This window comes from Monodon monoceros, unplaced genomic scaffold (assembly GCF_005190385.1).
Source record: "Monodon monoceros isolate NGI ecotype Baffin Bay Population unplaced genomic scaffold, NGI_Narwhal_1 Super_Scaffold_9, whole genome shotgun sequence".
NCBI classification, from domain to species: domain Eukaryota; kingdom Metazoa; phylum Chordata; class Mammalia; order Artiodactyla; family Monodontidae; genus Monodon; species Monodon monoceros.
In genome coordinates this window covers 44,068,068-44,139,351 of record NW_021703786.1, presented here as the reverse complement: position 1 = coordinate 44,139,351, position 71,284 = coordinate 44,068,068, and the positions used below count along the sequence as shown (strand labels likewise).

General features: G+C 41.2%; 2 protein-coding genes across 4 annotated transcripts in view; both read right to left on the bottom strand.

The window, feature by feature from the left end:
* The window catches only part of LOC114889212 (myosin-1-like), a 19,222-nt gene extending 8,970 nt beyond the window's left edge, over positions 1 to 10,252 (bottom strand). Inside the window, 22 exon segments of the mRNA XM_029212255.1 lie at positions 2,135 to 2,390; positions 2,486 to 2,622; positions 2,711 to 2,834; positions 3,128 to 3,245; positions 3,326 to 3,406; positions 4,063 to 4,069; positions 4,471 to 4,541; positions 4,636 to 4,942; positions 5,069 to 5,239; positions 5,336 to 5,485; positions 5,576 to 5,694; positions 5,898 to 6,036; positions 6,190 to 6,275; positions 6,278 to 6,292; positions 6,388 to 6,486; positions 7,135 to 7,198; positions 7,339 to 7,433; positions 7,523 to 7,632; positions 8,408 to 8,435; positions 9,539 to 9,692; positions 9,806 to 9,949; positions 10,049 to 10,252. Of these exon segments, the coding sequence (XP_029068088.1) occupies positions 2,135 to 2,390; positions 2,486 to 2,622; positions 2,711 to 2,834; positions 3,128 to 3,245; positions 3,326 to 3,406; positions 4,063 to 4,069; positions 4,471 to 4,541; positions 4,636 to 4,942; positions 5,069 to 5,239; positions 5,336 to 5,485; positions 5,576 to 5,694; positions 5,898 to 6,036; positions 6,190 to 6,275; positions 6,278 to 6,292; positions 6,388 to 6,486; positions 7,135 to 7,198; positions 7,339 to 7,433; positions 7,523 to 7,632; positions 8,408 to 8,435; positions 9,539 to 9,692; positions 9,806 to 9,949; positions 10,049 to 10,252 (2,679 nt within the window).
* A 6,350-nt stretch (positions 10,253 to 16,602) lies between these two features.
* On the bottom strand, positions 16,603 to 40,881 carry LOC114888684 (myosin-2). Of its 3 annotated transcripts, none has more exons than XM_029210965.1 (38): positions 40,678 to 40,881; positions 40,445 to 40,588; positions 38,775 to 38,931; positions 37,782 to 37,809; positions 37,584 to 37,698; positions 37,405 to 37,497; positions 36,713 to 36,776; positions 36,497 to 36,595; positions 35,935 to 36,038; positions 35,128 to 35,266; positions 34,362 to 34,480; positions 34,124 to 34,273; positions 32,848 to 33,018; positions 32,412 to 32,721; positions 31,867 to 31,946; positions 30,921 to 31,008; positions 30,712 to 30,829; positions 29,939 to 30,062; positions 29,714 to 29,850; positions 27,403 to 27,658; positions 25,604 to 25,846; positions 25,314 to 25,490; positions 25,086 to 25,231; positions 24,912 to 25,002; positions 24,437 to 24,826; positions 23,160 to 23,286; positions 22,343 to 22,461; positions 22,005 to 22,201; positions 21,095 to 21,278; positions 20,848 to 21,013; positions 20,621 to 20,745; positions 20,145 to 20,453; positions 19,855 to 20,058; positions 19,401 to 19,526; positions 19,140 to 19,310; positions 18,952 to 19,056; positions 18,737 to 18,832; positions 16,603 to 16,883 (listed from the first exon to the last, which is right to left on the bottom strand). In XM_029210965.1, the coding sequence occupies exons 1-38, from the start codon at positions 40,879 to 40,881 to the stop codon at positions 16,731 to 16,733; spliced, it is 5,829 nt and encodes a 1,942-aa protein (XP_029066798.1). In that variant the 3' UTR covers positions 16,603 to 16,730. The 3 variants fall into 3 exon arrangements, with proteins under 3 accessions (XP_029066798.1, XP_029066799.1, XP_029066800.1); XM_029210966.1 differs by having other exon boundaries at positions 31,867 to 31,944; positions 32,416 to 32,721; XM_029210967.1 differs by having other exon boundaries at positions 37,405 to 37,517; positions 37,598 to 37,698.
* Positions 40,882 to 71,284: the final 30,403 nt, after the last annotated feature.

Here is a 71,284-nt window from a genome sequence, read left to right as displayed (position 1 = left end):
ACAGTAGACACTTTAGATCTTGTTCTGTGGACATTTTCAGATTTTATTAAGATTTTGAAACCAAACAAATAAATGGTGCTTTAAAGCTTTTGGTTAATTTTTATTAGCTTTCCATCATTTAGGAAATATTTATTGGGCACTCCACTTATGGCACTGGAGATTTTTAAAAAAGGAATTTGTCATAATTCCTGATGAATTTATAATAAAATTATACTTATTAATGATGGGGTTCAGGATACACTATCCCATAGTATGGTACCTTGGCATAACGAATATCTTAAGCTAAAGGAGTTTGAGGAAAGAGCAGAAATAGGAAGCCCACCCTGACCCATTCCCCTCACCCTTCTTCCCTGAAACAGGTCATAAAACTTCCATGTGGAAGGTCCCCTCCCTGTACTGGGAGGAAAGAAGACATTCTTATCACAAGAGGTGGGGAATTTAGGACTGAGAAGGCTGTATAAACAAACCTTGTTAAACTAACCCTTATCTTCCTAGTTATTTCTTCAGCACTTACTACCCCAGTCCAGACCCCTTTGTCTTGTCAATTCTTCACATATTTATCATTTCTTTGTCTAAAGGGTATAAAAGCTCCATGCTCTGGCCACTTCTTTAGGTCTTTATTCTCTTGTGAAGGCTCCCATGTACACATAAAAATTAAATAAAATTTGTTTGTTTTTCTCCTGTCAATCTGTCCTTGTCAGTTTAATTTTCAGACCCAGCCAAGGAACCCTAAGAGGGCCAAGGACATTTTTTTACTCCCCTGCATGATAACCTGTGTTTAATGTGTTGGTATATAATTTCAGTTAGTTTTCTTTATTTAATATTATTTTCCAGAAAAGTTTAGTATATGGAAAGCAAAGAAAATGGTTGGGTATTTAGCAGAAAAGTGAATTAAAGGGAAGACACATGCTACAGTGACAGAGTGGGTGGAATTAATGGGAGCATGCGGAAGAACTAAGGGGAACGGAACATTTTAGAAGGTGGTGCTAGAGAAGTAGCAAGCGTGTTTCTCAGGAGAAGAAATAGGAGTTGGAATATAAACCCTCTGAGGGCAGGGACTATGTCTCTCGCTCAAGATTGTATCCCTAATGCTTGGAACTTCATGAAATATTTATTAAATGGGTAGTTGATAGAATAATGTTGAAAAGAAGTCATATTATTCTGAGAAGAGTATACTTAGATCAGTTATACTGATTATACTTGGATCATATTATACTGAGAGAAATTAACTTCCATACAGTTGTCTCTTGATTCTTGATGGTGTGATGAACCCCTCCTCAATTTGGAAAACCATTGTCTCCATAAACCACAAGGAAAGTCACAGTGCCAGCCTAGGTATTTATAATTCATTTTTCTTTAATTTTTCTAGTTATGTGTCTAAAACCTGTGCGCCCACTGGAACCAGTGCAGATTCCCTTCTAAATTCAGAGAACTAGAGAGTAGCTTTTAATGTTTCTGTTGTTGATTTCAGTGGTGGCAGCTGAAATTTTCTTGTCATTTGGGTCACAGAAATGGGTTAGATAGTGGTGTTGATCGAATATTTCTTCTCAAGCCTTTGGATATTTCTTGGGACATCAAAACAAGAACATCAGTACTATTTCTCATGCTTTGCCTAATTGACACTATTTATAGAAAGTATTGCCATTATCTTTGCGATGATCTTATTCTTTCAGGTCCTAGAGACTTCCTAAAGATATAGTTGAGAGGGAAATTGCCAGGGGACCATAGATTTTAAAATTCAGAATATGGGTTTCGAGTTGATACATTCTCATCATAAAGTCTCCTCACTCTTCACTGTCAACATCGTTCTTTCTTCACTGCTCTTATTTGCATTTTTCAGCAGGGAGAATTTTAGGGAACAAAGATCACTTTCTTTACTGCCCATATTTTGCTAGGAGAAACAACAGGGGGAAAGGAAAAACGCTTTTATTTTTCCCTTCTCAACAGACAGGAATCCTACCACAGAGCTTTTCCGTAATATTGTATATGAAATTTTATGGAACATTCTGAGGAGTTGTGAATTAAGAAAGATTGATAATCAGTCCCTTAATAAGGTGGAATTTAGACTCTCCCCTAGCAACTGCTGAATTGAAATTTTAGCGTCAGATTGCAAGCAATGGCTTCTGATACTCACAGATTGAACCTGGAGCTGCAGGTCATTTTTCTCTTGCATCAGAGTTACTATTTTCTCTTCAAGTTCTTTCCATTTTGCCTCTGACTTAGCTACCTCTTCTTTGGTCTTCTCAAATCCTTCATTCATGGTGGCCGTCTCCTTCCCTGTCTCTCCACTCTTGAGGAGGGGCTTGATTTTGAAATATAGCTTCATCCAGGGCCAGTCTTTCACATTCATGAAAACACGAATATTGTACGGGATATAGAAGATGGACTCTCTGTGATAGGAACAGAAATGTTCAAAGTCAGGTATAACAGGAAACAGAATTAAAAGGCCTAGGCTGATGGGGTTTAGTAACATTTCCTGTTTTACCTCCCCTCCACCATCTTCTGGTACTCCACTCTTGCCAAGAACCCTCTGCACCTGGCCTGGGTTCGAGTAATCAGATGGGCCGGCTTGTCATCTCGCATCTCCTCTAGCAGCCCCAGAAGGCCAGCTTTGAAAAAGACCTGTGCATGGGCAGAGTTGCAGATCAGAAACTTTACATAGACTCCAAAGGGACAGGCATAGTGTCTGGTGGGCCTTAGAGACTATTACCTTGGTGTGACCAAATTTATACTGGGTGTGGTCAATGTCGATGGACCCAAGGAGCTTCTCAGAAGCCTTCTTGCTGTCAATGAATTGTCCTTCAGGGATTGCACTTGCATTTAATATCTTGTGTCTGTTTGAGCCAAACAAATAAATCATAGAGCTGTTGTCACCAACAAGAAATCTTCCTGCCTTATTATAGAAACAACTGTTGGGTAGTCTAACACAGATAAACAAGCGATCATATCTATCTCTTTATCTAGTCTTTGTATATTCAAAGGGTGTCAAACTTTTGGTATATCAATACGGAGTCTGTTAAATTCGTTGCTCTTCAATTTTAATAGAAGTTATAAAGGGTAGGATTATTTCATTGAAAAATGAAATAACAGGAACCTTGTAAAATAATTCACAGTGAGAAAGTCTGACCTGTGTTTGAAGTCTGCATACAGGATTCTGCTTGGGAACCCCTTCCCGCAGACGAGGATGCCCTCCAGCACACCGTTACACCTCAGCTGGTGCAGGACAAGCTCATGCTCCATGGCCCCTAAAAAGAGATACATTTTCCATATAACAGTCTGATGAGAAGTTACACTGGAGATTGTCTGGATATCAGAAGTGTCTTACCAGGGGCTTTGGTTTCACTGGGGACGATGCACTGTACAAAGTGGGGGTGAGTGCTCCTCAGGCTGGTCATCAGCTTACATTCTCCTGTGGAACTATGTGAATATTTGGTTAAAAATACACTATTTTTGTACATTCATATTTATAGACATAATTATCATGGTCCACGATACTGTTTTAATTTCAGTGATTAGTATCCAGATTGAATTTGCAGATATCTCTGGAAATATCTCTATTTTCCCTATCTTTGTGCATTATAAACTCGCTGTTGAAGTGGTTATTCATTCCTGTTGAATTTCCTAGCATATGTTAAAGTTACGGCATTTTAACATATGGAAATACTCTACCCATAATCTTTTGCCTAGATAATATGGTCCAGTTTACAAAAAACTCAAAATCTTCTTCCAGCTCTCCCGTTTCTTTCTTTACCCAACTTTCAATTGTATCTGCTTCTCTAGCACATGCTTATTCCTTATAATTACGTAGCTGTGTCTTCCTGCTGGTTTCATAGAAAGGGGCCTTTTAATGCCTTGTTCTGCGAATTGGCAGAAAACGGACAGCCATCTTGCCAATGTGAGAGGTTTTCCACCCTATGGAAATCCTGATCTTTCAGAATAACTAGAACTTCAGTTATTACAGATAGGATTGTCAAAAGATAAGTAAGTTTTCCTTAAAAAGCTATTTCTTATCACACCTGATTTCTTATTTTCTTCTTTAGATCAGCCTCCAAATTCTACCACTATTTTTCTATCCTCACCTTTCACAGTCCACTCATTTCAGTTTTACGCCAATATACACCTAAGCACCTGCCCCATTTGGACGCTCCCAAAGAAAATCTCATGTTTTGCTTAATCTTCTCCCAGAAGAAGCTTTTAAGTGTCAAATGACCTTATTTCCCAGCCCCAATATTGAATTTTACCGTCTCATACTGACTCTGACCTGGCACCTGTGTCTCCTATATACTGAGCTATCTCTTCCAAGCTACCCCACACCTTCCTGTGAGAGTCAATGCTACCACTACCTGCTGACCTGTCTCCTGGAGCCACATTTAGTTCTAGAATCCTTGCAAGATTGTTTACCCTTCCCCACATAGTAAAGTAAAATTTAACTTCCTGAACCTAATTAGAGAGAGAAAGTGAAGTTTGTACCCTGAAGACAACTGACACGGCCTGGCAAGAAGAACCCTTCTTCTTGCCGCCTGTCTTTGTACCGCCACCCTCTAAGGGGAAGAGAAATCACAAGCACTCATAGTACAGGCTTTCTCTGCCTCAGTTTTATACATGAAGTAAAAGATTAATTCTGTTGATAATTACCTGCTTCAGATGTTTCCTCAGAGAAAAGGAAAGCCAGAATCTTCACTGTGGAATTCTGGTACAGCCCAACCACCATCTCGTTCAGGGGGTCCTTGTTCTTCTCCAGCCAGCCGGCAATGTTGTAGTCCACAGTGCTGACGTAGCACACCAGGGAGAAGTGGGCCTCAGCCCTGCCTTTAACCACCTTGGGCTTCTGGAACTAGACAGACTTTCCAAGATGCTGGTCATACAGCTTGTTCTTGAAGGAGGTGTCTGTGGCCTTGGGGAACATGCACTCCTCTTCCAGGATGGAGAAGATGCCCATCGGCTGGAAGCAGACCACAACACAAAGTTACAATTTTATATAAGCATTTTTCTTTGTCTATAGAATTAAACAAGGTGCAGTGAATAATTTAGTACTCACAAAACATAGTTTCCAGAACTTGAAACGGACCTTCTCGATGAGCTCCATGCAGGCGGCCAGGTCCATCCCGAAGTCGATGAACTCCCACTCGATGCCCTCCTTCTTGTACTCCTCCTGCTCCAGCACGAACATGTGGTGGTTGAAGAACTGCTGCAGCTTCTCGTTGGTGACGTTGATGCACAGCTGCTCCAGGCTGTTGAACTGGGTACTTCGAATACCAAAGAGTTTGAGTGAGTTTGGAAAATCCAGTGGAGACTCAGCAAAGCAGACACAAAGTGGAAGGGTGCTTTCACTCACGTCAAAGATGTCAAAGCCAGCAATGTCCAAGACCCCGATGAAGTACTGCCTGGGCTGCTTGGTGTCCAGCTGCTGGTTGATGCAGGTGACCATCCACAGGAACATCTTCTCGTAGACGGCTTTGGCCAGAGCGCCCACTGCATTGTACACCTTCATAGACAGAGTAATGATCGTTGCTGTTATTAAAGACGTGCCCTGAAGGCCTGGGAAGTGTGAGATTCACAGAGGTTGTGCCATTACCTGCTGCACAGTCTGGCCTTTGGTGACATACTCATTGCCGACCTTGACCCTGGGGTAGCAGAGGGCTTGGAGCAGGTCAACAGAGTTCAGACCCTAGAGAGAGGCAGCCTTGTCAGCAACTGCAGAGACACAATTCAGACATCCAACATGACCCACTATGACCCCACCGTTCCTAGAGGCAGAGTAAGGAATGAATCATTCCTATGTGGGGTTATATTTGTGTGTGGCCATCATATGCTCAGGTGCAAAGGAGCCATGAGTTTGGAGTGGGCTTATTTGCCTCTATTCTCTCATTTAACCCAGGTGGAGGTTCATTTGGTACCTTCGGTGCCATCTGGCTCTGCTTGCTCCTCACGCTGCTTTTGCTTAAATTTCAAGTTCCCATAATTCATTACTGCCCCCGTGAGATTGTAGATGGACACTTTTTCATCAGAAGAGAAGCCCAGGATGTCAGTGGCACTCTACCAGGAGAGATGAGAGGGCAGAATTAGGGCACAAGACACTAACTTATTTAGAAGAACTTATACTGTGTCCTTATTCACACCTACAGCATGTTGTCGTTGTCATTTCCATACACAATGACTTATTTTTAAAAAACTGCATGTGTAACTGACGTCTGTGGCCATCAGCTCTTCTCGGTCATCAGTGCTAGGGACTGTGACCTCCCCTTGACTGACGAAGGCATAGTCATATGGGTGGTGGTGATCAGGAGCATTTCTGGGTGCCTAGAATTCAGGGTGTATGGTTTACGTTAGAAGGTGTGCTAATAAAAACATTGGCTTCTAACTTAATAAATTTAAGCTGTTTCGTACCAATTAGTTCTGGCTTCTTGTTAGACATGATCTGATAAAAAATATGGTAGCCTCTTTCTGCCTTTAGCTGGAAAGTGACTCTAGACTTCTCCAGAAGATCTGCAATGGAAAGTAGACATTGGATTAGCGGGAAAAATTATAAAGTTCCTGGAATGATTTTGGAACTTGGGGTCATAAATCTCACTGGCCCCATGAGATTTCAGCTGAATGGTCCCGTGGGATATCACATATTACGTCTCTACCACTGTGGTTGCTCTTGCCACCTCTAGAAGGAAACTGAAGTTGCCTGGCTCAAGACATATTCATTTCTCATACAGAAGATTCTTGACATTTCAAATATAATTGATTCTTGATAACCTGTTCCTCCTCAGGGTCTCTTCTCGCTTTATAACAGGGGTTACTAAGACCAACATTTATCAAGGCTCACACTAGGAAGAAATCACATACACTAAACCCAAGTTATATACCCCCAGTCTTAGTTTTTTCTTAGAAAAATTTGAAATTTCTTCTGAGGCTGGCATCCTTCAGATAAGCCCAGCAACTCCTGGCAGTTTCTAGAGCACCGTTGGCTCCTGACTGAAGTGGATGAAGCACACTGTGGGCTCTGGTTAAGACCGGCATTACCCACAGGCATGTTTGGCAGTGACTGGTGTTTCACAGGCTCCAGGCTCAGCAGGAGCTGTAAGATGTTCCTCCCAACCATCATTTGTCATTCTTGGATTCTATTTAGGAGGTCCTGTTACTCACATGTTTCGATATCAGCAGAAGCCAGTCTCCCCGTGGTACCGAAGTGGATCCTGATGAATTTACCCTTGCAAGTGAAAAAGATGATGTTATATATACAAGACTGTTAGCACACGAGTAAAAAGAGATTGAATTAATAACTCAGACAGCCTTCTCTGGCATTTGAGAGGACACCTGAGAAAACCCTTCGGTGACCCACAGACTCACAAAGTGAGAGGAGTTGTCATTCCTCACGGTCTTGGCGTTGCCAAAGGCCTCCAGCAGGGGGTTGGCACTGATGATTTGATCTTCCAGAGTCCCCTGCAAAGGCAAGAGCAGTCCTCACATGTGGGGCTCGGGAGTTTCTTACTTGACAGCTTGGATTCTGACGTGGCAATCAGACCCCCCTGCATTTTGCCAGTAGTCGCTTCCTCCTTCCTCTTCTCCCCAGTGACTGCAATTGTTGCAAAGTACTGGATGACACACTTCATGTTCACAGTCTTCCCAGCCCCGGATTCTCCACTGTCAAGCAGTGATCAAATATGTGTGAGAAATTAAGCTCTGTGACAAAGGAAACTACTTCCTCCATTAGCATTTACTCTTATGTGCCTGTCTTTATATGTCTTTGTCAGAGTCCCCTAGATCTTTCTCTTCAGGCCACATTTAGCCCATATTATTTCTGTTGCTTTGCACTGATAAGCATCTGAGACAGTCGATCATTAATCATGTAGCACTTACTTCTTGAGTGCTTAAAATGTGTTAGGCTCTCTTCTAGGTGCTGAGGCCGGGCTTCAGGGGTCCAAGAAGCAGCTCCTCAAGCACTATGTAGTAAATGAAACAATTAGTAAAAAACTCTCTGAAGCAATGCATGTGTTCTTCAGCTTCCTTAGACTAAAGATATTCCCAAGTTAGGTCTTTGAAGGAATAGACGTTCCTCAAGTAGGCCTTGAAAATGAACCACTGGTAACGTTCGCAAACTGCCCAAACTTCAGAAGGTGTGTGTGCTCACGGTCCGGTACTGGGTTCTGGCCATGTGTGGACATGGTGTTTTATATCTCCTAATCCCTGGCAAGCTCTGGAACTTTTAAGAATGGGCTAGCAAATGATGTAATTTGCGACATTGTTATTTTATGTTTGGATGCAATCCGAGCCCTGTAATAAGTGATATTAGCAATATTTAGTTCCAGGCTGATTATGCCGTTGCTTTACTATGGGGCATGAACTAATTTCTTCTTTTGGATTGTGATTTTCCCAGTGAAAATAAAATAGGAATAAGTCTCAGAATAATAATACATATGTGATTAAGATAGACTGATTCTCTCAATCTAGAAGAAAGACAGTGGACAGTCAGCATATCTACTAGTTACACAAACAAAACTTTCTATAGGGAAACACTGAGGGCCTTGAGTGTAAGTGTCACACTCAGTGGGGTTTTTCCGTATATTATTGTAAAGTTACATGTGGTGTTGTTATTATGTCTCTTAAGTTGGGGAAGAGAAACATTAAAATGTGTAGTGTTTTAAACTCCTTATGCCCCACAGGAAGTGTGTCCTTCTGGTTTAAAAGAAAGAGCAATCCTTTCCATAGACACATTCCCTAATTGTCATCTATAGGTTCCAGTGGCCTGCTCTTTGCTAATGAATGCATATAACTGAAAAATGCACAATATTCTAAGGATTTGGACTGTATTTCATAGTTCAAAATAGTGTTAATCAGGCCAAGATTGAGATTTAGTTTCTAAATGGATCAATTACACACACACAAACACACACACTCACACACACACACACACACACACACACACATCTCTGTCTCAAGGTCCCAGACTGCAGCCCTAATTCTGATCAGCTTCCCAAAAGCATGCTATTGGGTCAAAGAAAGATCAGGTAAGAGAGAGTGCCTCAATCAGAATAAAGTCCTTTTGAGGGGGACAGTGACAACTTCTTTTTGAATGAAGTAGTCCCCGAATACCATTTTCATTCAGAGAGAGGCTATTATCTCTGAAATGGGTTCTGATGACTTTAAAGACGTAACAATACTTCTTAAAGTACCTAATTCAAAATCAACAAGAAACTTAGGTACTAAAGTGATTGAGCATATATTTTTCATTTCTATTCAGACAATACTATTCAGCTGTTAATTTAACCTTTTTGTTACTTAAATATATAAAATCATATCTGTCTAAGCAAGGAGAATGTAAACAAACTTATTAGGGTTGGGGTAGTAGCATAGTCTGGTAAAATCGTGGAGGTAGAATCAGGAGAACTGAGTTTTAATCCCCACTTGACAATGTGTACCTCTCTGTGCTTTAGTCACCTTTTGTGTGCAACTAAGGGGCTGGATTTGAGTATTTCTAAAGGTCTTTTTAACTTTTCCATGTTGTGATTGTAGGTGGTGAAATAATTTGTATGAAAAGCAGGCCACTCACCAGTCAGCATGAACTGATAGGCGTTGTCAGAAATGGAGAAGAGGTGGGGCGGGGCCTCCTGTTTTTTGCCTCTGTAGGCAGCCACCACCTCTGGGTTGTACACCGGCAGCCACTTGTGGGGGTTGACGGTGATACAGAAGAGGCCTCAGTAGGTCTGCACCGTAAAGGAAAAAAAGGAATATAATTATTTCATGGGGACCTTCATAACATACTATTTTTCAAAATATTAACCACCTGCATGAGCAGAGGCCGTGAGAACAAACTCACGTAGATCATCTAGGCTGCGTAATGCTCTTTGAGGTTGTACAGCACTGCTGGCTTGTGCAGGTGGGTCATCATGACCATGTCCTCGATCTTGTCAAATTTGGGAGGGTTCATGGGGAAAACTTGGTCATCTTTCACAGTTACTGTCTGTCAAGTCAAGTAAGAGAGACCAGGTCGACAAAGGAGTGTCAGCTCCCCTAACTGGCAGTGGGGCCCAGTCTAATCCCCTCCAGTTGTTTTACTCACAGCTCCAGCTTCGGTCTTGGCTGTCACCTTCCCTCCTTCTCTACTCTGCACGGTTGCTTTCACAAAGGACTCCTTAGGGTCTACCACGAAGATTGAGGACTTGGCATCAGAAGGCCTATTCTGGGCCTCCATGCACTCCTTTTCAGGCATTCGGAGGTAAGGAACAGCCTCCCCAAAAATGGCCATCTCAGCGTCAGAACTCATGGCTGTGGGTTATTGATGGCAGCCAAATCAAAGACACTGCCTGGCAGAGGAAGTAAAGATATTATAGAAAATCAGCAACTGGGCCATTCGATTCACGTTAAAAAAAACCACGACATTATTCCTTGACAAGTTGAGCACTAGCATCTTTTTGGGTATGGTCAACTCCCTGGCTTGGCTGGAGGTGACATGTCAGTCTCTGTGTTCTGTGCCAGTGGTGATAGATGCTTATTCTTGCATTTGGAAAGAGACAGTTGTTTCTGGCTCATCTACTGTGTGATATTGTAGCTCCTTTCTCTGTTTCTTTTGCATATTAATCTTAAGAAGCCTCCTGTCATCAGCTTATACAGAACACCATGCTAAGAGGACTGCGGGATTTCTCCAGCTCTTTCACTTGTAGTTCTTGTCTTCCAGTGGGATTATAAGCACCTTGCAGACAGGGAGTGTTTTCCTTCTACGGCACCCTTCACACCTCTTAGAACACATGTTGGGTGTGGGGAAGGACCAGAGTTGGCTTTATAAATTAAAACATCTACAGAATACGTTGCTAAAGTTATAGGAACTATTTAGTACCTGGTGAAAACCTTTTCATTATAGATTTGGGATTTACAAGGACTACCTAATAAAGGAAAGCAGAAATGTGAGGAGCCTTGTTTTGCATTGTTTAGTTAAAAATATCCTATTCTACATCAACTTCTCTTGTTCCTGTGTCATAAGTTTGACAAACTCAGTTTCTTCACCTGTCTTTAGTATTTCTCAAAGGCATTATAAAATGTTATTACCTATGTTTTCTTGCTTTATTACTAGTATTCTCATAAAAATTTCAGAAAACTTTTTCTTTTCAAGATCTGTCTCCTGCCACTTTAACATTCATCAATCCTGTGCATAATGGTCATATATAACCTATTTTATAATGAAGATCTTTTTTTAACATCTCTATTGGAGTATAATTGCTTTACAATGGTGTGTTAGTTTCTGCTGTATAACAAAGTCAATCAGCTATACATATACATATATCCCCGTATCCCCTCCCTCTTGCATCTCCCTCCCACCCTCCCTATCCCACCCCTCTAGGTGGTCACAAAGCACCGAGCTGATCTCCCTGTGCTATGTGGCTGCTTCCCACCAGCCATCTATTTTACCTTTGGTAGTGTATATATGTCCATGCCACTCTCTCACTTCGTCCCAGCTTACCCTTCCCCCTCCCTGCGTCCTCAAGTCCATTCTCTACATCTGCGTCTTTATTCCTGTCCTGCCCCTAGGTTCTTCAGAACCATTGTATTTTTGTTTTTTTACATTCCATATATGTGTGTTAGCATACGGTATTTGTTTTCCTCTTTCTGACTTACTTCACTCTGTATGACAAACTCTAGATCCATCCACCTCACTACAAAAAACTCAACTTCGTTTCTTTTTATGGCTGAGTAATATTCCATTGTATATATGTACCACATCTTCTTTATCCATTCATCTGTCGATGGACACTTAGGTTGCTTCCATGTCCTGGCTATTGTAAATAGAGCTGCAATGAACATTTTGGTACATGACTCTTTTTGAATTATGGTTTGCTCAGGGTATATGCCCAGCAGTGGGATTGCTGGGTCGTATGGTAGTTCTATTTTTAGTTTTTTAAGAAACCTACATACTGTTTAAAAAGATATCTTTTCCAGGAAAACTCAAAAGCACTTGGGTTATCTTCTCAACATTTTTCTATTCAAACTACAGTGATTTGGATAGCATAATTAAAATCCTTTATCTTGCTAAAAATGCTCACATTTTTCATATTATATTTTTTAAAATGTCCATTTTACAGAGTGTGAAACAATATGCAGTTTTCAGCCACTTTTCCAAGGCAAGGATTCAATCCATTCTATTAATCCATTTAGACAGCATCTCAAGGTTTTTTATATTATATACAGCGGTGAGTAAAAGCTGTGTATAGGAAATTTATTGATTTGGCCAAAAAGTTTGTTCAGGCTTTTCCATTAAGATGTTATGGGGGCTTCCCTGCTGGCGCTGTGGTTGAGAATCTGCCTGCCAGTGCAGGGGACACAGGTTCGAGCCCTGGTCTGGGAAGATCCCACATGCCGCAGAGCAACTGGGCCCGTGAGCCACAACTACTGAGCCTGTGCGTCTGGAGCCTGTGCTCCATAACAAGAGAGGCTGCAATAGTGAGAGGCCCGCACACCGCGATGAAGAGTGGCCCCTGCTTGCCACAACTAGAGAAAGCCCTCGCACAGAAACGAAGACCCAACACAGCCAAAAATAAATAAATTAAAAAAAGATGTTATGGAAAAAACCCGAAAGAACTTTTTGGCCAATCCATACATTTTCTCCGTAAATGAACAGTAACACTGTGAAATGTTGTATTGCATGTTGTAATTCAATTATTTAAAATACAGTCTGCAATGCTGGAAATGGAAAAAATTGTATCTAAAAACTCCTAAAGATTCTGAGAAAGCATTTTATTTATTGCAAAAGATATAAATTAATGAGAACCAGTTTCTAAAGTCTCCCTCAGAGTTTTTCAAGGGAAGCATGAACAGCCCTGAAATTGAAATGCTTTTATTTTATAACCTCCACCCCTGCCCCCGCCCCCGACCACTCTCCAAGCCACTGCAGATTTCTTGCTCCCTGCGAGGAATGAGAAAAATCAGTATCTTACCTTAGAGGTGCAACCTTGAAGTGGGTCAGACCTGTAAGAAAAAGAGCAAATTTCTTCTCATTAAATGCTAACAATTCCCAATAATAGGATGAAGGATTCTGAATTAAGCAGGAAATGACTGGGAGCAGCAAAACATCTAATTAAAATTGCCACGTAGTAAGTTGCTAATTCCCTGGAAGGGCTGCCATGGGCAGTGCGGGCTAGGATGTGTGGCATGCGTGCAGGCAACCAGGCATCCCTGTTGGCCCTTCAGACAGAGCCCTGTCCTCACACACACTTACCTTGAAGCTTTATGAGGAAAGACAAACCATACTCATTCCAAGGGTACTTTTATAGGGTCAGATATGGAAAACACGTAGCTTCCTCCTCTTTCTTAAATCATATTTGGCAAAACGTGTTTTTGGTGATGAAGGTCTCCCAAGTATAATTCCCCTCATATTAAAGATGTTTGGATATAAATAGAAATATTTCTTCTCACATTGGGTTGAGTGTATAAATCAATCTACTATAAATAATTTGAGTTGTTGGCAACCTGGAAGTGACTGCCTTTGGAATAATGTAAGGTGTTGTTTCAAAGCCAGCTGTGATCTGTATTCCCTGAACTTCGCTGCCTGCTGCTCTTGTGTTTCGCTGAATTGCCCACGTGTAGTCTTTTCAACTGCCCACACAACTGCAGATATTATACTAGGGAGGAAAGTTTCTGCTCTTTACCAGAGAGTCAGAAAAAGATTGTTAGTTTCTCCCAAGAAACCATGATTTTTCCCCCCATTTATTGTACTTTTTCAAGGATGCTTGGAAATTTAATTTTAAAACTTGCTTCATGAAGAGCAGCTAAAGATAGACAGCTTCTTTGTTTCCTTCAGTCAGTCGCCTCTGATTCATTGTCAGATCGTTCCACGGCTTCGCCAAGCTGGGTGGGCCTACTTCTTGCACTTTTGTTTTTTAAATGTAAGTTGCTTGTGAAATCTCTTTTCCTCTGTGAAACTCAACATAGGAACAGACTAGAAAACAGGGTATTTCTCTGTCTAATTATGCAGCATCTGTGACTTCTCCATCAGTTATCCATGGTATATATTTCACATTTTGCTTATAAACAATACCTGCACGTTATTTTCTATTCTGATGTTTAATTTAAAAAAATATTTGTTTTATTGTCTCTGTGGTCTTGCATCTCTTATGTCAGCATTGTCTATCTGGGACTGAGACAAAATTTGCTTAATATACCCTGTATTGCAACCATTCATGTATTATTGCACTTATATTTCAGTTGATTTAATGGAAAGAGGCTGCCTTCTGAAAGCAGATATCTGGAGACACTGTTTGTAATGGTCACAGGATTTTATTGCTGTAAGGGACTATCTAATCCATATTTCTCAGTTCACTAATAAAGTAACTGAGATTCAAAGAACAGAAGAGAGTTCACAAATCACACAGCAGTGGAGACCCTGGTCGCCTGATTTGCAGTGCAGTGTGCTTACTAGTAACACTCTTCTACCTCAGTAGGTTAAAGCTATCAGGAAGGGTCTTCCAGGAAACATGCGTCTGAGAGGGGCTTTCCTAGCCAACTCTTAACCTGCTTTGTGACCACAGGAACATCATTTTATTTTCTTAGACACTTTCTTTATCAGGCATCTGCAAAATGTCACAGTGTTCTCAGAAAGAGAGAACATTTTAATAATGCTCTCACTAGGATTTGATGGGAATTTTAAGACAGCCTTTTGACTGCTCTGGATAGATTCTCCAATAAGTAGAGAATAGATGTTGGCTTTGGTTATTACTGCCAAGTTCTGAAAAACTTAAACATTTACGGGTGACATGGGAACGCAGTGAAGGGGGCCAGTGCAGCGAGGAGCAATTCCAGTCCCTTCCTAAGGCCAATGTGAATCCAAATTATCTGTGAACCTACTTCCGCACATCTAATTAAGTCATTCTCTTGTAGGACCATTTAAACCAATATACTCTTGCTTTCTGTTCAGAAGGGAAGTCACCATTCAGTTTTTCCTTTACGCTGTCCAGGAAGGCTATATTTTTGGCTATGCATCGCAACTAAATCCAGCTTAAAAAATCTTGATTCTCAGGCTTCCCTGGTGGCGCAGTGGTTAAGAATCCGCCTGCCAATGCAGGGGACACGGGTTCGGGCCCTGGTCCAGGAAGATCCCACATGCCGCAGAGCAACTCAGCCCGTGCACCACAACTACTGAGACTGTGCTCTAGAGCCTGTGAGCCACAACTACTGAGCCCGTGCGCCACAACTACTGAAGCCCACATGCCTAGAGCCTGTGCTTTGCAACAAGAGAAGCCACCACGATGAGAAGCCCGTGCACTGCAACGAAGAGTAGCCCCCACTCGCTACAAGTAGAGAAAGCCTGCGCGCAGCAACAAAGACCCAACGCAGCCAAAAATAAATAAATAAAATAAAATTTTATTTAAAAAAAAAATCTTGATTCTCTCAGGAAGCTCCTCTGAGTAACTCAGATTGCTACCATAGCTAGTTTTTGCACCAAATTCATATCATACGTATCATTATGTGGGTTTAATATACATTTGAATAATTTATTTGGGGATCATATTTTATCAATACTTTTTTTTTTTTTTTTTTTTTGCGGTATGTGGGCCTCTCACTGTTGTGGCCTCTCCAGTTGCGGAGCACAGGCTCCGGACGCGCAGGCTCAGCGGCCATGGCTCACGGGCCCAGCAGCTCCACGGCATGTGGGATCTTCCCAGACCGGGGCACGAACCCGTGTCCCCTGCATCGGCAGTCGGACTCTCAACCACTGCGCCACCAGGGAAGCCCTATCGATACTTTTATTCATTTATTTTGGCTCTTTACCTGATTACAGGGGGCCATGAAGTCTGAAAACATACTTGCGTATTGATAATAATATATAGAATAATAGTTCCTTTGTCTCCAGACTTTATAGCCACTTTGTAGCTTTCGTATGGAGAAAGGTCACATCTCACTGTTTCATGTGGTACCTATTATCCAGTGCATATACTATGAATATATTGTATATATTACATGTATTAATGATGAAAATCTTCCTGTGCTAATAATACTACATTGAATTTGTATTAGTTATTAAGCAACGAGAATTAATGATATAGTTCAGGAGGCATCCCCTGTGTGAAAATGTAACTAGTGCCATCCTTTGTATAGACCTGGAAAATAGGTTCATGTTAGGGGAAGCAGGAGCTTTCTAAGATCCTACTATACCCCACTATTAGGGAAAGGTTAGAAATAAAAATAACTTCCGTATTTCTGTGCATCAGGACAGGCTTCCCTGATCAGTGACAACTTTATGGTCTTAAAGTATTACTATAGACCTAAAATAAAAGCAAGTACATAATTCCTTCTTAGTGGCAGCTCAGATGTGATTGTTTGATAGTCTTGTGATTATTCAAGTTTTCTGTTTTTGTTTTTTTTTTGCGGTACGCGGGCCTCTCACTGTCGTGGCCTCTCCCATTGTGGAGCACAGGCTCCGGACGCACAGGCTCAGCGGCCATGGCTCATGGGCCCAGCCGCTCCGCGGCATGTGGGATCTTCCCGGACCGGGGCACGAACCCGTGTCCCCTGCATCGGCAGGCGGACTCTCAACCACTGTGCCACCAGGGAAGCCCTGATTATTCAAGTTTTGACATCGCTTCAGGAAGAGAGAGAGAAAAGAAAAGACCAGTCTAAGGATATTGCTTGCACAGTGCCCTACGCTCTTTATTTCTTTTGCAGTAGGGCAGGATAGACAATAATTACAGAGAGAAATGACCAAAGACTTCACATTTTGTGCTTCTCTCCAGTCATTCCATAGCGTCAGGACATGATCACTCTTCACTAATGACTTTCGTGTGAACCTCTCGGCTCTTCACCCGCAGCTTGTTGACCTGTGACTCAGCAATGTCAGCTCTTTCCTCGGCCTCCTCCAGTTCATGCTGGAGCTTGCGGAATTTAGATAGATTTGTATTGGATTGTTCCTCCTGAGAATAAAAATGGAATTGTAAGGCACCCATACCGGGCATCTTTCTAGACTCTGTAGGCCTAAGGGAAGAAAGGACTTGCCATCTGCAGAAAAGTTAAAATACCCAGTGGGAAACCTTATTGTCTTACTACCTTCTGAATTTTGCTTATCATTAAAATTAACTTTATGATTTATTTGGGGCTTCATGTCTCATAAATAATCGCAACTCTACTTTTGCAACCAAAAGGTGGAAAAAAAATATGTACTACAATTAGAGTAAGAAAAATATGAGAGCAGAGGGCAAGGATAAAATCATGCTTGTTAATGCTTGCTGGAAGATGACTATTCGCTTGAGTTAGATATTCTTTATCATTAGGATGAATTTCTTAATACCTTCTTTATATTGAAATAAATGTTGAATTTTATCATATATCATTTTGGCACATTTCAAGACAATCACTTTTTTTCTCCTACTTTGGATGTAATGATTCTATTGACAGACTCCTTAATATTAAGTAATCCTTACTTTGTAGGAATTAAGCCTATTTAATCACTGATGGACAGTCTCCTTAATATTTATTTATTCTTATTTGGTTGCACCGGGTCTTAGTTGCAGCAGGCGAGCTCCTTAGTTGTGGCATGTGAACTCTTAGTTGCGGCATGCATGTGGGATCTAGTTCCCTGACCAGGGATCGAACCCAGGCCCCCTGCATTGGGAGCACAGAGTCTTAACCAGTGGACTGCCAGAGAAGTCCCGACAGTCTCCTTAATAAAAGTAAGGGTTGCTATAACTATACTCATGAATAAAACTGCCTTTAGTATCTTCCCCCCTATTCTCTTTTGGACAGGTTTTGGTATGCAGGTTATGCAAGCTTCTTAAAATGATTTGGAAATCTTTTCATCTTTTCCCATGCTCTGGAATCAGGGATTATCTGTTCCTTGAAATTTTGAAAGACATATCTGGACCTGAGTCTAGTTTCAGAAGTATTTCTGAAATAACTTATTCAGCCAACTTAATAATTTATATTCTCTTATTTCTTTAAGATTTTAACTGTCTTAACAGATTTATATTTTACATTTAAAAATAACCTTTCTACCTGTATGGTTTGTCCCATTTCTCATTTGTAATGTTGTGAGTTTGTATTTTCTCTCACTTTTTCCTTGATTAATCTAGTTATAAGTGTATTTATTTTATTAATTCCCTAGATGTTAGTGAGATTATCAAATTAGAAAATAGAATACTCTAATCTAATTCATTAATTTCTACCTTTATCTTTATCAACACCTCTTACTTTTGTTATTTTATTATTATTTATGATTTCTTTATTGGACTGTCAGTTTTCTTCATTTTTTAAAATTCTTGATTCATAATGAAAGCATATAAAGCAATGAATTGTCCTTCAAGGACAGCTTTGGTTACATTCTAGACTTATAAATTCTAGACTTCTTCCTTGAAATTTTATTTACAGTTAAAAATCATTCAGTAATTATGTTTTTATTTAATTTAATCCAAATGTTTTTTAGGAAAGTTAGTTTTTTAACATTTAAGTGCTCGGAAATTTTTGTTTATATGTTGTCATTACTTTACAACTTTATCACACTGTGGCTAGAGAATGTGGCCTGTATTATTTCTGCTTTGAAATTTTTTGAGGTTTCTTTGTGGGTTGAAGGTTAACTTTAAAAATCAATCTATTAATATTACAAATAGTAAGCAATGAGTTAAAAATATGCAAACATTTTTAAGAAGTACACAGTCTTCTATGAAGCAAACAGCTTATTTACTACAAGAAGTAAATAGTAAATCTAATTATTTATTTATTAATTTTTCTTAAGAGAGGACTTCTCCCTTCCCTCTGTCTTAAGGATACTTACAGCCTCCTCAGCTTGTCTCTTGTAAGATTTCACTTTGGCCTGAAGTTTATCTACCAAGTCCTGAAGCCTGAGTATATTTTTCCGATCTTCTTCCGTCTGAAAGATGATAAAAACCACAGGGCCTTACTTCAAAAGCACATGACTGTTGTATCATCTCATGTGAGTGTTTCCTGTATATGCAAGGAGTGTTTAGCTGATAAAAACAGTTGCTGTACCTGGTAGGTGAGTTCCTTCACTCTCCTCTCATGTTTGCGCAGGCCCTTGACAGCTTCCGCACTACGCTTTTGCTCACTCTCAACCTCTCCTTCCAGCTCACGCACCTGCGAATGAGTAGGCTTTTAAGAACTTTGATCCAGTAAGGCATTGGGAACAAATGGAAATAGATAGATATTGAGAGACCCACCCTGGCCTCCAGCTTCTGGATCTGCTTCTTCCCACCCTTCAGGGCCAGCTGCTCAGCCTCGTCCAGGCGGTGCTGCAGGTCCTTCACCGTCTGCTCCAGGTTCTTCTTCATCCGCTCCAGGTGGGCGCTAGTGTCCTGTTCCTTCTTCAGCTCCTCGGCCATCATGGCCGCCTAATTAGCAGTAAAACAAAACCAGTAGAGAGAGCTGAGACAGCCCATCAAGATTCTAACTTGACCACCCCCGTGTGGCCCTCTGCTCACGTCAGTGATGGCCTTCTTGGCCTTCTCTTCTGCATTGCGAGCTTCTTGGATAATGTCCTCCATCTCTCCCTGGATTTGGGAGATGTCTGTCTCCAGCTTCTTTTTCGTGTTGATCAGGCTGGTGTTCTGGTTAAAATATCAAATTTAGAAATACTGAGTACATGAGAGCAAAATTACAATGTCCAATGTTCTAATGAACCCACAAACTAATTAATTAAGGTAACTAATTAGTATCCCTTCTTGTTCCATAAATTATCTGAGTTGACCATATACTTTTATAAGACAGTCAACTCTGAATGTCACAGTTCATATGAACAAAAATATTGTTAATCCAAAGATATTTTAAACTTTAACCTCCATAAAACATTATGAATACATTTTTAGATAGTACTAAGATTTGAGCAAGAATTTCATTTTCAGTCCACTGTATTTTTTACTTTTATGTTATACTCACCTGGGTGTGCAGGAGCTGGACGCGCTCGCTGGCGTCCAGGAGCTCCTGCTCCGCCATCTTCCTGCTCCTCTCCGTCTGCTCCAGGGTGGCCCGCAGCTCCTCGATCTCGGCCTGCAGCAGGTTGGCTCTGCGCTCCACGATCGCCAGCTGCTCCTTCAGGTCCTCTTGGCCCCGGAGAGCATCATCCAGGTGGAGCTGGGTATCCTGTGGAATGAACATCATTGAGACACCTTGTTCTCAGGGCTGCAGTCACCCCAACTGCCCTGGGACCATCTCCTGAGCCCATTTACCTTGAGGATGGCTTGGGTGTTCCTGTAGTTCTTCAGGGCCTCAGCAGCCGTGCGGTTGGCGTGGTTCAGCTGGATTTCCATTTCGTTGAGGTCTCCCTCCATCTTCTTCTTGAGCCTGATGGCATCATTCCTGCTCCGGATCTCAGCATCCAGCGTGCTCTGCATGGACTCCACGACTCTAATGTGGTTCCTCTTCAGCTGGTCAATTTCCTCATCCTTTTCAGCAATTTTCCTGTCAACTTCTGACTTGACTTGGTTCAACTCCAGCTGGATGCGCAGGATCTTTCCCTCCTCGTGTTCAAGGGATGCCTAATGACAGCAAGGGGTGACATTAGCAGGGAATGGAAGCATTCAGAAGTTTTTCTGCACATGTTCCTTCCACTAATTTTGTGTTATTTCTTTCTCTGTTCAATATATGTGGCTAGTCCTAATTTTTTTTTTGGAATCTGTTTACAATGCACATTTTTGACATGTACCTCTGCCTCTTCTAAAGCAGCCTGAATTTCAGACTTTTCTTGTTCCACTTGTTTCTTTATTTTCTCCAGTTCATGTATATGTTTCCCTCCTTCTGCAATCTGCTCAGTGAGGTCAGAAATCTCCTCTGTTGTTTGGGTAAAAGACAGGTAGAGGTTTGATGAGACAGAGGACATAAGAGGAAGGTTCCTCCAAGGCATGAAAATTATTGAAAGTGAAAGGGACTCACGTTGCAAGTTTTTGTTCTCTCGTTTCAAAGTTTCTAGCTGATCCAAGGACTCCTCGTAGGCGTTCTTCATCTTGAACAGCTCAGTGCCAAGAAAGCGGGCCTCCTTCTGAGCGGCCTCGAGCTCGACATGAGTTTCCTCATACTTCTGTTTCCATTCTGCCAGGACCTGAAACACCCACCAAGAGTGGTTACCTCCTGGAAAGGATAGAGGACAATGGTGGAGAGCAGAGGCTGCTGTAGAAACTACCTTATCGAAGTTCCTTTGCTTTTTGTCCAGAGCTGCGCAGGCAGCGTTTGTCCTCTCCACATCGAGCATGAGGTCCTCGACCTCATTCTGTAACCGCTGCTTCGTCTTCTCAAGGGAAGCGCATTTGGCGTTCACGGCTTCTACATGTTCCTCAGCAGCCTGCAGCCGCTGGGCCAGCTTCTTCCTTGAAGATTATGTATGTTTGTAGAAAGAAGTGAACCAAACCAAGAATTATGAACTATTACCATGCTGAAAAGTACGGGGAACTTCATATTAAAAATATCCATTCATTCACTCAACAAATACTGATGAGCTTCTTTTATGAACCAGATGCTGAGTACACAGCAGTGAACAGGACAGAAAAGGTCCCTGCCTCGTGAAGCTTCCAAACAAGTGAGAAACAATAAGCAAGTGAGAAAATGCATAACAACATATTGCAGATATAAGTGCAGTGAAGGAAAATAAAATGGAGTATGGCATGGCCAACTATTCTGGATACTCAGGGAAGTCCTCTCCGAGGAGGTAACATTTGAGTCAAGATCTAAAAGAAGTCAGAGTGAGCCAGAGGGAGATCTGGGGGGAGAGTATTCCAGACACAGAGGGGCCAACAACTGCAAATACCTGAAGCAGCAATGAGCTTGGTGTGCTTGACAACCAGCAATAAGGCTGCTTATCTGTATAATTACTTGTTATTCTTTGTTTCCTTTGTTTCCTAGCCTAGAGTTGAGGCTAGGAGGGTAGTGATGGTGTTTGCTTTATTCATGTCTTATTCTCAGGGCCTGATAGTGCCTGGCAAGTAGGAGCTAATTAATGAACATTTGTGAGCTAATTCACTGAATCTTCAAAGGTTGTATCTCTCTGATTCAACATCCAGTGTTCTCTGCACATTCTCTCCTATCTGTGCACACACTTGGCCTCCTCCAGCTCCTCCGTGCGCTGGATGGCGTCCGTCTCGTATTTGGTCCTCCACTGGGCCACCTCGCTGTTGGCCTTGGACAGCGCCCTCTGCATCTCGGCCTTGGCTTCCTGCTCCTCCTCATACTGTTCCCGCAGCAGGTCACAGTCGTGGCGGGAGGACTGCAGGGCGTGGGCCAGGGCGCTCTTGGCCTGTGGAGGTAGTTACACCTTCTTTTTACTGTATATTTAATTGTTTAATTATTAAGTTTCAAAACCTTTTTAAAGTTGGTGTAATGGACTCCAGTTAGGGTCAGGTTAGGGGAAAAAAATGAGTCTTACAACGATAGTTACCTTTATCTCCTCTTCAAGTTGCCTCTTTAATTCCTCAGTCTGTTGAGTAAATGCTTGCTTGCCCCTTGATAACTGAGACACCAAAGATTCTTTTTCATCTAGCTGACGTGAAAGTTCACCTGATAAGCAAAAGAAATGGCACCACTTTTTAAAGCAAAGAAAAAGTTTTGCAAGCCCATATTAGAAATAAGTTTAAACTCTCAACACCGCCTTCCAGTTGAGTACTCAGATGATTCAATTCTCTGTTGACACCTTCATGCTAACGTCAAATTTCTCATTTTTATGGTGAAACTTACATATTAACCTGAATGAATAAATACAGCTTAAATTCTCTTTGTTCTCTCCATAACTGATTCTTTCAGGGTTATATAATATCGTGCAAAACCTGTTGATAACTGTCAAAGACGGTAGCTAAAATGTCTAATTCTACATTGTCCCTGTTTCATAAGACATTTGAGGGACTGGGTTATCCATTGCCCTATTCAGGAATTTGGTTTACTCTGATCTAGATAAAAAGAAGCTTAGTCTAAGTCTAAAACAGAAGCCCTGGACCCATGCTGGAGTGACTCCTGATACCAAGCATCCCCTCCATGTGACCAAATCCTCAAGGCCTTTGTGGAGCAGAGCTTGACCCAGTCCTATGGAAGTCTTCATCTCCAGCATTGTCCCCAAGTGACCTTGCATGTAGGATGAGAGCCTGAGCTGTTTGGTGAATCACACATATTCTCAGTTGCTTTTATTAGGCTCTCACATCACGATATCAGTTGTTTTTGACCACATCATCTCCACTTTTAGGCCTCATGGAGGAGAGAGTTACCAGATTCTGTCTGCAGGCGTCCCCTCTGAGTTGTCAGGTCATTGATCAGCCGCTGTTGCTCTTCCTCCTTCGATTTCAGCTCGCTCACTTGGTCTTCCAGGGTGCGGCACATCTTCTCTAGATTTCCCTGCGAGAGAAAAAGTAGAAGAAGCAAATGAAGACATTTTAATAATATTTTGCTATGGCTGCAATTTCTTCTAAAACAGAAAAATATTTATTTTGACATATAAAATAAATTTTCTTATATGTAATACGATATATTAGAATTTTTTCTATATATTTTATGATTGCTGTCCTAAGTTGAAACTATACATTGGGGTTTTTAAAAAGCTAATTGTGAAGCTTTGTTCAGTACTCCAGGCATACCTCATTTTGCTGCTCTTCACAGATAGTATGTTTTTTTTTGTTTTTTGTTTGTTTGTTTACAAATTGAAGGTTTGTGGCAACCCTGTGTCCAATAAGTCTGTCAGCGCCATTTTCCCAATAGCATTTGCCCACTTCGTGTCTCTGCATCACATTTTGGTAATTCTCACAATATTCAAACTTTTTCATTATTGTATTTGTTACAGTGATCTGTGATCAGTGATCTTTGATGTTACTACTATGACTCGTTGAAGGCTCAGATGATGGTTAGCACTTTTTTAGCAATAAAGTATTTTTAAATTAAGGGATGTATATATTTTTTAGACATAATGCTACTGCACACTTAATAGGCTACAGAACAGTATAAACATAACTTTTATATGCACTGGGAAACCAAGACATTTGTGTGACTTGCTTTATTTTGATAGTTGCTTTATTGTGGTGGTCTGAAACCAAACCCGCAGTATCTCTGAGGTATGCCTATAATAAAAAATTTAAAGATCATATACTAAATTTAAGATTTTGTGAGAATTGAATGGCACGTTTTCTAAAAGCATGTTTATAAATACTTGATTGTTTTTATGTACCATGAAACTTTGCTTATTAGATAATTGAGAATTTTGGAGACCTGTGTTCTCCAGGTGGAGAACAAGAGAACACTCACAACCGATGCTCACTGCTGGTGCTGTCATTTGTTAGTAGTGTCATGGGGCCGATGTGCTTATTAACTTCTTTGAATATTAGTTTCTTCATATGATTAAGTGGAAATAATACAGATACTAACATCTTTCTTGCTTACCTCCTGGATTACTACAAAGAACAAATGACATGTTGTGTGTAAAGGGCCCTGTGCAAACTGTGACATGCACATAAAGGGTCACTGTTGTTAATAACAATTTCTCAGACTGCGGTACCTTGGCTTTAGAGATCGTTTCTACATTGCTAGCAAGGTCATCAATCTCCATCTTCATCTCACTCTTCTCCTTCTCCAGCTTCTGCTTGACCCTCTGCAGGTTGTCAATCTGCTCCCCCAGCTCGGCCACACTGTCCGCGTGCTTCTTCCTCAGCGTGGCCGCCGTGGCCTCGTGCTGCAGGGTGGCCTCCTCCAGGTCCCTGCGCATTTTCTGGAACTCGGCCTCCCGCTTCTTGTTCATCTCAATCTGGACCGAAGTGGCCCCGCCAGCCTCTTCCAGCCGCTCACTGATCTCCTCCAGCTCCCGGGAGAGGTCCGAGCGCTGCTTCTCTGCTTTGGCGCGGGAGGCCCGCTCTGCCTCGATCTCCTCCTCCAGCTCCTCGATGCGGGCCTGCCAGTGGGGAAAAGCTCAATTTTAGCCTTCTTATGTCATAACTGTGCCTCTTTGAGCCAGACTGATGGAAATATGAACTTACTTGCAGCTCTTTGATCTTCTTCTGCAGTTGAATGCCAAGTGCTTGTTCATCTTCAATTTTGCTTTGCAAATTGCTGATTTCAAACTCTTTCCTTTTTGCAAAGTAGCAAAGGATAATAGTTGAGTTCATATGCAACATTGGAAGCAAGTTCATAAGCAATCCTTTCATACTTACTTTTTGAGCTTTTCATCAAGTTGTTGTTTTTCATTTTCAATGTCCATTATGGACTCTTGGGCCAACTTGAGGTCACCTTCAAGTTTCCTCTTAGCCCTTTCTAGGTCCATGCGAAGTTTCTTTTCTTGCTCCAAAGACCCTTCAAGCTAAATACAAATAATGTTGAGTCAAAAGGATTGCTTAGCTTCCTTTCAAAGAAAATAAGTTCCTTGATAATCCTAGACTTACGTCATCCACTTGCTGCTCTAGCTTGGTTTTAGCTTTGGTCAGAGTGTTCACTTTGTCCTCTTCTGCCTGCAGGTCATCCAGGGTCTGCTGGTGGGCCTCCTGGAGGGCCTTCTTCTCCTTGGTCAGCTTTGCGATGTTTTCATCCAGACCTGCCATCTCTTCTGTGAGGTTTTTCACCTTAGGAAGTAAAAACACTTTGCATTACATGTTACATTTCGGTGGCTTCAGTTTTATGCTTGTATTCCCTAATAATAATAAAAAAGTAAACTTTCCTTGTATACGTTTCCTACCTTATTTTCTGTGGCATGTTTCTCCTTCTCAACCTTGGCCAGTGTGAGCTCAAGGTCATCTATGTCTTTCTTCAGTTCCGAACATTCGTCCTCCAGTTTCCTCTTCTTGGCCGTCAGCTCAGCATTGATCTCTTCCTCATCCTCAGCTCTCTCAGTCACCTCCTTGATCTTGGCCTCCAGCTGGATTTTGGTTTTGATCAGCTGGTCACACCTTTCCTCTGCATCAGCCAAGCCTTCAGCTTCCTTGAATTGGCAACAAAATCAAAACTGGGAAGTAAGAATGAAGTACTTCACAATGATAACAGTGTAAATCACCACTATTGGTTCTTTGGCTTAAACTTTTATGAACCACCTGCTGTGTGTGATGCAGGACGCTTCACATTGTGAGAAAAACAAAATGTATCAGATATTGTCCTGTTCCTTTAGAAGAGTATATTCTACAGTAGATTAGAAAACTTAACCCCAACAAGCTACCATTAATTCAGAAACCAATTAGTGACATAAGAGATCAGAGAAGTTGTATCAGATATGGTTTCATGAATGAAGTGGCATTTGAGTTGGGCTTTGAGAATGGGTAGGATTTGGTCTTGTAGAAATGAATATATTGGGAGAAGGATCAGGAGGAGAGAAAGGGTTCCAGTGGGAGAAATTCTGGATGGAGCCGCCGCTGAATTATTTCCCTTTGTAGTCTTGGCGGATGATCCTGGTTAAGGTGCTGTAAATTCTATTTGAGGCATACAGTGATCAAGAAATTCCTAGCAACCTATGTTTCTACTTAAGAGGGTTGGGGGTGGACAGGAAATGAGAGAGAAATTGATAGATACATTCATCAGTGAGCCTCCATATCAGTCTCTGAATACAGAAAAGAATAAAATGTGCTGCATATAGCCAGGTAGTGAGTATAGTGGTGTAGGACAGAGTCTAAGTGATTATCTAGGGACAAGAGAAGAGAATTCAGGATAGATTTGAAAGGGGTGGGGACAGAAAAACAGCTCTTTTCCCTTCTGTAATCTAAAAGAAGGAATTATTACACTGCCCAAACTTGACAGAAGAGACCAATCTTAATCAGCAGGAAGAACATACGATTTTGTGATGAGTAAATTATACCAGACTCCAAATGAAAGACAGTCTCATCAATTCCATTCCGGAGCTGAGGGAAGCAATTCTAAAATACTTGGTTTGGGAGTAGCCGCAGGCTGGATGAGGGAGAGAGCTGGGGGTAGGCAGGGCAAGTTAGGTACTGATGCAGCAACCCGGGTGTGATGTGCTACGGCACTGACTGTGGAGATGGGTTGGAAAGAGCAAATCTCAGTTTTGGAGATCAAAAACAATAATTCAATAAAAATTGATGTAGAATACTGTCATTTGTCAGCTATACAGCTGTGATTTAAGACCCATAGACATATAGACATCTAGAAGTTCAGGGAAGTTTCAGAGAAAACAAATCACTCTCTCCATGCTATCCTCTCCTTAATATTTTATTTGGGCTAGCTTCATGTTAAAATCACTTTCAAGGACTGTCTTCATAGGGAAAAGAAGTTGTAAACCCTGTAGTTTGATGAAATTGTACAGAATGGAAGAAAATGGTCAGTTCTAGCTCATTGCCCTGGTTCTGGTTTGGGGGCACTTATTGGGCGATGAAGGAATAAGGACTTCATTAGTACCATCAGAGTGCTTTAACCTTCTCCCTCCAGTGAGTGTCTCTCACGCTGACTACCCAACTCCCTGCCTCTAGTTGTGGCTAGAGTCGTAGCGCTTGCGTCCTGATTAGCAGTGCACAGGATGATACCACTACTTACGGCCTGAACTTGGAGCTGCAAGTCATTTTTTTCTTTCAACAGTGACACCATCTTTTCTTCCAGTTCCTTCCTTTTTGCCTCTGACTTGGCGAGTTCTTCTTTAATTCTCTCGAACTCTTCCTTCATGTTGGCCATCTCCTTCTCCGTCTCCGCACTTTTCAGCAGGGGCTTGATCTTGAAGAAGAGTTTCATCCAGGGCCAGTGCTTGACGTTCATGAAGGCTCGGATGTTGTACTGGATGCAGAAGAGAGACTCCCTGAAATTTAATTGATGCAAATTAGATACTGTGTGGATGATGAAATGAGATGAAATCTTGGCAGTGAGAGTTGGAGGTTCTGCATTCCACCATGTTCCTCACCTACTTTCAAAAGCACAGATGAAAGAAATTATATTTGGGGATGGTGGTCAAGGACTCATTAATCATTCCTTTCTCTACGTTGGTGCTTCACAAACTTTGGTGTGCATAAGAGTCATTAACCTCTTTTTTTTTTAATTTATTTTATTTGTTTGGCTGTGTTGGGTCTTCGTTTCTGCGTGTGGGCTTTCTCTAGTTGTGACAAGCAGGGGCCACTCTTCGTTGCGGTGCGCAGGCTTCTCATTGTGGTGGCTTCTCTTGTTGTGGAGCACAGGCTCCAGGCGCACGGGCTTCAGTAGTTGTGGCACGCAGGCTCAGTAGTTGTGGATCGCAGGCTCTAGAGCACAGGCTTAGTAGTTGTGGTGCACGGGCTTAGTTGCTCCGCAGCATGTGGGATCTTCCCAGACCAGGGATCGAACCTGTGTCCCCTGCATTGGCAGGCGGATTCTTAACCACTGCGCCACCAGGGAAGTCCCTCATCTAGTGTCTTGATGATCTCATCTCATCAAATACTGGTTCCTGGACCCTTTCCCCAGAGATTCAGATTCTGCAGATATGAGGTGGGGTCTAAAATTTGCATTTTTAACAAGTTTGCAAGAGATGCTGATGGTGTAGGTCCAAGGACCACCCTCTGAGAAGTACTGCTCTGCTTTAGTGCTTTGCAAACTTTCCTACGTGAATGCCACTGAGAGCAGTGAAGGGGGAACCAGACCCCTCAGGGATGTGGGGCATGGGATAAAGGGACTCATTAAAAACTCAGAATTTCTTTGAAAAATCTCTGGTTTTATATTTTAATGTTGTATGATTTTTGCATTCTACTCTAATCTCATCACATTTGTTTTAATCTAAATTATTTTAAAAAATTAATTACCTTCATATATGGGCAATTAATTGCCCCAATATATATCTATATGTATCTACATATATCTCTCTATATAAATATATATATAGGTTCATGACCAAACTTATTATTTTTAATGAAATAGAATACAGTAAAAGATATTAGCAGAACTACAGGTGATAGAAAAATCTGTTCCATGTAAATTATTTATATATTTACACACACATACATGTATGCATGGATATACAGGTGGCAATATAAAATGCATTTCTCCCTGTGGATCCCGTTCATATGCGTCCTGCAGTTTGAGACACCTGACTCGTAGTCTTAGAACTCTGTCCCTGCATCAAATTAGATCACTAAAAAGCCAGGTACCTCGGTGAAATTGTATTAACTTACTGAAAAAATATTTTTCACCAATTTTGCCCTTAATAATTTAAATCATAATAATTCAGTAATAGAAACGATCAGATGGAGAAGTTGTTTCTGCATGTTGAGTAAAACCACTGTTGAAAATACTGTCTGCTATGCAGTTCAGTGTATCTTATTTAATGATCTACCCAGTAAGTTCACATTAGAACCAAATGCTAGGGCAACACTTTGTCTCTGCTTACTCAATGGTATGTTTTCTCTTGTTAGATAAGACCTACATATCTCTCTTTTTTATTATGCTTCCCTCTCTTTTTTATTTTTATTTATTTATTTATTTTTTTGTGGTACGCGGGCCTCTCACCGCTGTGGCCTCTCCCGTTGCGGAGCACAGGCTCCGGACGCGCAGGCTCAGCGGCCATGGCTCACGGGCCCAGCCGCTCCGCGGCATGTGGGATCTTCCCGGACCGGGGCACGAACCCGTGTCCCCTGCATCGGCAGGCGGACTCCCAACCACTGCGCCACCAGGGAAGCCCTCTTTTTTATTTTTTACCCGAGCATTCGATGTATTCTGTGGTGATGATTCCTACCCTAACTTTTCGGGTACATGTATATCTCCACTTCAGCATCAGACTCTTATTCATCCCTTCTTACTCTGGTGGCCTTATCATACCTGAGCCTTAACTGTAAGCCACCTCAAATACGCTTCTGAAGGATGTGAGTAGACAAGCAATATGTTTGTATACCTCCTCTCCACCATCCTCTGGTACTCCACTCTTGCCAAGAACCCTCTGCACCTGGCCTGGGTTCGAGTAATCAGCTGGGCCAGCTTGTCATCTCGCATCTCCTCTAGCAGCCCCAGAAGGCCAGCTTTGAAAAAGACCTGTGCGTGGGCAGAGTTGCAGATCAGAAACTTTACATAAACTCCAAAGGGACAGGCATAGTGTCTGGTGGGCCATAGAGACTATTACCTTGGTGTGACCAAATTTATACTGGGTGTGGTCAATGTCGATGGACCCAAGGAGCTTCTCAGAAGCCTTCTTGCTGTCAATGAATTGTCCTTCAGGGATTGCACTTGCATTTAATACCTTGTATCTGGTAAAGTAAATATAGTTTTTTAAAACTTGGTTTATTGATGAGACTAGTAGTAGCTAAGTATTAAATGATCCATTAAAAAAAACCCAGAGCTTTAAAACAATTATTCTTTCTTCACAGGAAGGACATTGTATACATAGATGGTCAATCTAGTATCTACTGTCTATTTTTATTCCATTTTACCTTCCTGCACAGTTGCAACTTTCCTTTCTGCCTCATCAGACCCTGTTCTCAGGAAAGTATTCTACAGTTTTGTTCCCGTTAGTGTGTAGATGAGCAACACAATGTAACATAGTATCCTTGCTGGATGCATTTGCTGTTGGTAGTGCTTCTCTCTACTGAGGTTTTGGGAGGATTAAATGAAATAATCCAAACATATAAAGCACTCAAAAATGGTTGTTCTCATAATTATTGACGTTAATGTAGACATCTATGAGCTAAGCCAGGAGCATGGTAAATCCAGTGAAAAGTCTCTAGAGTGCTTAGGATGTGGTATATCTGTGTTTTAAAGGTGTTTTGAGGCTTATAATTTTTTACTTTCTGTAGCAAATTAAAAATAACAAAGGCATATTTTTCACTAAATTGTTTTGCTTGCACTAAATATATTTACACTAAACTCCAGGAAACACCATAATTAGGAGAGTCTGACCTCTGTTTGAAGTCTGCATACAGGATCCTGCTTGGGAAGCCCTTCCTACAGATGCGGATGCCCTCCAGCACACCGTTACACCTCAGCTGGTGCAGGACAAGCTCATGCTCCATGGCCCCTAAAAAAAACCCATATTTATTTCACTACAGAGTTTTGTTAAAAGGAGGTATGGCAGTCATGCTTTGTGCTTCCACTCCAGAACTTCTTACCGGGCGTTTTTGTTTCATTGGGGATGATGCACCGCACAAAGTGAGGATGGGTACTCCTGAGGTTGGTCATCAACTTGTTCAGATTCTCCTGTGAAATCAGGGAAAATCCTGTTATCTGAGATTTAGACATGGTTATGAGCATGTGGTGATGTCTATAAAATCAATGTCCATGGCTGAGTTGAATGATCCTTCTGGACCATTTTAACTTAAGGTACCACCTTGGTAAACTTTTCCTGAGATGCAGTTTCCTCCTCCACACCTCTTTCTCCACTTGAGTTGGCAGGAGTTACACATATAAAGCAGGCTGTCAAGTGATTCTTCTCAGTGTATGCAAGCACCGTCCTCCTTCCTACCCTTGTCCCTGGCCACCCACATACATTTACAAAGCCATTGCCTCCCCATCCTGAATGGTCACTCTTCTACTAAACTCTGTGGTTCTCCAGGAAGGAAATACAAGCCTATACTACATTTGGACTTATTCTCATAAATATAGCTTCCCCTTTCCAACTCTGTCAACTTCTAGGGCATAAAGATTATCTATAAGGGGAACAATCCTACCAGTTAAATTGAGAATTGACTAGATTATGAACATGGATACCATATTACGTTCCTTAAGGCCTAGCTGTTAGATTTTCATTAGTCCTACTGATGATTTAGTCTCTTTGAGCACATGCCATTGCTTATTTGCATGACTCAACTAGATTATGCATAGCAGAGCATTACGTTTTATAACATTTCCTATAAAATATTTTTTATTATTTGGCTTAGCGTGAAAGATGACCTGATAATTTCTGAGTAATTTAAAGCTCTTCTCTTCAAAGCTAGATGAACAGAAGCCATTAGTTAAGGTCAGTCCTTTCCTAAATGACTTGTGGAGAGAAGGCTTTGTGCTTTTAAAAACTAATTCCCAAAATAACAAGAGTGTCAAAAACAGTTTCTTTCTTACTCTGAAAAGGGCAGACACGGTCTGGAAAGAAGAGCCCTTCTTCTTACCACCTCTCTTGGCAGTCCCACCGCCACCCGCCTCTGGAGAAAAAAATAAGAAAAGGTGTCATTCAAACATAGTTTTGAATTGACAGGGCTATTTCTTGCCTATTTGTTGATTTCTGTGCTCACATGGAGCATTTTTCCAACACAGATGACCTCTCTGTTTGAGCCTGAATGAATCTTATGTGTCAACTAAGTTTGCATCCACTTTTCAGTGGTACTCAATAACCAGCAGATATGGAGGAAAAAGCAGGAGAGAATCATAGAAGCCAAGCCTTTTCATTGGTTGAGATGTTGAAAGTTCCTTTCTGGCTCTTTGCAGTAGGGCCTCCATCAGTGCTGGAGTGAATGTATAATCACAATGCAGCCTACTTACTCAGGACTTGGAGGCACAATAGATTTGGCCCTGCAACACTTCAGCCTAGGCTATGATATCACTAGCCTCAATCTAACATCACATTTTGTAATATCAGGAGAACATGTTGGGATTTTTTTGAGCATTACCTGCTTCAGCACTTTGAGCCCCAGAGAAGAGGTAAGCTAGAGTCTTCATTGCAGACTTCTGGTACAGCCCGACCACCGTCTCGTTCAGGGGGTCCTTGTTCTTGTCCAGCCAGCCGGCAATGTTGTAATCCACGGTGCCCGCGTAGTGGATCAGTGAGAAGTGGGCCTCGGCCCTGCCCTTGACCACTTTGGGCTTCTGGAAGTTGGCAGACTTGCCCAGGTGCTGGTCATACAGCTTGTTCTTGAAGGAGGTGTCTGTGGCCTTGGGGAACATGCACTCCTCTTCCAGGATGGAGAAGATGCCCATCGGCTGGAAGCAGACCACAACACAAAGTTACAATTCTATATAAGCATTCTTCTTTGTCTATAGAATTAAACAAGGTGCAGTGAATAATTTAGTTCTCGCAAAACATAGTTTCCAAAACTTGAAACGGACCTTCTCGATGAGCTCAATGCAGGCGGCCAGGTCCATCCCGAAGTCGATGAACTCCCACTCGATGCCCTCCTTCTTGTACTCCTCCTGCTCCAGCACGAACATGTGGTGGTTGAAGAACTGCTGCAGCTTCTCGTTGGTGAAGTTGATGCACAGCTGCTCCAGGCTGTTGAACTAAATAAACGGATGCGTTTACTTTTCTCTTAGCAAATTGAGCAGTTTAAGATATAGGGCTTCTTGATTTAAAAATGTAGAATAGCCTTTAGATTATGGGTATCAAAGTCCTTGGGGGGCTGTGAAATCTACTGGTTTTCTCTGCTGCCATTTTATACAAAATCCTAAATCATCATCATTATTAATTCTCCTTTCTTGCACTTGCTTAAACTGACTCAGGTGTTTTTCTGAGTTCCTACTTAATCGTTCCATGTTTATTCCCATCATCCTCTGCATTTTCTGTTGACTCATTTAACAGCTAATTTGAAAACCATTAGAAGCTGACTGGGAGGGGTCTGTTGTGTGGAAGCCATCATGGTCAGCTTTGCAAGGGAGCGATAATTGCCACCCCTACTCTTTGATGTGAAGCGAAAAAAATCAAGATTCCAAATATTATGTACAGTATATTAACACACACTTATATTTTTTAAAAGCCAAAATGTTAACATTAACTAGATATAAATAGTAGAATTAATATGGACTCCTTTTCCTTCATTTTCCATAATTTCTGCCATGCCTAAGTTTTGCATTTATAATTAGAAAAAGATAAACTTCTTTAAAACTATAAGCAGGAAAAATGTGTCTTATAATCAAACATGAGTTTTTATCCCATACCACATTGATGAGAATTAAGAGTTCCTTGCATTGAATTTATTAATGCTGACTCTAAATTGCTGACCTTTTCTCAGTTCTTATTATCTGCCTAAGTGTTTCTGAATGGTTTCCCTACCATATATTCAGAGCATATTATGCACTGCACAGGTTTATTTTTATATTAACTCCACTTTGCATTGTGGGATTTTTAAACCCCTCACTACAACAACCTAATTCCCAACTCCCTTTGGATCATGTAGCAAGTTAAAGAGTCCTCATTAAGTAGCTTGTTTCTCATAGAAGTGGGATTGCCACTACAATAAATGATTAGCTGCCCAATCACTGTCTTTTAAATTTTAGCATAACTTTTTGACATTGGTAATAAAAGGTTATAATATTCACAGATTTCTTCTTATTGATGTTTCCATTGCTTTACTGTAAAAAACCCCTTAGCAACGTACTACCAACTCACATCAAAGATCTCAAAGCCAGCGATGTCCAAGACCCCGATGAAGTACTGCCTGGGCTGCTTGGTGTCCAGCTGCTGGTTGATGCGGGTGACCATCCACAGGAACATCTTTTCATAGACAGATCTGGCCAGGGCGCCCACTGCATTGTACACCTTGAAAGACAAAGGTGTATCCCTTGAGGTTCATAGAGGACCATAAAATGCTTGCATCCCTGGCTGTGAATTTGAATTATGTACCTACCTGCTCTACAGTCTGGCCTTTGGTGACGTACTCATTGCCGACCTTGACCCTGGGGTTGCAGAGGGCTTTGAGCAGGTCAGCAGAGTTCAGACTCTGGAGGTAGGCTGCCTTGTCAGCAACTGAAAGGAAGAGGGGATAGAATGATGTTATTATGGCCCAAAGCAACCCGCTTCCTCAAATAAAAAAAAAAATTTTTAAGCTACAGGCATTTTGTGCAGTGTTTTCAGAATATCCTTTTGAGTATTCTTGCCCATTTTTTTCACTAAGTTCAAGACCTTGGTTATGGGTAGTATTCCCTAAAGAACTTCAGAAATTGTAGGGACATATGTCTAATACCCATGCCGCACATATCTTACACAGATATACTTTCAAATGCAATTCTTGGAAATGAATTTGTCTTCCCAGGAAAGCTCAAGGGCAACAAGTTAAGAATGTGATTTTCAGGCTTCCCTGGTGGCGCAGTAGTTAAGAATCCACCTGCCAATGCAGGGGACACAGGTTCGATCCCTGGTCTGGGAAGATCCCATATGCTGCGGAGCAACTAAGCCCTTGAACCATGACTACTGAGCCCGCGTGCCTAGAGCCTGTGCTCTGCAACAAGGGAAGCCACTGCAATGAGAAGCCCCTGCTCACTGCAACTAGAGAAAGCCCGCACACAGCAACGGAGACCCAATGCAGCCAAAAATAAATTAAATAAATAAATTTTTTTTAAAAAGAGTGTGATTTTCAAACAAACATGAAGTCAGGTGGATGACTCAGTTGATACCTTCAGTGCCATCTGGCTCCGCTTGCTCCTCACGCTGCTTTTGCTTAAATTTCAAGTTTCCATAATGCATCACAGCCCCCGTGAGCTTGTAGATAGAGATCTTCTCATCATTAGTAAAGCCCAAAATATCAATAGCACTCTGCCAACACAACCAATAGAATAACTGTCAGGTTATGATCCATAACCTGGATCAGGTTAATATGTTTAATCCATAACCTGGATCAGGTTAATATTATTATGTAAACTATAACTGTCAGGTTATGATCCATAACCTGGATCAGGTTAATATGTTTACTATTATGTAAACTTATGTCAGGTTAATATGTTTACTATTAGTAGTTCACATTTGGATAATTCCTGATTTGTTGGTCAGACTGAGGAAACTACCAGTACTGATGGGAGCAAGGAACTCCTTAGATTGGGTGTCTAGGGAGCTAGTCAACTGGAAGCCAGCACAGAGCATTGGAATCACAGGCGCATACCCTCTGAAGATGCAAAAAGTAAACTTAAAATAGAGAACAAGGATAGTAAACTTATTATTTTGAGAGGTGGTATGGATTTAATGCAAGTAGATTATAAAAAAAATGGTTTAGGGAAATTCAGAAAGGATAGCTCTTTAAAAGACTATCATGAGAAAGTGAGATGTTGCAGGGGCACATCCCGGTCTTTTCAGTTGACTCCAGGTGGCACATCCACGCCCATCTTTGAACCTTCTTTTGTGATTTCTACGAGAAACTGAGGATTTATCTGGCGGGACCGTTGCTCTGACCCCAAATAATCATTCTAATTTTCTTGTGTTCTACTTACATCCGTGGCCATCAGTTCTTCCTGATCATCAATGCTGGGCACGCTGATCTCCCCTTGACTGACGAATGGGAAATCAAATGGGTTGGTGGTAATCAGAAGCATTTCTAAGTACATGGAACAGAGAAAGGGTAAGCAGAAATATCCTCTTCATTAAAATAACAGATTTCTAGACAAATTCTAAGGCACTAGGATGGAAAAAGCCATGATATGTTATTGCCCAATAAAAAAAGAGATTACGGAAGAGCATGTAACTGTGATTCCAGTTACTGTATGTATGTATCTATTTGTAAAGATATATCTACAGAAAATGACTGGAATGATATTCATCCAAGTGTTTATAGTGATTATTTTCATAGTGATAGGATTTGGAAGTGTTATTTTCAGTTTTCCCTTTGAATTTTTATAATGAGCACACATAAATTTTTACCAAACTTACAAAGCTGTTTTCAAAATCAAGACAATATGTACAGTTGACAAAATTCCATCGTGGAACACTGAGTTGGACCAGGCATTGCTAGGTGCGGGTGTAGTAATTTTGGAAAGGAGTTATGACGTTTCTTACCAATTAGTTCTGGTTTCTTGTTTGATGTGATCTGATAAAAAATATGATAGCTCCTTTCAGCCTTAAGCTGGAAAGTAACTCTAGACTTCTCTAACAGATCTGGAAGGAAATAAATAACAAAGAGGAAAAATGTAAAAATTCATATGAGATGCAAATTTTAGTCAATATTATAGGTCATAAGAAACAAATTATTGTAAGGTATGTGCAAGCACTTACATGTTTCAATATCAGCAGAAGCCAGTTTTCCTGTAGTGCCAAAGTGGATTCTAATGAATTTACCCTTGAAAGAAAAATTAACATTACTACTTTGTTTTTGAATCATATCAAATCTTTGAGAAACTCAAAACACTTGAAGTGCTAACATTTTAATATTAAATCAATTCAGAGACAATTTGTTTCAGGTAGAAAAAGGTGTATCTCCTATTTTTTAGGTCAAATAATTTTATCTTTAAATTTTAAAAATTGTGGATAATTGTAAATAGTGAAAGATGAACTCAGATATAGGGTCATACATCTTTTTTTTTTTTTTTTGCGGTACGCGGGCTTCTCACTGTTGTGGCCTCTCCTGTCGCGGAGCACAGGCTCCGGACGTGCAGGCTCAGCGGCCATGGCTCACGGGCCCAGCTGCTCCACGGCATGTGGGATCCTCCTGGACCGGGGCATGAACCCGTGTCCCCTGAATCGGCAGGCAGACTCTCAACCACTGCACCACCGGGGAAGCCCGGGTCATATATCTTTTTAGACAGGACTTGGATCCATGTTATTACATGCTCAGAGGAAAAGGAAAGAGCCATGGTATAATATAATTAAATTAGAATGGAATGAAAAAGACTCAGAGAATGTATTCACAAACATCCCATAAATTTTGACCAGTGAGCAGTGTCTGTAATAGTGTCCAAGAGACTTACAAAGCGAGAGGAGTTGTCATTCCTCACGGTCTTGGCGTTGCCAAAGGCCTCCAGCAGGGGGTTGGCACTGATGATTTGATCTTCCAGAGTCCCCTGCAAAGGCAAGAGCAGTCCTCACATGTGGGGCTCGGGAGTTTCTTACTTGACAGCTTGGATCCTGACGTGGCAATCAGACTCACCTGCATTTTGCCACTAGAACCTTCCTCCTTCCTCTTCTCCCCAGTGACTGCAATTGTTGCAAAGTACTGGATGACACGCTTCGTGTTCACAGTCTTCCCAGCCCCGGATTCTCCGCTGTCAAATAAAAACCAAGTCAGTAGGGGTCCCAAAGCTGGTAGCTATTGCAGTCATGAAAAGAAAGCATCAAATCTACTTACGTGATCAGGATTGACTGATTCTCACGGTCTACAAAAGAGAAATTAAGGAAGGTCAATACTGCCTAACATCTTACGTAAAAACCTGAACGAACATTTTGGCCAACCCAATATTTGTAAATGGAGAGTACATAAAATGGCATGGACTTAGTATTTTTTTTTTTTTTGCGGTATGCGGGCCTCTCACTGCTGTGGCCTCTCCCTTCACGGAGCACAGGCTCCAGACGTGCAGGCCCAGTGGCCATGGCTCACGGGCCCAGCCGCTCCGCGGCATGTGGGATCTTCCCGGACCGGGGCACGAACCCGTGTCCCCTGCATCAGCAGGCGGACTCTCAACCACTGCGCCACCAGGGAAGCCCCATGGACTTGGCGGCCCTAGGCCTAGCACCTTTGCCAGCACCGCTCTCTCTTGCTCCCTGTGCCCAGCCCTGCCGCACGTTAGTGTACAGACTGCATTGAAACAGAGCGCTGCAAAGAAGCTGCAGACTTTCTCTTTTTATACTCCACCACTAAATACTCACTGAAAGTGGACTTTGGGGTTTTCAGGTGGATTTAGATGACAAGTTAGTAGCACGTTTATTGTAGGTACAAGAAGTAATGAAAAATAGGCATTAGAGATATTTTTAGTGCATGAGAAGGAGTAAATATGGTAAAGGTGGTAGCTTTGGAAATAATCATGGCCTTAGTCATATTTTTAGGGAAAGTGAAAAGTTCATTTTGATGTTTTACTCTCTCTGAAGGGGAAATCTTTCAGCCCTTTCCCCAGGGTACCTTTGTACCTTAGACTGACCTAGCTGAGACAATATTCTAGGAATAAGATGTACGGTATAACTGTTTTAATACCAGATACACCTTAAAATCTGGAGTGTGTTTAGGTTGGTTCTGGGCAAAGGGCAATAGCATTTAGGGGACCACCTCAAAGAGTGTGCTGAGACGGGTAGAGTCTCTTTCTCCTATGGTTCTGTTCTAAAAAGATGCACAAAACATCCAACTCACCAGTCAGCATGAACTGGTAGGCGTTGTCAGAGATGGAGAAGATGTGGGGCGGGGCCTCCTGGCGCTTTTTGCCTCGGTAGGCAGCCACCACCTCAGGGTTGTACACCGGCAGCCACTTGTAGGGATTGACGGTGACACAGAAGAGGCCCGAGTAGGTCTATGCAAGGGAGTAAGAAAGAATAACTAGCCGAACACCTTTCCTGTGATTTGTGCAATTAACTCATTAAATGAATTTTCACTAAAAGGAACACTTTAATTAAGTGCTCTACACGTTTTCAAGGCATCAGCATGAAAACTAGTTGAAAGGTTCAACAAGACAGCAGAATCCTTGAGGGAAGGGACTATAGCTTAGACTTCTCATTATTCCTTTTGGGATTTGTCACAGTGATTTTCACATAGCAGGAGCTCCAAAGTTTTGGGGTTTTTTAAATGTAGTATAAGACATTTTTTACTGTAGTTTAGAAAATGGGCATATATTTCCTTTGTAGCATTAAGATATTCAAATTCATAAAAACATAAATTTGGTACCTAAGTACTCAACAATATGAAAAATCTTCTTAAGATACTGTGATCCAGTCATTTAAAAAGGCACACATGAAGGTATGCAGCAATACTGGGGAAATATTTGTAAAATACTACTGAGTTATAAAGATACAGAACACAAAATGATGTAAATACGTTATGATTACAACAGACGGATTTCCAAAATCTTTGACAACTGGTCTAGGATAAGCACCAACCAATCAGAATGGATGCTGACTCTAAACACCAGGTACACTTGTGTAGGTGTTGTCCAGCTGACTAGTAGCAGCAGCTAAACTATACAGAAATGACAGGAATTCCTTGACGGTCCAGTGGTTAGGACTCTGAGCTCCCGTTGTAGGGGGCGCGGGTTTAATCCCTGGTCAGGGAACTAAGATCGTGCAAGTCGTATGGTACGGCCAGAAAACAAAAAACAAAAAAACCCTATACAGAAATGTCAGCCTAACATAATAGATTCAATTAGAAAGTACTACTGAGTTTGTATTATGTGCAAAGCCTCTGCAAGGCCCTAAGAATGAAACGTAAATGAGATGTTGTTCCTTGAGGAGCTTTCAGTCTATGTAGGAGACAGACGCGTAAATGACTGATGGTGGAAAAACATTGTCAGTGTTATTGCAGAGACAGAAACAACAGGACACGACATCCAACTTTGCCTGGGGAAGTTGGGAAGTTTTCATCGAAGAGGCATTCCACACAGAAGGGACCAGAACACAGAGATACAAATTGTGGTTATTTTGGAGGAGTGAAAATTGGTCTTTAGAAACATTATTTTTAAGTGTTAATACATGAGTTTATATTTTCCTTCTGAATGATTCTGCATCAGGAATGGGGATGAGGGGAGATGTAAGCACGTGGTTGAGATATAAACAGTAGCTGCTCTAGCGTTTGTTCACGGGCTCTCTGGCAAACCCAGTCCTTGTGGACAACGGCCTTGCCCGGCTTTGGATGAGAAGACAAAGGATTACGTGCCAGCTGTTGGGTTGAGCCTTACAGCAGCAACCGTGAGCCTTTTAACTAGTTACATTACTAGTGAGAGCGCAATGAGTCACTACTTGTAACCCATTTATACTATAATGGGCTGACAGGGTCCAGTGATAAAGCCCACTTTGGGGGTGGGGGGCACTCACGTAGATCATCCAGGCTGTGTAACGCTCTTTGAGGTTGTACAGCACTCCTGGCTCGTGCAGGTGGGTCATCATGGCCATGTCCTCGATCTTGTCAAACTTGGGAGGGTTCATGGGGAAGACTTGGTCATCTTTCACTGTCAGAGTCTGGTAAACAGGAAGGGTAACTGTTTGTCAACTGAGTGACCACACAAAATAATCAGTAGAATGTGGTTGGCTCCTGGGACTCTACTCACTGCTCCTCCTTCGGTCTTCACTGTCACTTTCCCACCTTCTCTGCTCTGGATAGTCCCTTTGACAAAGGATTCCTTGGGCTCGACCACAAAGACAGATATCTTGGCGTCAAAGGGCCTATTCTGGGCCTCAATGCGCTCCTTTTCAGACTTTCGGAGGTAAGGAGCGGCCTCCCCAAAAACGGCCATTTCCTGGTCTGAACTCATGGCTGCTGAACTCAGAGGTCCTAAAGGAGATGAAACATTTCATACTAGAGATTCCGGATTGTCATCTATATCCATAAATCTCTATCTTGATGATATTTCATAGGCCCAGTTGAAAATTCCATCAGGCAGGTGCACTGTACTCCATGCTACAGTTATTGAAACAAACATATTACAAGGACTCAAAGGCATCAGGGGTCACTGTGTACCCAGCATTGTACACAGTGGCTTTTTTCTTCTTTCATCCTTCAAGAATGACATTCTAATAAGAGGGCTGGGTGGTGGCCTCGCATGCTGCTAAGGAGCTTGTGATCTTGGGTTGCACTTGATCTTTCTGAGCCTCAGTGTCTCCATCTTTAGAATAGGGATTATAATATTGCCTTTCTGAATCCACAACCCATGAGACAGAGTGAAGACACTTTGAAAAAGAAAAGTTAAAATAATGACTGAGAAAGCAAATTGAAATAGTTGAGGCTACTAGATATAAAATGTCATTTATTATAATGCAAGAGAATTATATTTCCTGCCATATAATGTAAGAGAACTTTATGTTCTCCGTGAGATGTTCAGCTAGAAGTGCTCATGTTCAATGGATTTGGCGGGGGGGTCGGATTATAATTTTGTTTACTATTTTTTTTTTTTTTAGCTGGGTGCTTAGTAGAGTTTCTCTAACATAATTTCTTTGCATATTAAATCCAGTTAATCAGTTTAACCCAGTTAAACTAATTGAGGATAAAAGCCACAGCAGACATTATCCTCATTCTTCCACATTAAAGTCTCCCTCTGCTATTCCACATTTCCTTCCAAAAGAGGCAGGCTGCGGCTGCCCCATTCTGCGTTGTCAGCAGGTTGCCGGTGGCATCAGTAGAATGAAAGGTTTAGCAGAGGATGCTACTTCAGTCATTACGTGATCAAGTTACTTGAAAGTCATTTTAATCATCTTCCCCCCAGTCTCTCTCTTTAGAAATGCAGTGTGCAGTAGTGGGGCGGACTAACATCTTTACTAGCTATGTGACAAAATTTCACAGTGTTTTGGTTTCATACAGCACTCAGCACTGGATAAAGTAACTTTCTAAAAGTCTTTAAAGAAGTAAAAGAAGCGTTTTCCTAGGTACTTCTTATTTGTTAGATATCATGTTTGCTAAATGAATTCTAAAAGCAGGACACATTTTTCTCAAATTTGAGATTTTTAGCCAGGGAATCTTAGCGCAGATTTTTTTTCCTACAGAAACAAAATAATATTCTATTAACAACTATTCTCTTGCAAAAATATCGTCCCACCAGTGCCTGAGTCCTAAGACTAGGTGCATTGCTCTAAAAGGCAAGTCCTCCGTCTCCTTCTCCCACACCTTCCCTGAAATACAGTTGTTAAGGTATATTTCCTGAGACAGTCACTTTCTCAAAGGTTGCTAAATGACACAAATCTGTTCTAGAGGTTCTCACCTTCTCCTCCAGGGACTGGTTAGTCCAAATCTTACCTTGTTAGCAAGTGAGAAGATGCAGCCTGGAAGTGAGACAGTTCTATAAAAGAAAAGGAAAAAGTACTTGATTAGTTAACCAAAAAGAAAACAAAGCAAAACAAAAATCCCATTTGTGGCATTACTTGCTGTTGTAAACAGAAGGCAACCAAAGTCATGGACGTAAAATGTGCAGTATCAGAAAGAGCAGTACCCCAGCCAGCAGCTGCAGCTGACACTGGGCGGTGTAGCTAGCCAGTGTTCCTCCTGAAAGTCCGGTCCTGTTCCCACTTACCTTGGAGCTTTTTAAAGCAGGACGAGTCAGCCTCATTCCAAGGGCTCCTTTATATGGATAGCTATGGAAACAATGCAGCTGCTTCTTCTTTCTTAAGTCAAAAGGAATTGTTTGGCAAAAAAAGTCTTGGCAGTCTTGTATCCCCACATAAATCTCATTCATGTTAAGAATGGTTGGATATAATTAGAAATATTTTTCTTATTGAGTATGTGGATAAATCTCTTATGGATAATTTGAGAAGATGATCTGAAAGGAAGGTTCACGCTGGTGGTTAAAGGCAGTGGCTGGGCAGCCAGAATACCTGGCTTCTCTCATAAATTCCTCCTGGCCTTGCTGGGCATGCCTTTTGGGGTTGTGTTGCATCACTTTACATACTTAACAGATTAAATGATAGAAATAAAGGACAAATATTTATTTTAATTTTGTGAGGGTTAATTTTTACCTGTCGATCTTTTTCTTCCAGCCCTGCAAAATTAAGCTATGTGCCTTGAGCAATTTAAAAAGAAAGTCCTCCCTTCCAATATTCTTGTAGTTTTGGGAATACCCTTACTCTCTCACTGTTCTGCTTTTGCCCAAGCTAGTCCTTACACAGCACACTATTTCCTGTCCACCTACTCATTTGACTTGCCTGCAAAAAGAAAGACTGAATATTTAAAGGTGCTTTTAGGGAGTACTTTTCAATATTTTTCATGTGAGCACACTGGAGAAAAAAATGATAACCTTCGTGTAGCGTGCTAGAAAAACGTGGGCGTGATTTGGTTATGTATATAAATAAAGGCCGTGGTGAGAACGTGTCTTTATTTATGTAACATAAATATAATATACATAGCATTAAGGAATATATTAAATACTGAATGTGTCTAAAACTTCCAATTTTCTTTTTTTAATCTTTTAAGGAGAAATTTCAGCTAGGTGCCATGAACAAAACTTATTTATATCTGACTTTGTACTTGAAGTAATGACACGTTTCCTGATCAGAAATTTTTAAAGAGGGCATAGAGTATGTGCATTCTCAATAATTCACTGTGGAGAAACTTTGCCCAAGAAGGCTATAAAAATGTAAAACCATATATATATTTTTTTACAACTGTTGAAATTGTATTTTAAAAATTTACAGTTTTTCCTTCATTGACAAATATAATGCTGAAATTTGTAGGATAATGAGAATAAATTTTGAATCCACTTGAACTCTTTTTTTATATCAAATATTTCAAAAGATGATGAAGCCTTAATCTTTAAAACGTCCACGCGTTAGAGGATTCATCCTGCATCTAGGTTGGTCACTACTGGAAGGGCACATCGACCACAAATACACAGAAGTGTCTGATAGAGTCAAAGGCCCAAATTTGGAGCTCCCACTGTGAGCTGTTTCCACTAAGACAACCCACTTGGCCTTCCTATACCCCTGCGTGGGCTGGCTGCGCTCTGGCTGCACGCCTTGTTCCAGGCATCCTGGAACATCAGCCCTCCCAGAAACTCCAGGGGTCTCTTGCCTACAGCTGGCAGCATCACACTCTCAGCTGGCTTCTGACGTACATGCCTTCTTGGTTCCACTCAGCACATGCTTAATGCCACCACTGTGCTTGCCTGCTTTGAGGATTGTAGAGTACGCTGTCATGTCAAACTCTTAACTCAGCCCAGGCTACCCTCTGAGGAACCCCTGGCTAACTTCTCACAGCTAGAGAGCACCTCCCAAGGCACTGGCCTCTCTGCCCATCAGCCACCCTGTGACTGATGGGATCAACATTGCCTGGCACCTCGGTAACCTTTTTGATGCTAAGATTCACTGGCTGGCAGCTCTGCTTTGAGGTGAGCTGTGGTTCTATTTCCCCATACTAAGCAGCCATTTTTACTGCTCAGACCAATATTTTGATATGTCTTGTTCTATTCCTGATGCCCGTGGGCATTTTCTCTATGCTTTATTAAATATTTCCTGTCTTATGTTGTTTACAAAATGCCCTCCATTTTTAAGTCATGTCATGGTTATGTATTCTGCTTCCTCGGTTTGTAAACTCCTTTGGCAGATACCGTATTTACTCACAGAAGTGTCGAACATATATATGTATATTTGTGTGTGTGTGTGTGTGTGTGTGTGTGTGGTACGCGGGCCTCTCACTGCTGTGGCCTCTCCCGTCGCGGAGCACAGGCTCCGGACGTGCAGGCCCAGTGGCCATGGCTCACGGGCCCAGCCGCTCCGCGGCATGTGGGATCTTCCCGGACCGGGGCACGAACCCGTGTCCCCTGCATCGGCAGGCGGACTCTCAACCACTGCGCCACCAGGGAAGCCCTAACATATATATTTTAATGTAAAGAAGAAAATGCAAAGCCTCATTGCCATTGGTTGAGAAATACTTCTAATTGTTCCCTTTGCTATGTGGCTCATGACTTGTCCCTGGTTGATGTTCTCTGCGAACTAGGGCTTAGGGAATATGTCAGCCAGGATAATCTGCTTTTCCGTTCCGCAAACAAGTCAAAGACACACATATTCTTCTGGAATTTTTCTTGATTTCACCAGTATTTTGGCCACTGTCCTAATGTGTCAGGAGCTTTTGACTTTGTTGCTTACCCCTTGGGATGTGTATCACACTTAGGAATAGTGACAACTCGAGAATAGAAGGAACTGAAGAGTGAATACTTAAAGAAGGTCCCAAGGGAATGGCAGCCACTGACTGTCTTCAGAAGGTTATAATTTAGCTGGGAAACTAAAAAAGCATAATGAAGTGGCTTGGGTCACCTTCTAAACGGTGTGATTGCAGGTTTAAAAGTAGTGTACAAGTTATTTGCAGGGAAGGAGCCATATTTTAGGCATCTGTTTGATCTTCATCAACACCTAGAATGGTGCAAACATATAGAAAGTGCCCCCTGATTCCAGCTTACAAATTCCCGATGTTCTGAGTTTCTTCAACCTGATCACTCTTGTTCCCAGCAACAAATTGCAATCTGGATTTGACTTGAATACACACAAGCTGGGTATCCTTGGGTATTTACTAAACCTCCCCAGTAGACTCCATTTCCTGATCTATAAAATGGATAATGAAGTGATACCTCATAAAGGTGTCTGAAAGATAAATAATACGATGCCTTAAAACTTAGAGCAGTGTCTGGCGCCCATTATTAATTCCATAGATATTAACAATTGTGATTTCTATGCCCCCATCTTTTGTTACTTCTTACTGTGAACTCTCCGTTGCAGTGAAGTAGTTTCCTTTCTGATTCATGTATGAAACAAGACATGCTTGTTTCACCGATTATTTCAGCTACCCAGTAAACATTTTCAGAACATTCCTATATGCCAGGCTCTTAGGTAAGCTCCCCACCACCACCATGGAATGTCTGCCTCTCTTTTGTATCACTCACATATCTCATGTATAATCAAAATCCAACTCAGGACTTACCCAGACATTTTTTGCAGTTATCCTACCTACTAGAGGAAGGGTAGTTTGGTCTGGAAAGAGACAAGCTGTTACATTAAGATAGTTGTGAAGAAATGACAGTCCAGTCTAGAGAGTTGGTGGTAGAAATGAAAAGAAAGAATGCTCAAGAAACTGGTTAACTGGTGCTTCCCTGGGGGAGGAGAAATTAACGTTTGGTAGCAGTGTCGAAGGGAGACTGAGGTTTCACACTATACCTTTCATACCTTTTGAATTTTTGTGCTGGCTGCATGTTTAATTGCTTTAGAAATAAAAAGTGATGATTTGTCAAAAGAGGATCCCTCTAAAAAATGTAACAAAGAACGGATGTAATTGAAAGAATTGCAACCACAGAATTAAAGAGATAAGAGACAGAGGAGTCGAGATCCAAGAGGTAAGTGTTCAGTGGCCACTTCTCTCTCTCTTCTGTAGACTAGACTCCATCAGTCAGCATGTTGAAAACTATGGACGTTGAGGTTGTTTTCTAGGAATGTGTTGGCTTTCTGGTTCAGATTGGTCCCTTTGTACTAGCAACCCACATGTGTAAAGTCCCATCAGTAGAAATCTGCACTTCCAAGTGTCTAGTCATAGAATTCCCTGAGAATTTGCTTTATAAAGAAAAAAGAAAATGGCTATCAAGAGGCCTATGGGAGTGCTCATAATTCAGTGTTGAGAGAGATGGTGAGGGTCATTCAAAAGCCGTTTATAATTTGGTTTTGTCACGTATTACATGGCTCTTTTTAGTAGTTGCGGATTGAGTTTTGAAATAATACATTACTTAGTCCTAATTTAAAATAGGTGTGGGAGAGGGAAAGTTTGTATCTGTGAGCATTGGTGGGTAGAATTGTTCAGGAAGTTGCGGGAACTGTGCTGTGCTAAAACGCAGGAATCCAAAGACTTGTATGTAAAGCATCCTATTAAATGCTTAGCAGAGAAGAAGGTGGGCTGTATTTGGTGCCTGACACCCAGCAGTTCCACCAGCACAGAGCATGTAATCTGTGTGTGGATGAGGGAGTTTGGTGACCCTTCGTGGAGAAATTTCAGAGAAGAATAACTAACTCCCTTAAGACTAAACCAATGTTCGTTTGTTTTCCTAATGACAAAAGTAATATCGGTATGTGGACATTCTAGAAGTTTGGAAAAAGAACAACAAAAGAATGAACGTCAAGATAATTTCTTAATGGTGGAATTAGAGAAAAATGTATTCACTTCTGCACATCTCAACATTCACTTACCAACTTGTATCAGGTTAATTTAATTATGCAATTAAGAGGTGTAATAAGTATGTTTTGGTCTCAATTATTCTCCTGTTTATCAAATAGTAGACATCAATTCATGTTAGTCAAATGATTAAAAATAAACGAACATTATTTTCGTAATGCCGCTATGTTCATAGCATTTTACAGCCTGTAAACATCTTATGGGCATTATCTTTTGTCTTTCAGAGCTCTGGGATGTGGATGGGGCAGATAAACTCTCCTCATTTTATATTTGAAGAACCACGATTCAGAGGGTGCATGAAATGGCTTGCCTAAGCAGAGTGGAGCTCAGATCAAGAATTCCTGCTCCACTCTCCATTGCTTTTAATGCCTAATATATGTAACTCTGATTGCTGTTCATTCTAGAACTGCTCTAACTCCTTTAGGTGGACTATTTAGGATGTAAGTCAGTAAACTGCTAGCCTTCACCAGACGTTCTGGGGAAGGTAAGAGGATATACTAATATAAATTTACCAGTAGTTATTCTGGAATGCAGACAGTTTTAAGTGTGCACCCCCAGAGGAGATGGGATGGAATAGTCCTTGCCCCCAACCCTTTGCTACCCTGTTCTCTCAGTCACCTGGAAGTTACTGCACTGACTGTAACAGCACACACACATTTCTTTAGTGCAGGGATGGGATCTGGTAGAGGAATGAGGGAAGGCTTCATAGAATTGACATCTGAGATGGTCCAGGAAGGAGTGGGTAGGATTTGACAGGTGGAGATCCAGGAAGAAAGAAATTCTGGGTGCCAGAACGGAAACAGAAAGAACAGAGGCGGGAAGAGGGGAAGCCTGAAGTCTGTCTGAGGAAGAGGGAGCTGTCTTGTCTGATGCCAGCCGAACAGATGTGTGAGGGAGACGTCGAGGGAGACAAACTGAGACTAGATTTGTCCGAAGCTGTCTCTGCGACTAACCCATTCAGAATGAAATGTCTTTTAATCCCAAACTGTAAACGAGGCTGACCAGAGCACCTGCTGCAGGAGCTTTCTGCCTTTGTACCCAGACCACTGACCCCCTGCCACCCCGTTTCCTTATTTTTCATTCAGTTCTGCACTGTGGTTGGTTTTCCATCCCCCATATCCATACTCACCACAATAGCCTTTCACTGTTGGGCTCCTCTTCTGCCCTTGATCTGCCCTTGCTCTCTTCCTCCCTGGACCATGCTTGCTTATACTGTCAGGACACCTAACTCCTCACCCCCTCCCTTGACTAGGGACGGCCCTTTCGCCCACTGAGGCCTCTCAGAGCTGGAAACAGCTGTGACTACTGCTCAGCTCCTACGCTGTCTTCCCAAACCCACTCACAGCATGTGACGGCAAGGGGCCTTGAAGGCTAGACACAAGAGTTTGACTTGAGTAAAATAGATATTTAGTCCCCCGAGTATGGGGCTATTAACCAAAACAATACTCCATGAATTTAGAATGCTGTACCATTGAGTACTAAAATCATCTCACACATGGTTTACAGTAAAATCTACCCAGTGTTTCTCTGAGAAAGTTTTATTTTATTTGACTGTGAAAAGATTTTTAAAGTCAGTTTTTAGGAATGGAAAACGTATTCAGTTAACCCAATCTTGTTTTCCTTTGTACCAGTTGCAAGGGAAAAAGCTCAATCAAAATAATTTTTATTCTGTCCTACCAAGATCATCCCCCTCAAAAAAACAAAAGAAAATTTAAAAAAGAGTGTGAGTTTGGGGTGGGAACAGAATCCTCATGGTCAGAGGAGGAAAGATTCCTGCTCTTTCTGTGAACTGGACATTTCGAGGAGAACCTAATGTGATTCAGCTTCCTCAAAACTGCTGCTTTTTGTTTGCTCTTGGCTTGTCCCAGTTGAGCAGCTGGTCCAGTGGACAGGCGTTGATGAAAACAAGGCTGAGCTCCAAGGCTAAGGAGTATTTTTAGGTCTTGAGGTAGAAGGTTTTTTTATTTGAAGGAAAGGATGATAATGTCATCCAAAGCACTAGTCTTGTGCAGAAGCTGGCACTTGGCAGGACTCGGGAAGCATACTTCAAAAGGAATGCAGCGAAAGGCCAAGCATTGAGAGACCGAGTGCTGTGGAGGAGACCCAGTTGTTCTTCTGGCCTGTCCGAAAACCTTGACGGCAGATGTTTGAGTGGATTTTCTCATTCTTTGTCCCTTTTATAAACTGTCAATGAACACAGGCATTTGCTCTGTTTTGATTGCCCCATGGGAGACTGAAGCCTCATGTCCTGTATTTTTCCCCATTGAGCAATAAGAATAAACATAACCATTGAAACCCCCAAGATACATCATATCCTCATGGAAAGTGTTAGCTGGCCAATCTTGAACAATCCTGAAAGTAAAAATTATATGAATGGATTGAAGATTGGATGCCTGTGTGTGTACACACGTGGGTGTATTGTGTGTTTACCTGTACCCAGCACGCATGCATGTGCTTAATAAAAAGTGCCCTGTGCAGTCAGGAAAAAGGCAGGAATGAGAGCTGTTCAAGACTCATCACAGGGTAGCTGGGTGGTTAGATAGGCCTTCTCCCCTGAGGTCTTACTAGAACAAATGATTCTAACTTAGCATTCAGGAAAATCAATAATGTAGGTGAAATAAGGAAATTGAGCTTCTAGGAACTGTCTTCAATTGAATCTTCTGATTTTTGTTGAGCTACTCAGGACCCGTGGGCAAAGGCTTATGAACAAAAATTCTTTATCTGCAGACTGCTTTTAACAATCTCTGGTATCGTGGGGAAGTTCTTCCAAAGGTGCCATAGACCAGCTTTACTCAAAATGTGTCCTGAGTCCAGCACGACTGAAGAGAAAGGGACTTTGTGGTCACATAAGCTTGGGACACGCCGCCTTCCATGCCCTTCTCCTGAAGAGTGACTGTGCACATTGGCATGGATGAAGGCTCTTAGCATAAGTGTGACTTTATTGTTCTAAGTTTTTCATATACTTATTTAGCTGTGGGACTTTTTTCTTTCCCACTTTGTACTTGCACCATACTGCTAATGGCAGAAAGTATTTACACAACCCATAGCTGTTCCTGAACTTGATTTTTCTGTGTGTATGTCATTAATTACATCAGAGGTAATCAAAGTGGAGTCTGTGTGGACAGACCGCTGTATGTGGTCAGAGTCACCTGGGAGCTAATTAGAAATGCAGACTTGGGCCCCACCCCCACCCCAAGACCTACTGAATCAGAATCTCTGCAGGTGGGGCCCAGGAATCTATATTTTCATAAACTCTCCTTGGATTCTTATCTGTACTAAAGTTTGAGAAGCCCCAGGGCAGCTGTTCAGTCAGAACTGAGGCTGACGATTACGTGTCTTAATGACAACCAATCCGCCATACCTTATGGATTCTCTCCTTGGCTTTTAAGCCCTCACCCAACCAGTCCAAACTTAGTTTACTTTTATCCCCAGCTCCACACCCTGCTTCCCTGTCTTCTGTGTGTACTCTGTTCTCACAGCCAGCAAGCCTTGCTAATGCTGTCTTCACCTGTTTTTATGCCATAGACCCCTTCTCAGAACGTTTTTAAATGCATACAGTGAAATACGTAAAATTTCGAAAGAAACTTATACTAAAGTTGTACTGAAATAGTTATCAAAATATTTTGAAAGCTGTGTTGCTAAAAGAAGCAAATATATTTGCACTTCATATAAGATCTAGAGGCAGATCTGTAACTTATAATTGCAAAGTGGTGATGTCTATAATATCTTGTAGATATTTTGAAATATCTACAACCACTGAAGTATGATATGAAAATATCTATGAATTCTTTTGGTGACAAAGTCACACGTACTGCTACTAGTAGTGCGGTTTGTCACCACAGTTGAAGGAAATGGACTCTAAGTTAATTTTCCATGATTAACTGGCCAATTTCTGACTACCTCTCCAAACACCACTTAGTTTTCAAGACCCAGCAGATTTTTTCACCCATTCCAACCTCCACTGAGAACATATATTTCTGGAGTTTTTGTGTAAATAAAACAATAACACCCAGCAAGGCACTGCAGCTGTTCATAAAATTCGACTTTGTGTTTTATCTCTCCCATCTCAGTGTAGGTTTCTTGGAAGCAGGGACCGGACTTGTGCTTCTTTTGAAGTTCCTTGATCAGCGGCAACCAGCCTGGCGATGGGCAGATGTACTCTAGTGGTTCTCAAACCTGGACACACGTCAGAATTATGTGCAGATGCTGGGGTCCTATGCCCTAGGCCAGTGGTTGTCAAAGGGTGGTCCCCAGACCAGCAGCACCAGCATCACCTGGAAATTTGTTAGAAATGCAAATTTTTGAGCCCTACCCCAGACCTCCTGAATGAGAAACTCTGGAGGTGGAGGGGACAGCAGTCTGATTTTGATTTGCACTAAAGTTTGAGAATCATTGCCCTAGGGATTCTGATTCAGCAAGTATGGGGAGGAATTCAGGAAACTGTATGAAAAAAGTACCATCATTCAGTAAACTCCATGAGGTGAAGGGTACGGTTTAGTTTTGCTCACCATTCTTTCTCCAGTACCTGTCTCAGTGCCTGACATATGGTCAGGACTCAAAATTATTTGTCAAATAAAAGAAAGAAATGTGGTGTTTTTGAAGCCCACTAATTAAGTAATGAACAGCTGTATGTCTTAGTGTCTGGGGGCTTTTATAGAAATTAGGTTGAGCAAGCCTTTTGGAAGATGAATATTCTCTCCCTGCCATTTATTGCAGGGCAGCATCAACTGTTTAATAAATGATGCACCTGTGGCTCATCTAATAGTTCTAACTCCTGATTTAAGTTGTGGGAGAATTTTGAGAAACAAGACTTAAAAAGTAAAAGTGTTCAGCAAGTTAAATTAAATTTTGCATTTTTTCTTTCTATCAGGAGAACTGCCATATTGAGCTTGTTACCAAACCAAACTGGGTCCATCGCCTGATGTGCAACAAAGCCACTCTTCAGATACCAGACTGTGATGAAGGTAAGGACAGCACTTACTGCAGGCACCAAGCAAGGAGGATGCGCAGCTCGTGCTCAAAGACCTGAACTCCCTGATGACTTTCAGGAAAGGGTTTTTAAAGACAGTGTGAAGGAGGGGGTCGCAGGTGTGTGATCAGCTCATGCACAGTTCTCTCATTGGTTGATGGTGAGGTAACAGGGTGATGTTTCAGGAATCTCAATCAACCTTCTGGTTCCAACCTTCCTGAAGTCTGTGTGCTAGTGGTCAGCAGTTTTCATCTGGTGGGAGTTTGGTTTCTGTAAAAACAACGTATATGGCTCAGGATTTTATCTATAGCCCTTGAGAAGGAACTAAGATTCCTTGACTTTGTTTTATGGCTAAACTATTACCGTTTTGTCTTACTTGACTGCTTTCCTTTGTTTTGCATTTTGTCACTTCTCTGATTAAATTTGCTCTCTGGAACTCAGGGGAGGCCTAGGAGGCTAAAGGTTTTCTACAAACAATAGGTGAGGGACAGAGGGTGGGGGTTTTCCCCAAGAAGGCCCCATAGGGTCCTGCTCGTTTCAAACTCTGGGGTTTTCTGATCTTTCTGACTACAGTGAGTATGATATAAGCTCTTGTGCCCTATAGAATGAAGGAGTAAAATCCTTCTGCATTCCACCTTCAGATATAGGTAGAATAAACTAAAGCTACAAAGGGGTATAATTTCCAGAAAAACCGTAATTTACATTCAAATAAAAGGTTGTCAGAGAGTATACTTTGCTCTTTAAATAGTGTGTCACTGATGTGTTGATCCTACTATGTGCAAATCATTGTTTAAGACCAATCAGGGAAATCTGAAACGTATTCCTACTCTCCAAGAGCTCAAACCCAGGAGAGAAGGTGGGACAGGAATACAACTAGAATCCCTCCTCATCCTCAGTAGTGCTCGACAGAGCCCTTGTCCAGTGTATTTCTTTTTTTATTTATCTGTTCCCTTGTTTGTGAGGTTACTGTCTAGTGTCTTTACACTAGAATGTAAGCTCCAAGAATCTCATCCACCACTGTATCTGACCAGCAGTTAGGGTATTTCCTGGAGCCTGGTGGACACAATAACTATTTCTTTAGTGAAATGCTTATAAAGAAAACACAAAGTTAAATGTGTGAGTTACCACTTTTCAAGTGTTAGATCCCACATTTGGGTCTTTGTTTTCACCAAACTCTGGATTCACATGGCTCTGCGAGGTTCAAGTCTTGGTTCTGAAATTTACTGCCATGTGGCCTTGACCACATTTACTTAACTTCTGACAGTTTCTGTTGCTTCCTTCGCTGTAATACTGTGAGGACTAAAGGACATAATGCAGATAAGGCTCTTAGCACAATGCATGGTAATTATTAGCGGTTATGTAAACAGAACATTTTAAGCTTTGTCTTCTTAAATTCAACCCTAACTAGAAATTATAACTGAAGACAGAAACTACAGACCCTGGGTGGCAGTTTTAAACAAAAACGTGAAGGGGATGGGGGGCTGTGAGAAAATGAGCTCTCACCTGGTCATCACATGCTGTCAGAAGAAAAAGATTAGCACATATTTACATAGGATTTAAGATAAATCAGTAGTCCCTCTGCACTGTCCTGCTGACGTTTAATTTCTCTCTAAGTCTCTTTATTAAGATGAGCAAAGAGATTTCCTGTAATATTTAAAAATGTGTTTTGCTAGTTCCAAGGATCTTTGACTCATAATTGTGAAGCTATGAATGTTTTTATAAGAAAACGTATACATTACAAAAATTTTTTTTCTTGGTGCAGCCGCTGTGGAGAACAGTATGGAGGTTCCTTAAAAAGTAAAGATAGAGCTACCATATGATCTAGCAGTCCCCCTCCTGGTCATATATCTGGAAAAGATGAAAACTCTAATTCAAAAAGAATTATAGGGCTTCCCTGGTGGCTCAGTGGTTGAGAGTCCGCCTGCCAATGCAGGGGACGCGGGTTCGTGCCCCGGTCCGGGAAGATCCCACATGCCGCGGAGCGGCTGGGCCCGTGAGCCATGGCCGCTGAGCCTGCGCATCCGGAGCCTGTGCTCCGCAACGGGAGAGGCCGCGACAGTGAGAGGCCCGCGTACCGCAAAAAAAAAAAAAAAAAGAATTATATATACAATGGAATGTTAGCCATAAAAAAGAATGAAATTATGCCATTTGCAGCAACATGGATGGACCTAGAGATGATCATACTTAAGTGAAGTAAGTCAGACAGAGAAAGACAAATATCATGTATCACTTATATGTGGAATCTAAAAAAATTATACAAATGAACTTATTTACAAAACAGAAACAGACTCACAGACATAGAAAACAAACTTATGGTTACCAAAGGGGAAAGGGTGGGGAGGGAGGGATAAATTAGGAGTCTGGGATTAGCAGATATACACTACTATCTATAAAATAAACAACAGGGACCTACTGTATAGCACAGGGAACTATACTCAGTATCTTGTAATAACCTATAATGGAAAAGAATCTGAAAAAAATTAATATATATATATCTGAATCACTTTGCTGTACACCAGAGACTAACTCAATGTTGTAAATCAACTATACTTCAATTAAAAAAATTAAAAAATTTTTTCTTGTCATTGTTTGTAGAAAGCTGACTTAGCTCACTTCAAGTGGTAAACTGTGTCATAAGAGGAAATTTTACTCAATGACCTTGGATAATTAAACTCACCATGACTTCCAAATGTGACTCCAGTTTACTCCAGCAATATTAAAGGACTTTAAGATTAGGAGGGCAGCTAAAGGAATTCCCTCCTGAGGCAAGGTGTTTTACACATAAAATTAAAGTGACTGAGAATAAGTTTAAAACACAAGGCAGGGCTGAATTTACCTTGAGAGTATTATTGTTTATTCTGTTGAAGTAATTTCAAGTTCTAGTCTTATTATTTGTGGCTTCAATAATTCTACCAAAGGGAGTTTTTATGTGTCTGCATAAATATATGTGTTATATAATCACTAAATAGCATTTTTCAGAGCCATGTTTTTCAAACTGTTTCTTTCCATTGCTGAGGTGAGATGGACTTTTCTGTGTGTTTTTTCAAAGAAGCTGCAAAGTCCCCGCTGGTGTGTTCTGTGAGGTGCACCTTCTGGTGGTGCAGGTACCTCACCTATGCTGGGGCACCCACCTGGGACGGCCGTGAGACCTGGTGAGAGAACTGTCAGATCATGAAGCTCTTCAAGTTTCTAGTTTCTCATCTGTCAAGTCAGGATAATAACACCTGTCCTTCTTTAAGGGTCACATACAAAGTTGTGTGCAGAGGGTTTTGTAAATGGCAAAACACTGTATAGCACTATATGTACGTATGTGTGCATGCATATGTATGTATATACATGTATACATACATATGACATATATGTAAACGATTAAATATGCACATATAAGTTATTTCTGCCAATGTTCTTTTTTTTTTTTTGCGGTACGTGGGCCTCTCACTGTCGTGGCCTCTCCCGTTGCGGAGCACAGGCTCCAGATGTGCAGGCTCAGTGGCCATGGCTCACGGGCCCAGCTGCTCCGCGGCATGTGGGATCTTCTCGGGCCAGGGCACGAACCCGTGTCCCCTGCATCAGCAGGCGGACTCTCAACCACTGCGCCACCAGGGAAGCCCGGCAATATTCTTTAACGGTTTGCTTTTATAAATCCCTCGGGAGGTGCTCATCAAGGGATTTCTGTGGGTTTAGAACTTGCTGTTCACTCTCTAAACCTCAGTTAGTGACACTGAATATGACTGGTCCTCATCTTTAAGAGCACAAGATAGAGCATTCTTTTCACAGTTTAACACTACCTTCGTTTTCTTTCTCTTGCTTTTCTTTTTCTTGCGAAAAGTATTGGGAAATGCAAATTAGTAAACACTTACTAACCCTGGATCTTCGCAAGAAGAATCTTCTTATTCCTTGACAACTACTTCTTAGTGGGGGAACTGGGCCTTGGATGGCAAAGGGACAGGTCTGGCCTGAACAAAAAGCCCTGCTGGCCAGGAAGGATCCGGCTGTCACTTGGCACAAACATCCCTTCTCTTGTGACAGCCTCTCTCAGACTTGACGAGCCTGTCTCCAGACTTCCAAGGCTCTTCTCTCAGACCTCCTTCCTCCTGCAGCTCCATGCTGGTGAAGTTAGTTGTTTAAACAGTAAATAATACATCGCTCTCTGTAGCGATAAACTGTTTAAAATGAAGTGTGCAGAGTAAACACGAACCACGCCCTCCCCTCTGTCCCTTCTATCCCCCCCATTACTTGGAGCACGCCCTCCAGACCAGTTGACGTGCAGCTTCAATATAAAGACATCTTTCTGTACGTTTTGCTCTACGTTTTCCAGATCTTTTCATATCAGAGTATATGTCGATACACCTATTCCATAGTGTGACTGTATATCGTTTAACTTCTGATGGATATTTCTTTGTCTTCTTTCTCACTGTGTCTCTTTGCTGTTACAAATGATGCTCCCAGCAGACGTTCTTATACACACACGCGCACACACACACACACACACAGATTTCTGAAGAACATTTATAATCTTGTTTTATACAATTTGTTATTTAATGTAGCTAAATTTTATTTTAATACATAATGTGATGTAACTGTACTTTGAAAGAAATAGGTATCCATTCGTTCCCAAGCATTTATTGAATAGACCGTCTTGTTCCTGTTGGGCTAAGACGTTAACTTTATCCTGAGCTAAATTTGCACATATACCTGCTTCTGACTCCCCTGGTGATTTGTCTTTCTACAGATCTGTTTGCCTGTACCAGCCATACTTTCCATGTCATACAGTGAGGGTAATCTTATAGGAAGTTTTCAAATCTGGTGGGCCAGGTCTTCAAACACTGTTCTCAAAATGTTTTCATTATCCTTGTTCATTTTTTTCTCCTGGCTGAGCTTGGGTGTTAGCTTCTCAAGTTCCATTTTAAAAATTACATTGGAAAATTTTTTAAATTAACATATAGTAGAACTAACTTTGGGGGGAATGTACAGTTCTGTGAGTGTTGACGTGTGTAGACTTGTGTAGGCAGCACCACAGCCAGGATACAGAACAATTTTATCAGCCCTTTTATTGTCAGACCCTTCTCCAGCCATAGCCCCTGACAACCACTGTCTGTTCTCTGTCACTATAATTTTGTCTTTTTGAGGATGTTATATACATGGAATCATATAGAATGTAGCCTTCTGAGACTGATCTCTCACTCAGCATAGTGCCTTTGAGATTCACCCAAGTTCCTGAGTTATTGTTAAGTAATATTCCATGGCATGGAATACTACTTAACAATAACTTAATACCAGCTTATTCATTCTCTTCTGCTGAAGGACATTTAGGTTGTTTGCAGTTTGGGGACACTATAAAGAGAGCTATCTTAGACATTCATGTACAGATTTTTGTGTGAACATAAATTTTCACTTTTCTTGGCTAAATACCAAGATGTGGGATTGCTGGGTTGCATGCTGAGTTTATGTTTAATTGGAAAAACTGCCAAACTCTTTTCCCCAGCGGCAGTCCTACTTTGCGTACCCATCAGCGATGTATGAGAGTACAAGTTCTTCCGTATCCTCGTCAGCAGTTGGTGTTGTCAGTACTTTTTATTTTAGTCATTCTGATCAAGGTGTAGTGGTATTTCATCATGGTTTCAGTTTGCATTTCTCTAATGATTAATGTTGTTGAACATCTTTTCCTGTGCATATTGGCCATCCTCATATCCTCTTTGGTGAAAGTGTTCAAATCTTCTGCTCATTTTAAATTTATTTATTTATTTATTTTTTGGCTGTGTTGGGTCTTCGTTTCTGTGCGAGGGCTTTCTCCAGTTGCGGTGAGCGGGTGCCACTCTTCATCGCGGTGCGCGGGCCTCTCGCTGTCGCGGCCTCTCCTGTTGCAGAGCACAGGCTCCAGACTTGCAGGCTCAGTAGTTGTGGCTCACGGGCCTAGCCGCTCCGTGGCATGTGGGATCTTCCCAGACCCGGGCTCGAACCCGTGTCCCCTGCATTGGCAGGCACATTCCTAACCACTGCGCCACCAGGGAAGCCCTGCTCATTTTAAAAATGGTGGTTTTTTTCCTTACTTTGAGTTTTGAGAGTTCTTTATATATTCTGGATACAAATCCTTTTTGTGTAGTATATATGATTTAGGCTTTACATTGGGACTTTGATTGGCCATGTATTTAATTTATAGATTAATTTAGGAAGCACTGAGATCTTTACAATGTAGCATCTTTATATCCAGGAACATGATAGTGTTTTTTAAATGATTCAAGTCTTTTATGTCCTATGAAGTTTTATTGTTTTATTCATATGCATCTTGCTCATTTTTAGTAGTTTTATTCCTAGATATTTTGGAGTTTTTGTTGATACTTGAGTGAGGTTTGTTTTCCATTATATTTACTAATTCATGTATAGTTGATGAATGTAGTTGAAAAGAAAGCTGTTGTTTTTTGTGTGTTGATCTTGTGTCATAACTACTTACTAAAGGGTCTTACTAGTTGTTTTCTTTAGGCAGGTTCCCAGAGACAACTCCTTCCCTCTCACTTCCTGTCCTTCCCTTATGTAAACTAGAGATGGGAGTAGAGTGGGGTGTTGGTCCTGTGAATTCTGCTGAAATGACAGATGCTGGCCATCACTGAGGGTCAGGAACTGGCCCCAGTTGCTGTGAGGTACTTAATGCCATTGTTCTCAGCTGTGGGGTTCAAGAGCTAATCGCATCAGACAAACAATAAACACATTTTATCAGTTCATATTTATTCAGCTCAAGTAACAGACTAGTTAAGTGACATTTACTTTTTAAAATGTGTTTTCTTTTTCTCATGTAACAAGAAATCTGGAGGTAGGCCACTGCTGGTGTTGGTTCACTGCTTCAGTAATACCATTGGGAATCCAGACTCCTTTAGACTTTTTAAAAAATAAACCTTTTACTTTGGAATAATTTTAGATTCACAGGAAAATCACAAAGAAAGTACAAAGAGTTCTCATATACTCTTCCCCCAGTTTCTCATAACATTAATGTCTTGTATAACTAAAGAACATTTGTCAAAAGTAAGAAATCGGTACATTTCTATTAACTAAACTACAGGCTTTTTTGGAATTTGGAATTTCATCGGTTTTCCAAGTAATGTGTTAGTCCTGTTCCAGAATCCAGGCCAGGCTACCACACTGCATTTAGGCTTCATGTCTCCTTAGGATCCTCTTGTCTCTTTCTAAGTCTTCACTTGTTTTTCATGACCTTGACGCCTTTTGAAGAGTACTAGTCAGTTTGCAGAACGTTCCTCAATATGGTTTGGCTGGTGTTTTCTCATACTTAGCCTGGAATTTTTGGTTTGGGGGACGATACCACTGAGGTGGAGTGCCCTTCTCACGGCATCAGATCGGGGGGTGCATGATAGCAACACGATCAATCCCTGGTGACGTTAGCCTTGTGATTGTCAACTGATAGTGTTGAACTTGATCACAGAGCAGTGTCTGCTGAATCTTTCAGTCTCTGTATTATGGAGAATTTGAAACACACACAGAAGTAGAGAGAAGATGCATGTATGTCTGTCTTCAATAGTTATCTATTTACGATTGATCTTGTTTCATCTACACCTATACTCACTTTCCCAACAGCCCCCACTGGGCTATTTTGAAGCAAGTTTAGACATCACAGTATTAATGTATAAATATTTCAGTATGCATCACTAAAAGATAAGGACTTCTAGGAAAATTGCCACAATATCATGAGCATTTCTTAAAAATGTCACTATAACTTTGAAGCTGTTTCTGTTTTCCCACTCTGCCCTCCTTGGTGTGTGGTTCTTTATCTTGCTGTTTAACAGTTGCAAGAGAGCTTCTCTGGCTTCAGCCATCACATCAAAATTCAAGGCCAGACACTGGGAGGCAGAGTAGCAAGAAATCAGCTTTCCCAGAGCCCTCCTTCCCTCACTTGCACCAGCAGACTTCCGAATGTGTTTCATCGGCCAGCACTATGTCATGTGGCTACCACAAGTAACAAAGGAAGTTGGAAAAGCAAGCTTTTGGCTTTCCAACCTCTGTAATAGAGGATTACGTGGAATAACAAGGTAGGGCATAGTTGTTAAGGAAGCCATCATACAGTGTCTTTCACGCTAATTTGGGAAGAGAACAATTTCACTTGGTACCTCTCTCCATTCTGTGAAACTAGCCATTAGGACTGGACGAGGACAGAGTGGAGTTGGCAGCAGGAATAGCTGAGCTTGCTGAGCCACGGCCATGACATCTGCTACTGCCCTTGGCTTGACGCGGCCTTCAGGCTGGGACGTGGCTGAGTCTATTAGTGGAGGCTGGAGCCCCAGCTGTGGATGCTGGAGCCAGGCAACCTACTTGAAGAAGTAGGTGACATTTAAAGAATGTCATTCCATAGGACATAAAATTGGGGCATTTCTAGATTACTGAATAGACTAAAGTTAAGTATGTGCACTACCAAAGTAGTGAGTCTGTAAGAAAAGTTTTATTATTATTATTATTTTTTTTTTGCAGTACGTGGACCTCTCACTGCTGTGGCCTCTCCCGTTGCGGAGCACAGGCTCCAGACGCTCAGGCTCAGTGGCCATGGCTCACGGGCCCAGCCGCCCCGCGGCATGTGGGATCTTCCCGGACCGGGGCACGAACCCGTGTCCCCCGCATCAGCAGGTGGACTCTCAACCACTGCGCCACCAGGGAAGCCCCTGTAGGAATTCTTAATGTCTTCTGGGTATTGAGTTCTTTCTCATCTATACATTTTGCAAGGAACAATCACTTAAATGAAGGAAAACCATTAGAGCTGAAGCAAGTTGTGAAACTGAAGTCAAACTAACATTTACTGAATGGCTACCAGAGAGTAGGCTCTTCATGGCCAATATTTCCCCTCATCCTCACTATGCAGGGGGAGAATTATTTTCTTCACTTTTGCTCTATGATCCTGGAACATAGAAAGGTTCAGTAACTTGCTCAATGCTGCCCAGCTTTAAAGACTGGGATTCAAAAAGTTCTGTGTGAATCCTTCCTTTAAAAATACTTCTTGGGAATTCCTTGGCAGTTCAGTGGTTAAGACTCAGTGTGCTCACTGCCATGGCCCAGGTTCAATCCCTGATTGGGGAACTAAGATCCCACAAGCTGTGTGGCACAGCCAAGAAAAAGAAAGAAAGAAAAAAACACAATAAAATAAAGATCTTTAAAACAAAACAAAACAAAACTTCTTAAAAAGGAGTAGACTTGTATTAGGTGGCCTCTATTTCCCCTTTTATCTTGAATTAAGGGACATTTAATTTTTTCAGTGCTTGGACCTCTAGAATCCTTTTCTGTCCCTGAATTAGGGCTAGTATTCGTCACAGAATCAGATTATGGGCAATGGTGGATTTATAAACAGCAACGATCCAGGATAAGGAGAACCAAGGAAAAAAATAGAAAAAGGAATCTGCAGCAAGTTGAAAAGACAGTTTTTATATTCAGAGAATACTGAGGCAGAAGGTCAAGATGAAAGAGCAAATCAAAGGCAGGTCAGAAGTTGGAAGCTGGCAAGTCTCTAAAAGCTGGAGGTCAAGACAGAGCAGGGCTATAAAGTCAGGGAGGAGAAACAGATGCTCAGGGATAAAAGGGCCGTGAAATTCACAAGAAGCCTGTCTGAAACATGTAGTTTTCCTGCTATAACAAGATCAACCATAAGCCTCCCAAAATGTGGCTATCCCAGATCTAGAAGCTCAAGGGGGTCCTTCAGTTCAAGAACCTGCCGTAACTGGCAGGTCCCATCAACATAGATGCCTGTGAAAACCTCCAGCCTTGTTCAGTTGGGACTCTTAGCTGTCAAGTTATAGAAGAAATGCAAATCTAATTCGGCATTAATTTATGCCAACAAACAAAAAGAAATGTGTTGGTCTGTATTATTCAGAAATTTAAGGGAGTGAATCTGACTTCAGGCATGCTTCAGTTTTGGGATTCAAATGATGCCTCCAGGAATGTCCCTTTTTCTTGCTTTCTTGGCTATGCTTTTCTCTGTATTGGCTTCATACCTAGACAGTCTCCCACTCAGTGGTGGGAAATGTAGCCAGAGACAGTGCTAGCTTTTTATTGTCCTTCTGGTTAGAGAGCTTGGAGGAAAAAGAAAACCTTTGCCCAGGAGTCCCAGTACCAATTTTGATTGGCTGGCTCATGTCACCTTTTCTTCCTTAAGTAAAGTTACCAGATAAAATATAGGACTCTCAGTTAAAACTTAATTTCAGATAAACAAAGAATCATTTAAAAAGTATTTTAAAAGTCCTCTGTAATGTTTGAGACATGCTTCTACCAAACGATTAATCCTTTATTTTTCTGAAATTCAGACTTAAGTGAGCATTGTATATTTTTATTTGCTAAACTTGGCAACCCTGTCCCTACCCCAGTCACTTGTGACCAAGGGGATGGTGGACTCCTGAATCCTGGGAGTTGAGTTAGTTACTGAATCATGGGGATTAGGAATGGGGGAGGGTTAGTTGCCTAAAGAGATTCAGGGCAGACAAAAAGCTCGTGTCCACTCTACCTCCTCTTCCTTCCTGGACTCCCAGTTACGTGTAGACCTTGCCAGGATACCCAGCTCACATTAAAACTGAGATCATCATCTTCACCTTCCTTTTGGTAAAACTGCCAATTACTAAATGTCACCGTTCCTCTGGCTCCTAGTTACAGAATTTTAAAGTTTATGTTCTTCATTTCCTGATTCATCTTTGGTACCTAAATCCATAGCATGAAAGCCCAGTAAGTACTTATACCTGTCTTACCAAAGGAAGTCTTACATTGCAATATCTGACTCAGTTACAGTCTAGTGCTAGCTCAGAGGTGCTCAGAGCAGTCCCCTTGGCAGTCAGTATGAACCTGCGAATTCAGATGCAGCACATTTGCTGATTTGAGAGATCATTCTGCTTTTTATAAAAATTTTAAAAATTATTATTTTGTGAAATAATGTATTGTGTCATAGGAGCAAAATTTAGACCTTAGCTGGGGTGGGGAGTGAATTCAAGAATTTTTCCTGTTTGTCAGGATTACTATTACAGCACTTTTATATCACCTTGTCATCTTCTCACCTGTGAACCCCAACCATCTGTATGCATATCTGATAACCTTCAGAAGACATTCTTTTATGTCCAGTTATGTCATTTTATATCATTGGCAACTGTTCCTTCAAAATTGTCAGAATTCTTAGTAAATTGGGTTTACTTACTCCCTTGGAAAAGTTCGTGTGATAGTTGCTGAAAAACCAGGCTATTTTATGGAAAAGTTCTTTCCTCTGGGAGCTATTGGATTTGAATGAGCCGTATGTCTTCTTCTGAGCAGGTCACCCAAGAAATGGGTTGACCTTCGAAGGAAATTTCACAGTAATCTTCCTCTGGCTAATCTTTGGCAATCAAAACTAATAAAATCAAGAGCTAGGGAAGCACTGACTCACCCTTTGAAATCTTAGGTTTATGCTGAGATTAGAGACAGTATAGGAATTTGAAGCTTCATATTAGTCTACGGGCTGGTGCTTTGAAAAAAACAAGCAACAACAACGAAAAGCCCATGTAGGTGACAAAGATGGAAGATAAAATAGACCAATATCAAGAAAAATGGCATTCTGAGTTTTGATCTCAGGGAACTAGGCCTTTGTGTTTCAGGAATGAGAGAAATGACATATTTCAAACCCAAGTTAATGTTTTCCTTTTAGTTAAATTGTTCATGACTGAATGGTCTTTGTATATGTGAAGAAAATGATTCCTTCTCTCCCTTATCCTTATGCTCTATTGAAAACAGTGGGACAATTATTATTATCTTTTTTGGCTGCACCACGCAGCATGTGGGATCTTAGTTCCCCAACCAGGGATCAAACCTGAGCCCCCTGCACTGGAAGTCTGAACCACTGGACTGCCAGGGCAATCCCATAATTAATTCTTCCTACTGATTAATCTGATAATACAAACTTTTAAATGTGTGGAACCCAAACTTAGAGCTTCTTGTAAAGATCAGATATTCAAAAGAAGTGTAATTCATCAAGGATTCCCCTTTGGGGGAAAAATGCTTAAAAGGTCAGTCAGCTCTAATTAGATACGTACAGTGGTCATAGGATCTAAAATATTAGATTTTAGAAGGTAGATTCGATTCGATTCGATCAGAAGGTGGAACAGTTGAGAGGGTCTAAGGAACGATTAATGCATGAGAGTGGAGTGACCGTGCCAATCGCAAAAAGGATTTAAAAGGACACATTTCAGGTCCGTCAGTGGGAAATGGTGGAGACGGCATGGGGAAAAGGGGTTGGGCCCCTTTTACAAATATTTTCTTTAATAGAGGGAACTTGTGGAGGAAGAGTGACCTACAGCTTGTGTGGGAAAAGGGGAATCTGGTGAATTCACTGTGACCTTAAGTGCCCAGAGGAACTCATGACCTTGGTTCAGGAAGCAACATGATTATATGACAGACATTTCCTGTAAATTCAGTGAGTAAAATCTGCTGTTCCAAGGTTTCTATGAAATAAATTTAAGGCATGTGATAAATATTTTATTTAAAACATATATTGGTAATGTTTTATTGAAATTAGCACTATTTGGGCTTCCGTGGTGGCACAGTGGTTGAGAGTCCACCTGCTGATGCAGGGGACACGGGTTCGTACCCCGGTCCGGGAAGATCCCACATGCCGCGGAGCGGCTGGGCCCGTGAGCCATGGCCACTGAGCCTGAGCGTCCGGAGCCTGTGCTCCGCAACGGGAGAGGCCACAGCAGTGAGAGGCCCGCGTACCGCTAAAAAAAAAAAAAAAAAAAAAAGAAATTAGCAGTATTTTCTACAGTATATCAGGGTATATCAGGTTTAAATAATCTTTCAGAGAAAGAATAACTAGTATAATTAATAGTCACTTGCTATCTAGGTAAAGCCTTTTTGGTATAATTCCCCAAAATTGAGAGAGTAAATGACTCTAACTGGGAAACAAGCCTATTAGCAGGACATGTGATTTCCAAGTCTTTGTTTCCAACAAAATTAAAGAAAAACTCTAACTGACCTACCAACCGATCGTTAAAAATAGTTTTTTATAGACCACTGTGTGATTTTAGGTATATAACTTGTGCACATAAAATATTAATTTCTACGATGAAATTCCTTTTCTTCTGTTTATATGAATGAAGCTTCAGCACTTGCCTAAAAAGAAAAAAAAATAACAAAAGATTTAATTCTGGAAACTGTTTCTCAAAATTAGTAATACTTATCTATGGATTTATGAACTCATTAAAATATAAAAAAGCCACATCCATGTCATTAAAAAATACCTTTCCAATACAACTTTACTATTTATGTTCGGTCATTATTTATCAAAACCTTTCACATATTTAGAGTTTTTGATCAAATTTTTACTAACAATCATTGTAGTAATAGCAATGCAGAAAAGCCTTACAGCCACAACAAATCTCAAATAATAGACATATTTTATTGCACAGATGAATAATAGTTTACTTAATAATAGCAAAAAGAACATTACATTGTGATCAAATTCTGGGGAAGAAATAGGATAGAAATACAATTTTTAAGTGATAAAAAGAACAGTGGAAAATTTGGCCTGTTATAGAAGAGCTCATTCATCTATTTTAGATGTTGGAAACCACTTGCCATTGTATTTAGATTCTATTGTGTACACATAAAAGAATAAATTAACAATTTTATTTTAAAATGTCAAAAGTTACACAAGAATATTTCTTTCGAGGGGAATTCCCTGTGGTCCAGTGGTTAGGACTCTGGGCTGCAAATGCAGGGGGTACAGTTTCAATCCCTGCTTGGGGAACTAAGATCCCGCATGCCACACGACATGACCCCCCCCCAAAAAAAATCTTTGGGACTTCCCCGGTGATCCAGTGGTTAAGACTCCGTGCTTCCACTACAGGGGCACGGGTTCGATCCCTAGTTGGGGAAGTTCCCCATGTCGTGGGGTGTGGCCAAAAAATAAAAAAAAAGATTTCTTTTGCAATCATCTAAAACTGATAATGAAAGATTTTAGATGTCAACCTAAAAATGTGTGAGGGGACACATAGTTTTTCAAAATTCTTTGAGTTGTACATCAACAACAACAAAAAATTGATCATGGCTTCAACTTTGGCTCAGGCCATGTGCCCCATCCATCCCTGGAGGTAGCAGGAGGGGACTCACCTTCCCTGGAACTGTCTAGATACCCAAACAGAAACCGGAGAATATTGGGATGGGTCAAAAGAGATTGGCTGATTCAGAGGCAAGCAATCAAAAGTATACGGGCAGAGACAATTGAAAGGTCAGTAGAGTCAATAAGGGTATATGTGCTTGTTTGAAGGCCGAAGGGAAGAACCAGTGGTGAAATGGGCTCTAGAGGTCCAGTTGAGGTATCCTGGGGGAGGAGGGGAAGGGAAGGGATTTACACAGAGAAAGACAGCAGGTGTGTGGCTTTGTAAATAGGTTGTAGCAGCTAACTCTGACGTCCGTGAACTTGAACTGAGTGATAGCTGGTTGGGCACAGCTGGTTATGGCTGAGCAGAGTCTCCTGGGGATTGCTGTGGTAACAGAGCAGTTTTCTTCTGCAAGGTCTAGCCATAGCCCTACCCCCAAGCAACATGAGAGCAAAACCCAGCTGTTGGATTATTATTAAATGGATATTCTTCAAAGGGTCTAAACTTCCAGTTGTAAGATGAATAAGTTCTGGGGATCTAATGTATAGATTATAGTTAATGATTCTGTATCATCTACTTGAAAATTGCTAAGGGAGTAGATTTTGTATGTTCTCCCCACAGAAAAGAAATGGTAATTATGTGACAGGATGGAGAGGTTAGCTAAGGTTAAGGAAGTAATCATTTTAGGGTACATAAATGTAACAAATCAACACATTATGTACCTTAAACTTATACAATGTTATATGCCAATTGTATCTCAATAAAGCTGGGGGAAAAAAGATATTGTTGTTTATTATGCTTGTACATGCCCCCACAAATAAAAATGGACTTCCAGGGCATAAGATTGGGTCCCTGAACATACCCTTTCTTGGTTTCAAGCAGCAACCATGGGAATTCCCTGGCAGTCCAGTGGTTAGGACTCCACGCTTCCACTGCAGGGGTGGGCACGGCTTCGATCCCTGGTCAGGGAACTAAGATCCCGCATGCTGCACCACGCGGCCAAAAAAAAAAAAAAAAAAAAAAGGCAGCAAGCTCCATTACAATAGTTTGACCAGATAGGCTGCTGGTAAATCATATCCATGGAGCTGTCTAGGTCTCTTATATCTTTATGTGAAGATAGCATGTTTACTTTTAAAAACTCAATATAATACAAATACAAAACTTTTGTATTTGTATACAAAACTTTTGTATATTTGTATTATATTGTATTTGTATATAATTTATATTGAAGTATAATACAGATACAAAAAAATAAACATATCATAAGATCATAGCTTGATGAAATTTTACAAACTGAATACACCAGGTGGTGAGCATCCAGGTAAAAACAGAACATCACCTGCACCCCACATCCCCTTCTCTGTGTTAATCTGTTAGTGTTTAAACTCAGCTTAGACCTGGGACTACGAAAACAGAAAACAAATAGGAGTAGTCTGCCTTTGAAATAACATAATGGCAGTTTTAGAGTAAACTGTTAACTTGGTTCTGTGAGTATTTCACTGCTGGAAAACTCTGATTTCAGAAACGCTTTGCTCCTAAAAACCACATCTTTAAGCAAAAATCTGCATTGCTCATAGACATAATTTTCTTCTTTTGGTACATCAGCAGAATCTGTCAAATAAACTGGTAGATTGGTGAGAAGTAGAGGATGTGAGTTTTTATTAAGTAATCATGAATGAGCAAAGAAGCAAAATGTTGGCCAAAAAGTGGGGACTCGACCTTAATAATTTGATTTAGGATACTACTTTATAAATGTGCTCTGTGAGTAAAGTGTACCTATTAATAGCTTTGTAAGGTGATTATTTTCTAAGGGTGATTATTATTGGAGAAACCAGTTTTCTTTTCACCTCATTTTATACTAGTAATAATGTCAATAGTATCTAGTTCCCAGTATTTAGCTTTATATTTTTATAGAGCATCAATATGTTCATTTTCATTATTCTAATTCTTTCCTTTTTGTTTTGTATCTATGCAGATCTGATATCCGTCTGTCTTCATTCAAATCAGCATATGTTTGTTTATGTAAATGGAGGGTGGGGCGTGTGCTTATGGGTATGGTACCTGTCTTTTAAAACATCGGTGGATAGCTACAGTTTTATAGTTTTTTTCTTTTTTTCTGGGATAGGGTAGAAAAAGCAGTTGAGGGTTGGAATGGGAAAGGGCAGGATTGAAAGGGAAGAGATAGGAGGCTGAAAGGTCATGGAAGTTGTTTCTGCTGAAGTCTTTGTTAAACCAGGGGACCATATGGCCAAACTGAGGTAGACAGGACGCTTCCCCAGTGTCCTGGGCTCCCTTAACCCTGCCTGGCCTCTGCTGGGACTGGGGACTAGGAGGCAGATGCCATTGGCTGGTGCTTTCCTGTTCCCTTTCCTCTAACGGTGCCCTGGCTCCTGGGGCTAGGCCAGCTGTGTGTATATGTACGTTTATTCATAAGTGCACATCCTCATCCTAGCACATCTCGTTATCAGAAAAATAGCGAACATTGACGTTTATTTGTTTGACTTTCAGCAGTAGCCAAAGAAGTCTGGTGAGTGTCAGTTTTTTTCTTTTTTGGTAGTTAGAACATTTAACATGAGGGTAGCCTCTTAATAATTTTTTCAGTGTACAATACAGTACTGTTAGCTATAGACACGATGGTGTACAGCAGATCTCTAGAACGTATTCATCTTGCATGACTGAAACGTTGTACCTGTTGAATAGTAACTCCCATATCCCCCTCCTCACAGCCCCCTGGCAACCGCCATTTTGCTTTCTGCTTGTATGAGTTTGACTACTTTAGGTTCATCATACAAGAGGAATCATGCAGTATTTATCCTTTTGCGACTTATTTCACTCAGCATGATGTCTTCAAGGTTTATCCATGTTGTAGTATGTGTCACAGTTTCCTTCTTTTTTAAGGCTGACTAATATTCTGTTGTATGAATAAAACACATTTTCTTTATCCATTTATCCATTGATGTACATTTAGGTTGTTTCTACATCTTGGCTATTGTGAATAATACTGTAATGAACATGCGAGTGTAAATACAATCTTTGAGGTCCTGACTTCATTTTTTGAGGAACCTCCATACTGTTTTCCATAGCAACTGCACCATTTGTGAATATGTGATATGTTTACTTAAGTTACTTAAGTAACTATCTCATTGCAGTATGGTCACCATGGTTACAACTTCTACTTCTCAAGAAATACCTATGCCAGTAGTTGGGACTTTCTAATCATTTCACTTTTGATAAGAAAGGAACTTGGAAATTGGGAAGATCTTGCTTTTGATTCTCAAAAAAATGAGTTTTTTCTATCAAGGGTAGTTACCACTAGCTTTTCCTTTTTCCTTCCCATAGTGGTTTAAATTCAACACTTCAGGTTTATGACTTTTTGGCTTCATTTAAATTTCCACTTAAAGTAATTGAAATGTAATAGATGGCCCTTGACACTCTGCCACTTTCTGTCAAAACGGACTACTGAAAATAGAGCCTTTCAAGGGGGAAAGTTTGAGCCCACAGTAATAGTGAGATTGTATTAACACTCTGTGAAACAAAAACAGTGATTTGGAAGCTCAGAATTGTAGGTAACTGACAAGTTGAGGTCAAGAAAGTCACAGATGTGCTCCTGTTAATGGAAAAGTGTGAGGGTGACTGGTGACTGGAGACCAAGTAAAATATAGAGGGAGGAGTTAAGGCAGCAGGGTGAGAAGTTAGAGGGAGGAGGCTGTAGGAGCTGAGGACCAGTGCTGGTTTTAGGAGCAAGGACACTGGTGGTGGGAGAGTAGGGCTTGGAGGGTACAAAGGGGTGGAGGAGGACAGGACAAAATTAGAGAGAGTGAAGGAAGATGCGAGGTGGTCCCTGGAATATGAGAGAAGACCTCATGATACTGTAGAAGGAGGGATGGAAGGGGGGCTGAAGCGAAGGATGGCAGGGCAGAGAGAAAAGGGGGAAGGGGGCAGAGAAATTAGTTTCCAGCACACTCACCAGCATTCTACCTGCCTGTAGAATTATGGCCTTGAAATAGCTCCCATGGAAAGCTAGAATATCTAGAAAGGTACTTGGATACGGAGCATCTGTCAGTTTACTGAGCTTCGGGAAAGGCAAGAGCTTGACTTCCTGACTTGTGAATAAACATTTACTCTATTAAGAAAAATTAAGGGACTCTATCTCATCCAAGGCAAAGTGAGTCTATTTTTTTTTTGATCAGTTTAAAGAAATCTTTTCATTTGTCAAGTGTTCCAGAAGTAGCACGTAAGAATATTGGTATTAAATATTTTGCTAACATCTAGTAATAATTATGTCAGACACCTACCTTAATAGAAATAACCATGCCTTATGCAGAGATTTCTTCTTTATTAGTTCCTCAAAGTAAAAGGGTTTAGCCAAAGAATTAAAATATGAAATGTCCCCACTGTTACCTCCCTGAAGGAATGAAATATGTTCATATGCAGGAGAAATGCCTCAATATAAGACATGAAATATGTCTGCTAATAATGAAAGAATACTATCTGTCCTTATTTCTTCTGGGGCTTTACGACGCCTAGGCACGTCCAGAACCTAGAGTGCTAAGTAGCATGTTGCCCTTGGGAGGCTCATGATCAACCCAATGAAAGATGACTTGTGTTGAAAGACAAACCACCTTCATCTGGAACTTGTAAATTTGAGCTGGGGATACATTTGTCACAGAGCAACCTTGAAATAAACAGGGTGGCTGCTCACCCAGAAAAAGCATTTTCATTTGCTGAGGGGTTGGATTAGGTGATCTTTCTGGTCTTAGTGCAGCTCTAGTCCTCTGTGGCCCATTCTTCTGCCTTTTAAATATGCCTGTGGTGAGGGGTTCTCAACTCGTGCTGCTGGTGGTATAAACTGGGGTGGTATCTCTAAGAGGGCAACTTGGGAGTATCTCTTAACACTTAAAATGCACAAATCCTTTGGCCAAGCAGTTCTGCTTCTAGAAATTTAACTTGTATGCTTA

Coding starts and splice junctions, on each gene's coding strand:
- LOC114888684 (XM_029210967.1), bottom strand. CDS start 40,881: ATGAGTTCAGACCAGGAAATGGCCGTTTTTGGGGAGGCCGCTCCTTAC. Junction 38,932..40,444: donor ACACAGCCTGGATGATCTAC/GTGAGTGCCCCC, acceptor TCCCTTGCATAG/ACCTACTCGGGCCTCTTCTG. Junction 19,057..19,139: donor TCCAGAAGCTGGAGGCCAGG/GTGGGTCTCTCA, acceptor ACTCATTCGCAG/GTGCGTGAGCTGGAAGGAGA.